At 38.0% G+C, this 72,089-nt stretch overlaps 2 protein-coding genes across 2 annotated transcripts; both read left to right on the top strand.

The window, feature by feature from the left end:
• Positions 1-32,660: 32,660 nt before the first annotated feature.
• On the top strand, positions 32,661-33,373 carry LOC116144131. Its single transcript, XM_031429588.1, has 2 exons — positions 32,661-32,811; positions 32,943-33,373. Exons 1-2 carry the CDS (start codon positions 32,676-32,678, stop codon positions 33,341-33,343), a joined length of 537 nt encoding a protein of 178 aa, XP_031285448.1. The 5' UTR covers positions 32,661-32,675; the 3' UTR covers positions 33,344-33,373.
• A 2,844-nt stretch (positions 33,374-36,217) lies between these two features.
• LOC116144130 lies at positions 36,218-36,930 on the top strand. Its single transcript, XM_031429587.1, has 2 exons — positions 36,218-36,368; positions 36,500-36,930. The coding sequence occupies exons 1-2, from the start codon at positions 36,233-36,235 to the stop codon at positions 36,898-36,900; spliced, it is 537 nt and encodes a 178-aa protein (XP_031285447.1). The 5' UTR covers positions 36,218-36,232; the 3' UTR covers positions 36,901-36,930.
• Positions 36,931-72,089: the final 35,159 nt, after the last annotated feature.

Here is a 72,089-nt window from a genome sequence, read left to right as displayed (position 1 = left end):
TTCAGATCATACGTACCATGCAGGTAAAGTCCCTCCATTGAGATATCCTAATCGAGTATGGATTCATGGAACGTCAAAATCCTAAACTCGATCTTCTACCGAATTGTCGATCAATATGTCCGGAACTTGTCATCACAAACTTACTTTTGTATGACTAATAATAGACTCTGGCCAGAGATTCAGTTTTCTGACATTTATCGATGTTCGTCTAGGAACTCGAATCCGGATGGAGTCAGCGGTACTCCCGATCCTATATTTTCGAGTCAATGGATCCCCTCTTGACCATCGTTCGTTTCCGCATATGAACAACGCATGACCAAATAGGCTTTATTGTACGAAACATGATTAGTCTCGTACTTATACACCGTATGAACCATACGCATCCATATCGGATCCGACTACAATGTCTCAGGTCAAAGGACTACATCGTGCACTGATATAACCAAACGATAAATCATTGACTACATGCTTTTCCAAGTGATTTGTCGTTATTCGGTCACGTTCGAAAAACAGTTCACCAACCGTTAATCCATACCAATGCCCTAGTGACATGACTATCATCGTCATCCGTACTTATATCAACTCATGATATCTTTCGGAAGCATCCGGTATGCCTACTGTACAATATAGTTGCCCAAATTTATATTGCTTCCGCAAGGAACCCTTTTCGATAATTCATTTACCTATTAAATGAATCATCTGGACAATTCATATACATACTTTATTTTAAATGCATGACTGAATAAAGGAAGCAATTTACATATATGAATTGAAGAACTCTTTCTTCTATTATTTATGATATATATAGATACAAGACAAAATGCTCTGAAACCGACAACACGAATGGTTTCTAGGGCATACACTAATATACACTAACACTCGAAAGATGAATAAGTGCTCAATTTGCAAGCAACCTGGCCACAAGAGAAGCAGTTGCTAGAAGTAATCACATGCAGATCCTGAAAATTAGGTTCGAAGAAGGATGAAATTCTGGGAGTTGTCAAGGCCAACCGTTGATGAGTTATTGTTTTCAATTTTATTGTTACCTTGAATAAATAATTCTTTATATTTAGTATTCTTGTTACATAGCTAAATATGTGTTGGTTGGTGATTTTAGTTTGGAATTATGTTGTCAAATTGAGGAGAAAGTATGGAATTAATATGTGTTGGTAATTTTAGTTTGTAAAAAATCAGGAGAAAATATGGAAAAGTATGTATTGCCTAAGATATCACGGATAGCTTAGGCGATCGTGCACTTACTAAGATATTGATTCTGCCCATCACATGATCGCTTAAGCGATCGTAGATCGCTTAATCGACCAAGTGAAAAAGAGTAGATTCGCTTAAGCAATCAGGCACCTGGGCAGATATTGATTCTGCCCATCACATGATCGCTTAAGCGATCTACGATCGCTTAATTGACCAAGTGAAAAAGAGAAGAATCACTTAAGCGATATTACGGATCGCTTAAGCGATCATGCACCTGGGCAGATATTGATTCTTCCCATCACATGATCGCTTAAGCGATCTACGATCACTTAATCGACCAAGTGAAAATTTAACCATCTTCTTCTTTATCCGTATCTCAACTCTGAAGCCATTTTCTTGCTCGAACTCTGAACATATAGGGTGTACGATTCGTTCAATGGAACTTGACCGTTATTATATTTTAATTAAACATATAGTTCTTGTACGTCTATATCAAACATATATGGTGTAGAATGTTTACCTCTATATTAAACATATGTCCATAAACTTAGAAAAGAAATATGGTAGTAAATTACCCTTAATCACTTAAGCGATCCCGTCTATTTAGCAGGCGACCACTTAAGAAGGTTACAGCAGTTATGCTGAAAACCTTATTGTGATAACAGGAGCCGTTGTTAATAGTCAAAAAGTTTATGAAAAATTCTGGCACTCTCATGGTCTACAGACTATAGAGCATATGGTTACAGAAAAAAGTTTATTAATTTCATTAAATACCCCTAGAAAAAAGTTTAAAAATTAATAGAAACACCCCCACCCACCCATACTTGCCAGATTCTGGCAACCACCATTGGTGGTAGCTGGAATCTGTCACCACGACCTACAAATGACCGAAACTAGCTGGTAATTCACCGATGTGGCCTTTTCCGACCAGATCTACAGTGCATCTGGTTGTGGATGGCTAAAGAAATAACCATCGTTGATAGTCAATGACGGCCATATATTTGGCCATCACTGACGGCTAGATCTGGACTTTTGCGGCCAGATCTAGCGATAGATCTGGCCTTTTCTGGTCAGATCCGCAGTCGATGTGGTCGAAAAAGGCCATATCGATGTCTTACGGGCCAGATCCGATAGGTCTACGTCATAACGCCCTTTTCTGGCTAGATTCCAGTGGTGGTGGGTAGGTGGGGGTGTTTTTGTTAAATTTTAAAATTTTTCCTAACGGTTTTTATGAAATTAATAAACTTAAGGGGTCTAAAATTAATTTAAAAAACTAATATTTACTAAATAATTAAACAAATAGACTAGAATGATTACTGTACAATACAAAGGAAATTAGGCATGATCGCTTAAGTGATGCAAGATATCACTTAAGCAAATCATGACTTATGTATATAGGATCGCTTAACTGATATATAAAATTGAACTCTGTAACAATATGCTCTGCACTCTGTAGACCAAGAGACTACCAGAATTTTTCAGAAACTTTTAGACTATTAACAATGGCTCCTGTTATCACAATAAGGTTTTCAGTACAACTGCTGTAACCTTCTCACGCGACGAAAGCTAAATAGACGGGATCGCTTAAGTGATTAAGGGTAATTTACTGCCATATTTATTTTCCAAGTTTATGGACATATGTTTAATATAGACGTAAACATTCTGCTCCGTATATGTTTAATACAGACGTAAAAGAACTATATGTTTAATTAAAATATAATAATAGTCAAGTTCCACTGAATGAATCGTACACCCTATATATTTAATATAGACGTAAACATTCTACACCATATATGTTTGATATAGACGTACAAGAACTATATGTTTAATAAAAATATAATAACGGTCATGGTCCACTGAATGAATCGTAAATGGCTTAAGCGATCCTGTGTATTCGGATTTTATTTATTGTATTTCAGAAGATCGGTTAAGCGATTAACGCTATCTTAAACATATAAGGTGAACGATTCGTTCAGTGGACCATAACCGTTATTATATTTATATTAAACATATAGTTCTTTTTGTTTTGTATAAACAAAGAAAGAGCGAGAAGTACCTCATGAAGTTTGAAGGGTTAAAGGTAACCATGCAAGCTTAGTGAACAGATATTCTTCTTCTTTTCTTAGAACATAAAGATGTTAACCTTGCATGGTTACCTAGTTCTCTTAAACCCTTCAAACTTCATGAGGTACTTCTCGCTCTTTCTTTATTTATGCAAAACAAAAAGAACTATATGTTTAATATAAATATAATAATGGTCATGGTCCACTAAATGAATCGTAAACCCTATATGTTTAGTATAGACGTAAACATCTTACACCTTATATGTTTCATATTGAAGTAAAAGAACTATATGTTTAAATAAAATACAATAACGGTCATGTTCTACTGAGAACGAATCGTATACCTTATATGTTTAAGATAGCGTTAATCGCTTAACCGATCTTCTGAAATACAATAAATAAAATCTAAATACACAGGATCGCTTAAGCAATTTTCTATATCGCTTAAGCGATCCTGTGTATTTAGACTTAGTCGCTTAAGAGATCCAGTGTTATTTATGATATCGCTTAACCGATCCTAACCTTTTACACTTGGTCGCTTAAGCGATTTACGATCGCTTAAGTGATTATGAGCAAAGAATACACAAGTGCCCACACGGACGATCGCTTAAGCGATGACCGCGGACAAGCGATCTTAAATCGCTTAAGCGATCATTACCGAGGCAGAATCATTCTGCCCAAACCTATAATCATTCTTTGCTTTTACTCTTGGTCGCTTAAGCGATTTCAGATCGCTTAAGCGATCTTGTCCGCGGCAGAATCAACATCTGCCCAGATCTGTGATCGCTTAAACGATCCTTATCTATTGCTTAAGTGATTCCTGGCTTTTACTCTTGGTCGCTTAAGCGATTTCAGATCACTTAAGCGATCTTTTTCCAAGCAGAATCCTCTGCCCAGATCTATGATCGCTTAAGCGATCCCTTTGTATCGCGTAAGCGATTCTTCGGAAAAGACTCTTGGTCACTTAAGCGATCTTTACCGAGGCAGAATCAACATCTGCCTAGATGTATTATCGCTTAAGCGATCTTATGAATCACTTAAGTGATTCTTCGTAAAAGAACTCTTGGTCACTTAAGCGATTTTAGATCTCTTAAGCGATCATTTTTGGAAAACTCTTGGTCGTTTAAGAGATATATGTGGTCGCTCATATACGTAATTGTTTGGTACCATGGCTGTCTTTAAGTTAATTAATTTCGAAATGACTGTGATTGGGATACATTTTTTCCTCATTCATTTCCCTCCCAAATCTGAAAAGAATTTGTATCGCAAAATTAAATAATTTATATCAATCTAATTCATCACAACTCAAAATATAAGAGACATCAATGTAATTGAAAGTTTAAAGACATCAATGTAATTTAAAGTTTAAACTTAAAATCATCCATAATAGTGCTGAAACACAATAATTCCTAAGACATTTAACTCTAGTTCTGATTGTAATAAAATTTCCTCCACCCAAACATTTGCAAAGAAGAACCCAATCCCAAGTATCATTTTTCGTACCATTTCCCTTCCATACATTCTCATTTCCCTCCTATGACCTGCCAACCAGCCTTTGAGAAGTTTTTGAATTCTGTATAATCACTGTCTGAGATCATTGTTTGGTACCATGCCTTGCCAGCGGCCTTGATTGCAGATGCCTCCTCCTGCCAACCAGCCTTTGAGAAGTTTTCAAATTCTGTTTGCCAGGAACCTGTCTAAGATCATTGTTTGGTACCATGCCTTGCCAGCAGCCTTGATTGTAGATGCCTCCTCCTGCCAACCAGCCTTTGAGAAGTTTTCAAATTTTGTTTGCCAGGAACCTGTCTGAGATCATTGTTTGGTACCATGCCTTCCCAGCAGCCTTATTGCAGATGCCTCCTCCTGCCAACCAGCCTTTGAGAAGTTTTCAAATTCTGTTTGCCAGGAACCTGTCTGAGATCATTGTTTGGTACCATGCCTTCCCAGCGGCCTTGATTGCAGATGCCTCCTCTTGCCAACCAGCCTTTGAGAAGTTTCCTTTCATTGTTTGCCAAGAACCTACAAAATTATCCGGCACACACCTGCAGACATGTCAACTTTTGTAAATTAAAAAAAACACATAAAAAAGTTACAGAGTGAGAGATTGAGAAGTCCATCTCTTTCGGTAAAGCTCCATATAAGCATGGCACCTGCAACATCAACACCACAACCTAAGTATCAAGATCAACATCACATAAACTACAAAATTCAAAGTCCAACTTTCATACTTTTTGATTGGGTTCTGGTCATTCAAAACGGATCCATATGCCCATGGAAGCACTCAATAGCCCAGCGCTCCCGATAGTTACTCATTGTTTCGTCATTCAAGCCATCCATCGGGGTGTTGGTCATGTCAAACTGAATAAATTTCAGGGCATATGTCCCACATTCAACACTACAATAGGAAGTAGACATTAGTATTAGAATAAACTTATAGAACAATTGTATTATGTAAGTTAGTTTTATACAAAATTTACCTTGACTTATTTATTGGGACGGTAGAACGCTTAAGTGGCCACTTTCCAGTTAGTACTTTATCACCGAAGTGCCCAAACATCCCGCTGTCACGTTACAGCTGCGGGAACAACCTGGACAGTGGCCTCAACTCGATCTCCCACTGCTTGTCTCAATAAATAGTTGGGTTGCAGTCAAGGATCTTCAGCAACCCTTTTTCTAGATGCGCGACAACTACTATCCAATGCATCTCTCTGACGTTGATGATGCAGTAGACTCTTTTAACCATTGCCCAACCGTGGCCATATTTGGGCCTTTCCCCCCGCACATACTGTATAATCCTGTCATCAAACTTAAAATCATCAGGGATGCAGTCCAACTGTTCTGGGGCCAATCTTTTTCGCTTCGCTCCTTTTGTTGCACTCTACCAATGACATTTTTAATTAAAGTGCGATATGTCGAAACAAGCATTTGACCAAACGCCACATCGGTGATGGTACAGTCGAGATACAATAGATCATCATTACTGGTCTGTCGTAGCCTCATCAATGCCAATATCTCATCGATGTACTGCATCAAATAAAAACAAGAAGATAAGTATGGAAAACATAAGGAAAATTAAGGAAAATTAAGCGAAATAACTCACCGAGTCCTCAAGCCACCTACCCATCATCAACAACTTTTCAAACCATTCCCGATGATAATCTCCTGTCTTACACTTTATGTGGGCATCACTTCCTGAATCATTGTAATAGGTATAGAAGAGTTTTTTCTTTTCCTCCTCTATTGGCCTATACAAATCGATCTTTGAGTCCATTTTCGCTTGCCCACTTCCTCCCCCTTCCTCTATTTGTACATCCCCGCTTCCTTCGCCTCCTACCTTACACTTCGCCATTATCACTGCCCCACTTCCTCCACCAACCTCCCTAACCTCCTCCATTTTTGCTTCTTCCTCCATTTGTTTCTTAATTTTCCTCTTCTTTACGTGTGTCACTACCGTGTAAGGCGATTTGACAAACTTGCTCTTTCGGCTCTCTCTTTTCACCCGAGGTTGCACTTTAATCACCTTTAATACTCCACCAACTTCTTTTTCCACTGTACCAACTTTTTCTGCCATCTTATCCACTTTCTCCTCCACCATTTTCATCTACTCTTCCATCTTGTCAAACCTGTCATAAACGGCTATTGTAAAACTCTGAAATAGACCGTTTATGAGGTCAACCACCTCATTTTCCCGACATCGATGTCTCGGCAAAGCGGTACTTGTTGTACCGGTTTACTGAGGCATACGAACCTCATCCTCTCTCTTCTCCTCGTCCTCGTCCTCATCCCTCCCGCCGATTAGAGTTTCATCATCATCGGTATCAACCATGTTGTCAAGCAGTGGCCCTGCAACTGCCGTCACATGCGTGACCCTTTGTAGGTACCGCATCAGGCGGTCTATCCGTTTATCCTTTTCATCCTCCAATGCTTCAAAAGATGTGACATAGTCCTTTTCCGCTTCATCCCTAGTAGCGATGAGAAAAGGACGGATGACTCCCTGCAATAAGAAATAAAATCAATCAGATTGAAGCGACATTTTAAAGCAACTGCATATTCAAAAGCTTAATCCTTTAATCTTACCCCAGCCGCTTCAATCTCAATGTCTATTTGGTCGTAATCCCAATGGGTACACCTCTTGACATGCCATTGCAACATCCTAGGAAATTACTATTGCACATCCAAACTGTTGCTCCTCCCTCCCGCCTTAGTGAAGAGAGGGATGGCCTCATACATCCAAGCCTACGTTGTAAAAAAACAGTCCATATCATAATTTAAACACATATATTACAAAAAATATAACAAAAAGCTATTAATATTTACCTGCATTGCCCATGGGATGTTAGTGTATATTAGTGTATGCCCTAGAAACCATTCGTGTAGTCGGTTTCAAAGCATTTTGTCTTATATGTATATATCATAAATAATAAAAGAAAGAGTTCTTCAATTCATATATATAAATTGCTTCCTTTATTCAGTCAAAATAAAGTATGTATATGAATTGTCCAGATGATTCATTTAATCAATAAATGAATTATCGAAAAGGGTTCCCTATGGAAGCAATATAATTTGGGCAACTATATTGCACAGTAGGCATATCAGATGCTTCTGAAAGATATCATGAGTTGATATAAGTACGGATGATGATGATAGTCATGTCACTGGGGCATTGGTATGGATTAACGGTTGGTGAACTGTTTTTCGAATGTGACCGAATAACGACAAATCACTTGGAAAAGCATGTAGTCAATGATTTATCGTTTGGCTATATCAGTGCAAGATGTAGTCCTTTAACCTAAGACATTGTAGTCGGATCCGATACAGATGCGTATGGTTCATACGGTGTATAAGTACGAGACTAATCATGTTTCGTATAATAAAGCCTATTTGGTCATGCGTTGTTCATATGCGGAAACAAACGATGGTCAAGAGGGGATTCATTGACTCGAACATATAAGATTGGGAGTACCGCTGACTCCATCCGGATTAGAGTTCCTAGATGAACGTTGATAAATGTCAGAAAACAGAATCTCTGGCTAGAGTCTATTATTAGTCATACAAAAGGAAGTTTGTGATGATGAGTTCCGGATATATTCATCGACTATTCGGTAGAAGATTGAGTTTATGATTTTGACGTTCCATGAATCCGTGCTTGATCAGGATATTTCAATGGAGGGACTTTACCTGCATGGTACGTATGATCTGAAATGGGTTCGATGAAGTATTTCTTCATCGTGGTTTAGGGACTATGGCACATTGCTAGATGTTTACCATAGTCATTGGGCCTCCGGACAGGTTTCTGGATTCATTCAGAACCGGCTCACGGCTAATCCATGGTAGACCTACATGGTCACACCAATAGCCTTGAGAAGTTAGAGAATGATGAGAGAGAGAAATGATTATCCGAAGAGGGCTAGCACCTTCCGAGGGTAATGACGGGATTTCTATGGTAATAGTTACATAGAAAATTGTTTGTGACATTTTAAAGGTTAAAATGGTCAAGCAATAATTAATTATATTTAATTATTATATCTTAAAGCGTTAAAATTAATGAGATGAACGAAAATAACCTTTTAATAGTTAAAGGGTAAAAGGGTAAATTTATGGGTTGTTAATGTAAACTAGTTTAGTTTACATGGGCCCTTGAATAATATTGATTATTCAAAGGGTAGCATAATAACTTCGTGGGGTCCCTTTTAAAATAAGATTTTATTGGGCTTGAAAGTGAAAAATAAATAATTGCAAAATTGCCCAAGTATATATAAATGCAAAAGGTTGCATTTTAGTTCATTATTCACTTGTTCACTCAAACACAAACTAAAAGCTCCCTCTCCCTAGCCACGGCCACTCACTAATCCTCTCAAGGTGGTGTTAAAGTGTGGAGGTCTCATCTTTTTTAGGCTAATCTTCATCAATCCAAAGCAAAGGAGTATGTATAATCTCATTTCCATGCTTTGTTTAAAAGTCGTTTTTTGAATCCAACCTTTCATGCCTTCAATCTTCATTTCCACCATTCTTCATGCATGTTGTTGGTTCTTTCATGGGAATCCAAACAAATTGTACGTGCTTGGTTTATCCTTCCCGACCCATTGGGACTGCTTTAACGCTATGTCTTTCGCTTGCAGGGAGCGTATGGTTCGCTCAAATGATACCCGTCCCCACAGATAAGAATTAAAGAAGTTCAAGTCGCTTGCAAACAACAACCAATCCATCTTAACAGCTTTTGTTGAGTCATCAGCCAATAGGATCGAATGTAAGAACAATATCAAGCACACTTTTAACTTCTCTCGATCATTAAACCGAACTGTTTCTAGCCTCTTCTGTAAAATGCATCCTGTAATAGACGCTGCCCCCCTCCCAACAAAACCTTGTCAGCAAACCTTATGGTTGGCAGACTCTTCCTTATTGCGTCTGCCTCTTCCTCATCTGGCAATTTCCCACATCCTAAGCCTGTCACTAAGGCATATTCCATCATCCCAAAACGTAGTGGCTTTCCGTCCACCACGAACCACATTTCTTTATTTATTTATTTTTTTTTTTTGCATTTTACTGAGTGCAGTAACATATAATGCACTCCCTATCCCCAGAATACCTATTTCCAATTTGCTCCGATTCTTAAAAACTAACTGAAACATGTATCTCTAAATCGTCTTTCACCATTCCTCATTCCACCTATAATCTCCTTTATTCTATCAAAAACATCCCAACTCGACCTGACCGTCACCCTTACAGGGAAGTACGGTACATTATCGCTTACAACCTCTAACCCGTAGTCTCTAAAGTTTACAGTCCGCACAATCTGCACAATCGACATAAACAAAATGTCAGCAACAAAAATAAACCAAAACAATTAATAAACAAAATATCAGCAACAAAAAATTACCTCTGTGGTCGCTTAAGCGATTTCGGATCACTTAAGAGATCTTGATTCTGCCTTGTGCAAGATCTCTTAAGCAATCTGAAATCTCTTAAGCGACCAAGAGTAAACTGAAATAATCGCTTAAGTGATCTTAGATCTAGGCAAATGATTCTGCCTCGGACAAGATCGCTTAAGCGACCAAGAGTAAATTGAATGGAAAGCTTAAGCAATACAAAGGATCGCTTAAGCAATCTGGAATCGCTTAAGCGACCATGAGTAAAAGAGATTAATCGCTTAAGCGATCCAAATGATTGCTTAAGCGACAGTAAAGAGCAATACTCCCAAAACAAATACGTACCCTTTCTTCGCCGGCCTCCTCGTCACCTGCATTCTCGCCGTCCTCCTCCTCGTCACCTGAATCCTCGGCGGCCTCCTGGCTTGAATTCTCGCCGGACTCTTCCTCCTCGCCTAAATTCTCGCCTGCCTCCTCCTCTTTAGAACTGTTTTGCGATTCTTCTCTCTGTTGTTGTGCCGCCGTTGTCTCATCTGCCTATGGACCACCTTCACTGATCGGATTATCCACCGGAGCAGCCATTGAATTGCTTGCGTCACCAGACTCTAGGATTCAAAGTGACATTGGGTTTTCCTCCTCATTGTGAATGTCAGTCAAGGTTTAGGATTGAATTTGGTGTCAAAATTTGCAGTTTCGATCAGAAATGTGTACTATATCACCAGAAATCGCACAGATTCCGTTTAGCGTTCAAGAAATCGATTTTAGGGTTCAAGAAATCAATCGAAAATTATGACTGTATCGCCAGAAATCGCGACTGTATTCCGTTTATGGTTCAAGAAATTGATTTTAGGATTGAATATGGTGTGCAAATTTGCAGGTTCGATCGGAAATCGCACAGTCTCCATTAGGTTTAAAAAATCGCTTTTTGTCCTAATGAGTTTAGGGGCTCATTTTTAAATTTCAAATTTTAAAAACTTTCATTATTTATATTTGGCCCACATATGTTTTAATCTTTTTCATTTTAACCCATTTTACGTGTTTAATGAATCCTAACTATGCCAAGTCAGCTTCTCTAAATTAAAAAAAAAAAAAAAATGAAAAACATTTTCAAGGCCATTTTGTTAAATGGAAACTTGGGATGGCCGGGCAGCTAAATTTTCTCTCTTCTGAGTTACGAAGAAAATTAGTAAGTGACTATTATTTAAAAATTCAACTCAAAAGTATTTCGAAAATTCAATGTCATTTTAAAGCTTTCGTAAGCTTCTATAGTTTACTTAAGTATTGGACAGGCCACGCTAACAACTCCATCGATACTCTTTTAATGCATTTGTGCTTTTTGATATTTTGTGATTATAGGGACTACGGAGAAGGAATCCAAGGCTCAATTTGGGCAAGAAATTATCATATTCAAATTTTTGCTAAAACAAATTTAATTTTCCTTAGAAAAATGTGCCAAAATGTGACATAATATAAATCAAATCTTATAATAAAAAAATAAAGAGTGATGCTATTTGCTAGCGCCTCATCTTTTATCTAATAAAACCCCAGTTACAAAGTATTTCATGTATTAGAATTTTATTCTTAACTAAAGTTACTTCAAAGTCATATATGGTTTTCTTAAAAAAATAAAAATAAAAATCATATCATAGACATTAATTTCCTTTTTAAGCATCAACTCTATATTAATACTTGATTTCAAATAAATTTGGAAATTTTTAAAAAATAGAAATTATCTGAAGTAGTGGAAAAAAAAAAATCATAAAATGAAAAGGATTAGAGATTGTGAAATAAATTATAATAAAAAAATTTGTATAAGAGAGAAAGTAATGATACTTGTTTACAAAGATGATTGAAAAATGAAAATAAATATGTAAAAAAAAAAAAAAAAAAAAAGTAAAAGGGTAATGCAAGAAATGAATGGGGATTTATATAGATATTTTAATACTTTCACTAGAGTTTATTTAAAAATGAGGTTTTATTAGATAAAATATTGGGTGTCAATAGTATCATCGTAAATGAAAGAAAAGAAAAGGGTGAATAATAAAAAAAAAAAAAGCTCTATTTTTTAAAGATATTTTTCAAAAAGCGTCTAAAAAAAAAAAAAAAAAAAGCTCTATTTTTTAAAGATATTTTTCAAAAAGCGTCTAATGACTTTAAAAGATTTAAGGTGTATTTGATACCTAAAATTCCAAACTATTATTTATCCAATTCCGAGGTGGAACGTGAACTATCAGAGAATATTATCTACATATATATAGAAAGTATTTTGATACATAAAACAATATTTTATATTTTTTTTTTTATAAATGCTAACACTAATTACTTAAAAAATAAAAATAAAACTATTTCAAAATACTAAGTTAGAAGAATTCTTAAAATACTTGAGATTACAAACAGTAGTGGATCCAGGAATTTCTTTTAGGATGGCCCACCCAAAAAGTGGCTGGATCCGCCCCTGATTACAAAGTTAATTTTTGTTTATGTATTATATATATAATTATATAACTCTACTAGATCATAACCTAACTTTCTAGAAATTTTACTATTTTCGAATATTTCACTATATTTCCTATATAAAATGATATGTCAAGGCACACTAATTAAAGGTAATTGACAATATCATTTACTATTTTATTTAATTTTTCACGTATTAATCCGAATAAATCACAATAATATTAGTTATAACACAAAAATTAAGGGAAAATATATTAGTACTCGCATTATAACCATTGGATGACAATCAAACATAGTCCTATCCTTCCCAAAATTTATTCCAAATTTTATATCCTTAATAATGAGTTATTATATGTAACAATAACATGAAAGCAGTGACGATTCATTGAATGATATGACAATGTTCATATAGAAGCACATTATTTGAAATGTAAAATTTAGGATAAGCATTTGTGACGAGTAGTATTACTCATAATCAAAAAGACTATGCCCAATAGCATATAACAAATCGAAATTCTAGTTAGTGGTGATTAATGAGCCAATAACATAGCAAAACCGTAACGATAATTAGGGACGTAGTCACACTATAATATATGGGTTCAACTGAACCCACTTTAAAAATTAAAAAAAAATAAAAAATAAAAAATAAAAAACTTTATAATTTATGATATTTACAATTTTGCCCTATTTAAATTCATATTGATCTCATGGAATTTTATTGTAAATTTATTGTTGATGTAAGAAAACACCAACTAAGGTGATCTGATCGACCTTGATGGGATCGAAACTGATGTGTGCGTGATTATAGGTAACTAGCAATGAATTAATAACAAAATGCAGTAAAGTAAATGACAAAGAGATTTTTAAGTGGTTTGGCGAGTTGAACTCTTGAGCCTACATCCACTGTTCTTATATTTGCTGTGAGAGCTTACAATTATAATCCTAGAATAATTTGCTAACCCCTTTCTCATCGTTAGAAGGGGTTTATATACAGAGTTTGTACAAAGGAAATAGCGAAAATAAAGGGATTACAATCAAGTTTAAAATGTCACTCCAATATTCTCGTGATTGGGCGCTGTGATTGCGCAAAGATTGTTGTCAATTTGATCCCTCTTGAGATATTCGGGATCTGAAGTTATCTATGAATTGATTGAACAACTGTAAGGATTAGTCACGACTAGATTGTGCTAGGTCGAGCTAGAACTCGACGAGCTTGTGTTGGATCAGACAATTGGTAGAGTCGAGATAGTTTTGGATTGGACCATAACCTATCATACATCGAGCTTGGTGGAAAAATCACACACAACATCTGTCCCCTAGTGTTTGGTGCTTGTTTCGAGCTTCAAAGACTATTGCTCAATTTGATATCAAGCTCGCTATTCATCAGTAGAGCACTGAATGCAGATTCGGTCAAGCTTTACTAGTTAGACTTATGCCTAGTCAACATACTCCACACTTGACCTTTTCTCTTTTGTGACATTCTCAACAAACTTAGAATTTGAAAAGAAAGGGTAGTTGTGTAAATTCCATGCAATCATGTCGCATTAAATGCGGCAGCCTTTGGCAATTACTTTCCATCGCGCGTGGGTGACTACAACTATCTACATGCGAAGTTGAGGCGACATGCAATGATGGTTATGATTATGGCAGTCTAACGGTTGATCGCCCCTAGTGGATGATTGACACGTGGCCACGTCCAAGGGCCAAGATTACTCGACAAAAGAAGGGTTGAGATTCATTGTAGATCGACAGCTATGATTGTAGCTCGCCCTTTCGTCTTCCATGCAAACCACTACGAACTCATAAGAAAGCTTACATACCTTGCAAAAAATTCTCAGACGGTCCTACTTATTATGTCGCTACTTCTTCATCTTCACGGTGCTTTTCCAGCGAGTTCATCCTATTCTCTTGTTCCGATAAGGTTTATTTTCCCTTCCTTTGGTGGTTTCTTGATTTTCGCAGTTGTGGGGGGCCACTGTCGTGGCCACATTGAGTCGTTTAGGGTCTTCTGTGGGTTTTTAAATGCGTCTTTGGAGGTCTTGGGTTCAAGGAAGGTTTATCATGGCAATCGCCAGGATCCTTGGTAGGTCGCGTGGGTCTGTTATTCGACGTGAGCTATCTCGGTTGCCTGAACTGAAAACTAAATGTGGATAGGTCACTGAGTTTTTTTAGCTATGACACATGTTCGCTTCTGTTTTAGGTACCTAGAGGCAAGTTATGGTAATGTCTTCATCAAGCACCCACACAATTGATTGCATGTTCGATATCTTTACGGGCTCAATAGTGCTTGGGGGCATAGCCCCCGAGGCTTCTGAAGAGGTCGTCACACGAAGCTCAAACCCTGACATGGCAGACTCTTCCGATCATGCTTCAATGGAGGTCGCTCAGTTGAGGCGATCACCAGTTCACAAGCCACAGAAGGAACTATAATCTTTGATTTACGTCAAGGATTTAGGGGCATAAAAGAAACTTATGCGCCTTAACTCAACTCGATGGTTCCGGGAGGCTTCTCTCAGAAGAATCTCCTCACAAGCTAGGTGGCGATCTTTGAGACCTTTCTGAGATGTGGGATGTCTATTCCCCCTCACCATTTCATCGATAGTATTTTGAGACGGTTCGATATCATCCCTCTCCAGCTGTCCGCAAATTCATACATCATAATCATAGGTTTGTATACAGCGTACATGATTGTCGAGCTGGGCGAGCCATCTGTTGAAGAGCTTGTCCATTTGTATAGGTTAAAGAAGGGTCAAGACCAGACATATTACCTCTCCAAGGCGAGGAAGGTACATTTCAATGGTTTGGTCGACATTCCAAAAAAGGTTCCACATTGGGATTCTTAATTTTTCTTTTATAAAGTCGGGGAGACCGGAGTTTTTGCTTCAGAAGCTAGTAAGACTTCGACCTCTAGTGAGTGCAAGGAGAGCTTTCAAGCTTGATGGTCGAACTAATCTAACTTCTTTGTTATGCAGTTAATGTCGAACAGAATTTTCTCCCCTCTATGAGCTTACAAAGGCTTTAGCAACCTTTTTGATAGGGAGCACAACGTCAACAAGATTGTCTCGATTCCTCGCTTGAGGGCATAAGACTTTTGTGAGGATAACACCAATTTCATTACCATTCTTGAGAAAGGTAAGTGTTCGCTTACTCATAGTTCTTCCTTCTGTGTAGGTAGAGTTAGAGTAGATGCCCTAGAGCCAATTAATTATTGTAGAATTGACTCTTTGTAATAATGTTCATTAATCAATAAAAGGCATTTTATTATATACCGCGTAAATCATTATTATTGCAATATGTATTAATATATGTCCTTAGAATGGTAGAACCGTGATGAGGGTACCAAGTGTTTCAAATCTTGATAGTGAGAACCCTATGAGCACATATGGTGGCCATTCTAGAAATGTCCGTAGCCCCAATATTATTCCGAAGTAACGGCACAGATAATATGGTAAGGCTATCATAGTGTTGAATGGCCCTATCGAAAGGCAATGATTAATCTCACTTGTCGAGGTTGTTTGGTGACAACCTGGTGCAACATATGGGTGCTTGCTGTAGGCGAATACACCACAGTAAGTTCACTGGACTAACCTACCAGAGGATTCCATATGGATGGTAACCCCAGTGTATATGGAACAAATCCTCTAACAAATGGTGGTGCATGTGATCCTTAGACTTGAGATCACCGGAGCGCCTTGTGCACCGATTGGTGTAGTTTAACACTAGCCTAACTCAATTCTTTTCAGAGCTATCATATGGTAGTGATTAGCTGCATCAAGGAGTGTATCAAGACTATGGTGGATAGACAAAGGATTTATCACTCCCGGGTACAGGAGAAGTTATCTCATGGTGCAATTCAGTATATGGCAATGACACTAAAACTGTGGCCATAGTGGGATTGAGTTGTTGCTCTATCTAGTTTATAATACAGGTCATTGGTTCAGAAACTAAATAAATAATATCGAGAGTAACCGAAGGTTGACACTATTTCTATGCCTTCGTCTCGTCGAGATAACGTATGATGAAAGGATCGAATTGCACAGTAACCATATCGTTGACAGGTAGCTACTTTGCTGAATCCGAATCTATCGGGTGACCATGATGCCTTGCTAGGGGCCAATCTTGGTCTGTGTATTAGTGAGACGATTAATTGGTGTTAATCGCGATACTATACACTACCGGTATGATAGGAGTCCTATATCACACACATAGAAGATATTTAAGACTCGGGAAGTAAGAAGGGCACTTTCGTCTTTTTAGGCGAAAGATATTTTGGTAATTTCACAGTGCAATTAATTTGCTGAGGTCGTAGCCTTTTATTTAATTGTTAGAAAAATAAATAAGTGAATTACATTTAAATATGTGTTCGCATATATTTAATAAATATCATTATTGTTAAATGTTAATATATTAATTGATTTTAATTGAAATAATGATGAAATAAAATAAATATCTAATTGGGAGTGTTTGGAAACATGAGGTGTTTGGGTTGGAGCCCAAGCCTATTCCATATGGGAATAGGGCAATTAAAAATTGGACTATAAATGAAAAAGTGTTAATTGAAAAAGAGTGTGAATTCATTTTATTCATTCATTACTTTTTCATTTGAGATAAAAACTCTCCTGCCCCAAAACAGTCTCCCACGCCAAATATTAGTTTTGCTAAGAATCAAAGTTTTCTTTGATTTTTGCTTCTTGTTTCTTAAGGCTAATGAGGATCTAGCAAATCCCTCCTTAGTTTCTTGAGATTGTCTTCGTGTGGACTACGTTGGTTCGATCCTGCACACTTGGGTCGGTAGCAAAACACATTCAGAGACAAAGTTGGAGGAGCCTCCAAACGTGCGTATGGTTTCTTTAACTCTAGATTAATTTTCTACAGATTCTTATTTCGATATAAACTGTAAAATTATACCCTGATCTTGGTTCTATGGGAACAATCCTTGTATTATTGTTTTTGTTTTCCATTGCCTCAATGGATCATTTCCTAACAGGTAGGCCGCTTATTGCTTGCTTTTCTTTTTGCAGAAATATGGGCCGAGAAACCAAATGGCCTGAAGAAGAAAGTACTAGCTTTAGGGGCTACCAAAAAGTTATTGTTGCTCCGACGAAAAAGCAGCTTACTACTCCAGCTGGCACAAAGCGAAGCGAGGGCGAGCTTGGGGAAAACCCTAGCGCAAGGAATCCCGTGACTGCCATTAAGGTAGTTGGTAGGAAAGGTGCCCCCGAGCCCCATAAGGGGTTGGCAAAGAATACATCTGAGCCAACTGGAGGCTCGAGAAAATAGAAAGCGCCCGAGTAGCATGATGTATCAGGCAAGAAAAAATCAATCGAGCCTTAGGGGGGCTCAGAAAAATAGAAAGTTGTCGGGCAATAGGGTGGCCTAGGCAAGGAGGTCACAGGGCAAGCTGGCAGCCCAAAGAAATCTACAGCCAAGGACTTGGCCAAGAAAAAATCCATTCCCATGGGTGAAGCAGGAAGTAAGTCAAGCTCGCCTCCGTAGGGAGGTGCAAAGATGGATGAGGCAACTCGAGCTACGGTCGATGCATTAATCGTCCAACTCCCTAAGCATATCAGCATCAGGGCTATGGCGGCCAGGGATGCTATCACGCCATGAACTTTTGCAAGAGTTAGGGATCCTCCCCCCCACCCCCCCCCCCCCCCCCCCCCGGCGATGCTAGCTTGGGTGTGTAGCTATACAACAAAGGTACTAGTAGTTTGCCCACTTCTCTCTTTTATACATGTTTTCTTTACTCATCGCTGACTTTTGCTTTTCCTTTTTTAGGTTGCCATGGCGAGCAGGCTTCTCTATGAGGAGTGCTATCTCACATTGGTGGGAACTCGTCAAGGATGGCAACTAGCAGAGATGCTGAATGAGGATGCCTTAGCTAGGGCCCAGGTTACGAAGAAAGAGAAAGAAGCAAAGCAGGTTGAGCTTGAGTGGCTTAGGGAAGAGATGGTGACCTTCGGGGTCAAGGAGAGGGAATTCCTTGACAAGATTAAGGTAAGTGAGGCTGCTCGAGCGAAGGCTGAAATCAAGGCAGTTGAGGCTGAGAAGAACTTGGCATAGGAGCAAGGTGCCAATAATAAGCTGAACTCCGAGCTTACCTCAGCTTAGAAAATTACCTCGGATTGGGAGGCAAAGTTCAAACAAGCCCTGTTCAACCTTGCCTAGGAAGTGAAAGGTCAGCAAAATGCTGAGGTTGAGACTGAACGACTTAAGCTTCAAATTGGGGAGTTGAATAAAGCCATTACCAATCGAGCTTGGGAGACTGACGTCTCCCTTATGCAAAAATTGTGGGAAGCTTATCCATCGATCGACTTCTCCTTTCTTCCGTGAGTTTATCAGAAAAAGGTCAACAGGATAAGGACCAAAGCTTAGGGAATGGCCTATGTGTACTCGAATGATTCCGAGCCTGAAGGTGAAGGCCAGGAGGAAATCGAGGAGGGCGAGGAGAAGATTGGCCTAAAGCAAGAGGTCAAGGATTCGACTCTTTTGGCCACCCTTCCCCCCATCACTACCGATCTTCCTTCGGGCGAGGTTCCAAAAGATGTGTCAGCTCCTAACCCTAAAGAGGTCATCATCACTCCTACCATCGAGGAACCATTTGTCCCAGTTGGTGACGAGCTTCATGGTCTGGCAGATGATGATGCCCCACTCCTCCACCTGTTTAGGAAAAAAAAAATTGTCTTTTTGTTATTTTTATTTTTTAGTTAGGTTTGTAACCGAACTTTATCATTAATGAAAGATATTTTTGCATATATATGTTGAGCAACTTTTTATTCCTGCAGAGTCATTTTCCAAATGTAACTTCGTTGATTTGGGGCCTTTCACCCTTAATGAGTTGAATTTTGGTGTGGCTTATTGAGCTAAGCTCTCTTTTTCTGAACTCTTGACTCAAAGTTTTTTTTTTTTCTATATGATCACGTAGGTCATGAATTTTGAAGCAATAAATGATAAATGCTAAACAATAAAAATGGTAAACAAAGAAAATTTATGAATAATACCTCTTTTATTGATAGAATTTTTTGGCCGTAAACGACCTTACAATAAATGCTTGAAAGAAAATAAAACATGAGTGGAACTCAAGCTGCCCATTAGTAATACCTTCGTAGATGCTTGGCATTTTAGGCTCACAATATTGCTTTGCCATTGAGGCATTTTTTATGGAAGGTTCTTGGTGCGAGCTTTTTAGAGATCCTAAATGGACCTTCCTATTTGGGCCCAAGTGCCCCCAAGTTTGGTTTTGTATACCCTGGATGACCTTTCTGAGGACTAGGTCACCCACTTCAAAGTCTCTATCCTTGACTTTGGTGTTATAGTATCGTCTGACTTACTGTTGATACAAGGCGAGCCTTAACTGAGATTTGGCTCGATGTTCTTCGATTAGGTCTAGCCTCAGACAGAGAAGATCTTTGTTTGTTTCTTCGTTGAAAACCTCCCTCCGTAATGAACTAACCCCCACTTCAACTAGGGCCATTACTTCACACCCATATGATAGACAGAATGGGTTTCTCCTGGCTATCGTTTTATAGGACCACAAGGCCTCTAGCAATTCTTCAGCTCCTCTTCCCTTCAAGACGTCAAGCTTCTTCTTAATGGTGTGCTTGATAACTTTGTTCACGGCCTCTACTTGTCCATTAGCTTGAGGCCGATAAACAACAACGAATCTCTTCTTAATCCTAAGCCGTTCTCAAAAAGATCTGAAGTCTTCACTGTCAAACTATTTTCCATTGTCGGTTATTATAGTGTGGGGGATTCCGAATCTACAAATGATGTTTTTATAGACGAAATCCTTTAACTTGTTCAACGTGATGGTGGCTAAAGGCTCAACTTCTGCCCATTTGGTGAAATAGTCCACAACAACTACCGTGAACTTAACGCCCCTTTTTCCTTGGGGTAAAAGGCCTATCAGGTCGATGCCCCAGATTGCAAACAGTCTGGGGCTTGTCAAAGTAGTTAACTCTTGGGGTGGAGCTTGCCGAACATCTACGAACCTGTGGCACTTGTCGCATCTGCGCACATAGTCTACTACATCATAAAAAATTGTTGGCCAGTAATAGCCCTAACAAAGCACTTTATATGCTAGAGATCTGCCCCTTACATGGTTCATACATATGCCTTCATGAATCTCTCAGAACATAGTCTGCAACATGGTTAACACACCGCAATAATGGTGAATTGAACCCACGCTTATACAACTTGTCATTGATGAGCGTATATTGAGTTGATTTCACGTGGAGTGTTCTGACTTCATTTCTTCCATCAGGTACTATTCCATCTCTTAGGTAGGCAATTATTTCATCCATCCAGTTTTATCTTTGGCTTGTCACTGAGACTAGTTCCTATGGAGCGGAGATGCTCGAACTTGGGAGGAACTTAACAGGTATTGAATTAGTTTTCTCTTGGCTCATTGTAGAGGCTAAGCGAGCTAAAACGTCGGCTATTGAATTCTTCTCCCTTGGGATCTAAAGAATAGTGAAGGATTTGAACTACTTAAGCTCGAATTTCACTTGTCGAAGATAGGATGTGATGCGTGTTTACTATAACATGCAAAAATAGCAAGTATACTAGTCGCAAAAAGTAATAAAGTGATGAGTGAGTATCGTTCCCACGAGGATAATGTTACTAACTACCGATTTTTCTAGTTTAAGTCCTAATTGAAGCAACAATAAATTGGATTGATGGAAGATTAACAAACTAAATACAAATGCAAAACCCAACAACTTAACTAATTAAACAATTCTAAAACAAATGCTAGGGTGTTGAATTCACCTAAATACGCTAACCCAAATCATAGAATCTATTACCCTAGTTCTAATTCCTTGATTGAAAATCGAATTCCCTAAGTTGTAAAACATACATTCTCATGCTACATTTCCCTACTTATCCCTATTAAGCTTCCGCACCCAACAAAATGAAGATTAATAGTTCAAAGGATTTTAAGCTTTGTGGAATTCTATCTAGATTTCATAGATCGCTAAACCTATCTCTAGCGTTTGCTAATCTATGGTATTTATCCCAAGAGGCACAATCACAAATCACTTCTCAGTCTCATTGTGAACAACACACATTTGAATGGTGATCAAGCATCCAAAAGACATTAAGCAAAGAGATAAACACTCAATCATGAAATTAAAACTCAAAGTAATTCAATCCATATAAATTTGAATCATTGTATCAAGATTACATCAAACCCTAGCTAAACAACTCAGTTCATACTCAAAAACGAAATAAAACAACAAAAACAAACTGAATCAAGATTCATCATTGAAAAGCAAGCAAAAGATGGAGAAATCTTCTCTAATTTGAAGCCCAAATCTTCAATAATCTTCTCCTTCCATGAGCTGCCTCCCAAATCACGAACCAAGCCCCTTTTCTCTTCCTTTTCGCTCTAATTTATACCTCTCTCACTTAAGGACGAAGCCCTAGCAAGCCAAAACGCGTCGTTTTATTTTTGCATCTGACGCAGGTTTCGCCGCGGCGAAGCTTTTTCCTCGCCGCGGCGAAGACTTACAGACCCAGTTTGAGCATGATATATTTAGAATCTGGAAAAGTGTAAAACATATGAATTGTAGCCCTTTCAATTATCTTTCTGGTCGTTCAAGAATCAGCACAATCTGAGGTCTACAGCTCAAGTTATGGCAGAAATACTGAAGCACGTCCAAAGACGTTTTTCTTCAGTTCCCAGCGTCCTTTTCACGACTTCAAGCCAAGTTTTTACCTTTGTCCAGTCAGAATTAGGAAAAACCCAAAACATGAACGTTGTAGCTCTTCTTCTTAGCTTTCCAACGCTTCTAAATTCAGGTTATTCCGAGTTTTCAAGCTCAAGTTACACAATTTACGCTCAAAACTGTCATTTATGCTAAAAATCATCGTTTAGGCCTACAAAGACAAATTAATAGAATTAGGTAGCAATTATGGCCCAAATTGTATGAAAATTATCCTAAATCCTATCAAAATTCAATGCAAAATCATAGTGTAAAATATGCTTATCAGGATGCCATTCTGTCTTTCTTCGCTTGATATTTGTGACTAATCTGATGGACTACGAGCTGGGAGTCGCTATAGATCTTAATGGACTCTGCCTCTATTTCTTTGGTGAGACGGATCCTCACGAGAAATGCTTCATACTCAGCCTCGTTGTTGGAGGTGACAAATCTAAATCTGATTGCGGCCCTGATCGGGTTCCCTTTTGGACTTTCGAGTAGGAGCCCGCTTCTACCCCCTTCTCATTTGTGGATCCATCTACATACAAAGTCCAATTCCATAGTTTGTCAAACTTTGGCTTCTATTGTTCACTTTCTTTTGAGATGCTTGCCCCTGGCGGGCTTACAGGAGAATTCTAAAATAAAGTCCGACAAAGCCTGACCTTTAATTGTTGTCCTCGGGATATACTTGATATCATGCTGACTCATTTCCATTGTCCACTAGATCAATCTACCCAATGCCTAAGGATTTTGCATCATCTTTCTCAATGGAAAGTTTGTTAGCACATGAATGGAGTGCACCTGGAAGTAAGGTCGTAGCTTCCTGGTGGCAATGATAAGGGCATAGGCGAGCTTCTCCATCTCAAAGTATCTTGTTTCTGTGTCGAGCAATCTTTTGCTCACATAATGTACCGACCACTACACTCCTCCTTCTTCACATACCAAAGTCGCGCTAATTGTGAACTTAGATACCAATACATACAACAGCAGTGGCTTGCCCTGGATGGGCTTTGATAATGAAAGAGGTTGTCCCAGACGTTTCTTCAATTCTTGGAAGGCTTTTTCGCACTTCTCCATCCACTTGAAACCCTTCTTCCCCTTCAAGGTCTCAAAGAATGGTAAGCACCTGTCCGTGGCTCGCAAAAAAAACCTAGTAAGTACAGCCTCACGCTCTATCAAGCTTTGTACCTGCCTTATGCTGGTCAACCTTTTCATGTCTAAGAGAGCCTGAATCTTTTCCAGGTTGGCTTCAACACCTCGATGATTTACGAGGAACCCTAGGAACTTTTTCGAGCTTACTTTGAAAGCATACTTCAGAGGGTTGAGTTTCATTTTGTATTTTCTAAGGATGTTGAATATCTCCCCTAAGTGCTCAATGTGGCTTTCGATAACCTTTTATTTGATGAACATGTCATCGATGTACACTGGTAGCGTGTCGAATGCACCAAATTAATTAACCTTACTAACCTAACTACTAAATTGTATATAGGGTGAGCAAGGGTCGATCCCACAAGGAATGATTTGATTAAATCCTATATTCTGCACCAATAGCCACAATGAAAATAATAGAAAAATACAATAAAACCCTAAACAGTAAACAGGACAACACAACAGAGTAATGAAAGGGGGTGTGATCAATGCAATCTAAACTGAAAACAAATAATGGTAGAAAATATCAGATTAAAACACCAATTCTCGGTTCAAGATCCACCTAAACATGCATTGGATATACTAACTGTAACATTATTTTGTCTCGTAATTATGGAACTACTGACCCTAGGAAACAACAAGCTCTGTTACCTGAATTTTCCCTTAATTGTCACTACTGAAATAAGCTCTTCAAGTAGATCCTAACCCTTGAACAACCTAGAATAAGCTCTCTAAGTTTAATTCAATGGCAACCTTAAGAAATAGGAAAATAGATCAATCTAAGCAACAATCACGCAAGCTCAGATTATTTAACTTAGGCTATGCTATTCCAGATGACAGAATGAAAACTTTTCCATAATCATCTATCATCATGTGTTACTCATTGAATAGAAAAAGGACAATTACGGATCACAATTCCTAATTCTAATAGATAAAATTCCGATTAAACAACTCAGCAGGCCATTACTAAATCACTCAAACAGAAAATTATAAACAATTAAAATAGAATAACATAAACAATTCCAATAAAAACGAGATTGAGAACAATGTTACTGAAGTTAGGCTACACCAATGACATGAATTTAGGCTTTAAAATCCCCTTGAACTGAAGAAGAAAGATCAGCCTCACATCTTGACGTAGAAAGTAAAAGAAAACAGAAAAAACTAAAAACTACTGCTGTCTCTTCTCCCCCCTTTTTTAACCTCACAACTCATCAATAAATAACATGTGTTTCCCTTAATTCTACCCCAAGAATCACGGAAATTCTTTCCTAGACGTTTCCTAAAAGATAGACTTCTAGATTTGTCAAAATCTTATTAGATATGGAAAACAGAATTCGTCTCCAGCTTGCACCGGGATTCTTGCAATGTAAAAGATCTTTTCTGGGCTCAGTCACTTCAGAAAAATTGTAGTCCAGGATGTGTAGATAAATCTGGGCTTTTGAATCACCCGCTTTCGATATCTGACACTCCAGTTAGGCCCGTTCGAAGATTCAATACTCAGCCAGGAATTCCTTCCGCGACTAGGATTCCAGGTCCGGTTTTGCAACAACTAATGAATACCCAAATGAACTCGGATTCTCACCCATAATACTTTCCTGGAAATATTGATTCGTCAACTTTACTTTTTCTGAAGAACACTTTTGCAATCGAGAAATCTGACTCATGAAAAACCTGAAAAACGCAGCACTGGTCAGAATAACAAAAATCTGGAATTTCCTAATCTTTTATCACTTATTTCCTAAAGTCCATCCAACTATGCCAAACTCACAAAATAAACTCTAATCAACTCAAATAGGCATAAAACATAACAAAAAACATAATATGGAAGGAATAAAAATATGTAAATTACACTCTTATCATACACCTCCATTGTCTTGCCAATTTGGTCAGCGAACATCTTGTTCACCAAACGCTAATAGGTCGTCTCAGCATTCTTCAGGCCAAACAGTGTAATCCTGTAACAATAATATATTCTTCATCGGGTTGATATATTGGGATTTGGTTATATCCCAAGTATGCATACATAAAGCTGAGTAATGCATTTCCAGCTATCGCACCTACTAACTGGTTGATCTGGGGTAGCGAAAAACTGTCTTTGGGACAGACTTTATTTAAATCTGTGAAGTCGACGCAAGTCTGCCACTCTTAACCAAGACTAGGTTGGTGAGCTAGTCTGGGTACTTCACCTCTCTAATGAAGTTGATGTTCAAAAGTTTGTCAACTTCATCTTTGAGCGCTTTATAGCGCTCTGCATCCATAGATCTTCTCTTTTGTCTTATCGGTCAAGCTGTGGGTCAATGTTCAACCTATGGCACATGACCTCGGGACTGATCTTAACCATATCAGCATGCACCATGTGAATACGTCGAGATTTTTCTTCAGAAACCACACTAGATTATCAACCATTTCTTTGCTCAGACTGCTGCCAACGTTTAATACACGAGTTGGATCTTCCTTGCTGACAGATATATCTTGCAACTTGGCCCTGCTGCAGGCTTTTCCCTATGGATGCAAGGATCTATTATATCCTCAAGAGGTCCGGGGTGTGGTTCGGACTCTGCAATGACCATGGTTCTTGGGAGCGGCCATTTCAGTACAACGTTGATGGCCTGATTGTAACATTCTCGATATTTCTTTTTGCAGTTTTTGATCATCGCGACCCCCCCCCCCCCCCCCCCCGAGAGTCGAGAACCTCATTGCTTGGCAAAGCACTGAAGTGACTATGCATAAATCATCCAAGATCGGTCTTCCAAGAATGACGTTATATGTAGTCCGGCAGTCCACCACTAAGAATTCTGCCATCACCGTCTTGACTTTGGGTTCTGCCCCTAGAGTTACAGGTAGGCCGATCGTTCCCTTGGGAACCAAGTTGTCCTCGGTGAACCCATAGAGCGACGATAGGCACACCTTCAAGTCTTTCTCTGTGAATCTCATTTCTCAAAAAGCTCCCAAGTGTTCACTGCACTTCCATTATCAACCATCACCCTCAGTACCTTGGCATTGCCAATTTTGGCTATGATTACAATCGCACCATGATTATGGTGAGATGATTCTTCACATTCTTAGACTGTGAATCCTACCACCTCACTCTTTTGTTTGGGCCACTTTGGTGGCTTCTGTTCACAACTCATTACCTAGGGGATCAACTTTGTTCTGGCCTCTCGAGCATATTGTTCGCGAGCGCGCCTTAAGGTCTTGCTATGTCAGGACCCCCATAGATCATGTCCACCAGGACTTCATTGTTGGCATTGGTTGGGGCTTGTTAGACTTGATTATTTTGCTCGCCAATATTTTTGCAAGCTGGTGCCTCCTTGACAAATTCCTTTAAGTAGCCCCTTCATATCAGGTCTCTAATGACATCCTTTAAGCCCCGACACTCGTTGGTATTGTGCCCGATGTCCTGGTGGTATCGACAATATCTTTGCCGATCTCTTCTACCCGAAACCCCCTTCATTCTCTTTGGAGCAAGCAGTCTCTTCGCCTCATGGGAGACTTCATATATGTGGGCTATGTCTTGCGTGAGGTGGGTGTTTTTTGCATGTCGCGAGAAAGGCTGCTTGTCCCCCGGCTATCTGTTCTTTGTCTCTTTTGGGACCCGTTCTGATCCTTGTCATTACGGTCTTGGCCCCTCTGCTTGTCTGATAGGTGATCTTGTCTCCTGTCTAGGGCTCTTCGTGATGAGCTTCTGGCTAACGCTACTAGCAAGCTTTCTACTCGTTAGTGCTTTGCAGCTATCTAGTAAAACTTTGTCAGGCTCACATGATCTTCACTTTGGAACTCTTTCCACAGCTCTATTTGCGGCTTGATGCTTGCAATTAGCAAAGTCCGAATTGACTCTTTGGGTGCATCTACGACCTTTGCTTTCTCGTTTTGAAACCTCATTAAATATGAGGTCAGTGTTTCGTCTCTCTCCTGACGCATGTTGCTCAAATAGCCGAGCGGCATTGCGAACTGTCTCCTCGCTTGGTATTACTGTAGGTACAGTGAGGAGAATTGTTGCCAAGAACTAATGGAGTTCACCTTGAGTCTTTTATACCACCTTTTGGCATCTCCTATTAATGTGACCATGAAGCAGTGGCACTTTGCCAAGTCACAAACCTGGTGCAGCTCCATCAGGTTATTGAAAGAGTCAAGGTGGTCTCTAAGATCTCATTTCCCATCAAACTTACTTTCTAGCACCCTGAATCCTTGGGGAAGTAGTGCTTGACAGATCTCCTCTGTGAAAGGAGAGCTCACTATTTCTTCAGTCGCATTATTCTGGCGGGCTCTTAGATTATTGCCCTATTTTTACATCAGATCTAAGTCTTCATTATGAGGATTGCCTTGGTTGGTTCTGTTCAGCCTTACCTCAAGCAAGTGAACTCACAAATCTATTGCTTGCGAGGTTGAGTCATAATGGCTGGGCTGGTAAGTGCTATCATGCTCATCAATGTGTTGCTCGCGACGTCGGTTATAACTGGAATGTCGGTCATTGCTAGATTGGTGCACATGACTCGCCTCATGAGCTTGCGAGGTCTGAGCTTGCCTTGGGCGTGGATTAAAATCGACACGCTGACATTTGGGATAACACCGAGCAGATTGAGCCTCTCATAGGTGACTATTTCCTTCGCTTGCCCCCATTAGTTGTTTTCCTGGTTGCCTCCTGGGGTTAGTTTGCCTACGGGACTCACGATCTTGAGCGGGGTGTACTCTATGATGTCGAGGGTGTTGGTCGCCCCTTGGTTTGATGAACTAGACTGGTCGCCGACTGAATTCTGACCTGTTAGGGTGATATCATTGAAGCGTGGCTGGTCAAGATTCTGTGCAGTTGGTTGCCAATTTCTTAGCTCAACCACGTTCTGTTGCACCAACTATGCAACCATTGTTTTGATCATCTCCACCAGTTGGCCGTTCTCGGGATTTGACGCCCCCGCTCCCTGGTTATTCGTAGCTTATTGAGTCAACGACACTAGTGGTTAACACCCAGCGGCATCTTGCTGCATCTCCTAGTGGAAGGTTTCCATGTTGTCGTGATTTTCTATGGTGGGTTTCGATGGAGTGATCGGGTCACTAGAATTGCTTGCTAGAAATTCTGAGATTTATTGATGCAAGAAAACACCAACTAGAGTGATCTGATCGACCTTGATGGGATCGGAACTGATGTGTGCGTGATTACGGGTAACCAGCATTGAACTAATAACAAAATGCAATAATGTAAATGACAAAGAGATTTTTAAAGCGGTTCGGCGAGTTGAACTTTGTAGCCTACGTCCATTGTTCTTATATTTGTTGTGAGAGCTTACAATGATAATCCTAGAATAATTTGCTAACCCCTTTCTCATCGTTGGAAGGGGTTTATATACAGAGTTGGTACAAAGGAAAGAGCGAAAATAAAGGGATTACAATCAAGTTTGAAATACAACTCCGATATTCTCGCGATTGGGCGATGTGGGATCAGTTATGTCTTTAAGACCAAATGGATTTGTATGATTTGTAGTTGAGACTTGAGGCTATCGTGTTCCTGATATACCACCAAACAAATTAAGCTGCATGCAAATGTTGTTGAGCAATTCAAAATGAATTAATTCGGATACAAATATTGGTAGCTAGCTATTTAATATGCCAGAATGATTTGAATTTAAGTTGTACTTACAAAATTTAATAATAAAAAAAAAGATTATCAATAAATATCACATATAAAAGAATATGTATTATGTTAAGGTTTTTCGATTATACTAATAAATGGTTGGGAAAAACAAGGAAAGATAGCGACATTTAATTGGTTAGCTACATATTTAATTTAATTTGAAGCCACGGTTGGTCGCAATCTACAAAAGCCAAGAGGATAAACTTTCCAAAAATGAAATTAAAAATTGAAATGTATAATTCTCAATAATATTTCTTGTTAACCTATACGAAAATGAGTGTTGTGACAAAATAAATAAAAGAGTTGGCCATTCATTACGAATTGCTGTTACATCAAACATGCTTATTGTAGGGCAATTAATGATGATATTTTGAATTTAATTTTCTTAGGTTAATGGTGAAGTTATCTAACTTAGATTTTTATTTAAAGTTGTATAGAGATGCATGGCTTCATAAGGTGACATGAGAGAAGTGAAGATATTTAATCTAAATAAAACTACACAGTTACAATTACAAAAATTTTATACAAATTTTATAATACAAACTGATATAAAAAAAGATGATTGAATGATTTTAAATTAAAAATAAACTTTTACTCAATCAAATTTTATCATATCAGTTTGAATAAAAAAAATTATATAAAAAGTTTGTAAACATATTAAACGTTTAATCTAGGGCAAACAGAGAATTAACTATAATTCCACCTTTGTTTCTTTCTAAAAATTAATTTAATTTCGACAAATCTCATCCAACATGTACGGACACTTATTAAGAAGAAATTAAAACTATCACGTGAATACAGCAGAAAATGTTGCAGCTACCTGGAGGAGAAATAAGTTAAATTGCGTGAAGAAATTAAGTCCCAAGCAATTAACAATATATTCTTAATAGCATATATGATATAGTATATCAAGTGGTTGAAAGATTGGCCAGTTGGATGTTTTAATCTATACCACCTATTTATTCAACAAAACTACAGTCTTGGATTAACGCTCAAATCTTTTCCCTTTTGATTTTTGTTGCACTTGTAATGNTGAAATGTATAATTCTCAATAATATTTCTTGTTAACCTATACGAAAATGAGTGTTGTGACAAAATAAATAAAAGAGTTGGCCATTCATTACGAATTGCTGTTACATCAAACATGCTTATTGTAGGGCAATTAATGATGATATTTTGAATTTAATTTTCTTAGGTTAATGGTGAAGTTATCTAACTTAGATTTTTATTTAAAGTTGTATAGAGATGCATGGCTTCATAAGGTGACATGCGAGAAGTGAAGGTTTTTAATCTGAATAATACTACACAGTTACACTTACAAAATTTTTATACAAATTTTTTCATACAAACTGATATAACAAAAGATGATTGAATGATTTTAAATTAAAAATAAACTTTTACTCAATCAATTTTTATCATATCAGTTTGTATAAAAAAATTTATATAAAAAGTTTGTAAGCTTATTAGGCGTTTAATCTAGGGCAAACAGAGAATTAACTATAATTTGACCTTTGTTTCTTTCTAAAAATTAATTTAATTTCGACAAATCTCATCCAACATGTACGGACACTTATTAAGAAGAAATTAAAACTATCACGTGAATACAGCAGAAAATGTTGCAGCTACCTGGAGGAGAAATAAGTTAAATTGCGTGAAGAAATTAAGTCCCAAGCAATTAACAATATATTCTTAATAGCATATATGATATAGTATATCAAGTGGTTGAAAGATTGGCCAGTTGGATGTTTTAATCTATACCACCTATTTATTCAACAAAAATACAGTCTTGGAATTAACGCTCAAATCTTTTCCCTTTTGATTTTTGTTGCACTTGTAATGGAAAACCCTAGGCCCCATATGACCTACCATCTCTGCAATCTCTTCAATGTCCTCAACCATTTGCATGTATCAATAATATCACCAACATTTTATGCATTTAATTAACATTTTCCATTGACTCTTTGAATGGTAGATCTTGTCAATTTTCATAAATTTTTTCATATTCCAAAGTAATGTATTCCTTTCCCTATACATTTATAAATCTATATGGTACTGATGAAGGGGTTTATTTATTAAATTACTTTTCTTTGTTTTGCAATTTCGGTTTGTTGATATAAAACTTTCCTCTAGATAAGATTCACTGCTTCATTCAACAATAATATTAATAATAGTAATATATATATATATAAAAGAAGCATTTGAAGTGTTTTTCATATAATACTATAATCAACATTTTTTTTTTTTTTTAATAATTGGGGTATCCGGACCAACTTGCTCACACCTAAACTAATCTCTAAGGTTCATTAAACACCTTACAAAGTAATGTTTCAAGTAAGCCACAAATATAATAGGTGGTCCCAAAATGGTTTGAACTCATAAATTAAGAAAAGAAAAATGTACCCATTTGAACAAAAAAAAAATATATATTATTGAAAACAATCTTACGAATTCTTGTGTATATATTCATCTAACGAAAATTAAGCATACATATAATAACAAAGAAATGAATAAAAGAAATTTTTCATTCGCTTATTTCACAAGAGAGTTGTGAAGCTAAGTCAAGGGTTTAATTCAGGATGGAATAGTAGCTCAAGCAGAATAGAAGGACATGGTGATCTTCTGGTGGGAAAGCTTGCACAAAAGTCAAAACCTTGCAAAAATGTAACATGGAAATTAAATTAAAATTTAAACTCACTGTAGACAAAAGTTTAATAAATTTGAGCGCATGCACTGCCCTCTTCCCTCTTCAACATTCTTGAAATCACCACCTCAGTTTTTCAGCTAAATTTATCGCCCAACCTAAATATTGTCCTTCCCAGTACCCTTTTTTTAGTATTTCTCATTTGAGGGGTTTAACATATATAATCAATTTAATAATCACAATTTTCTAAAATATAAAGGTTTTACTTTAAAAGAAAAATCTATTCGTTAAATCTAATACCTTACCAATTATATAAACTTTTCATAAAACAACAAATGATATATTCTTAATAAATAGCATTAGATTATGCCAGATTATAGTATCATTTAACATTCAAATTAAAGATCATGCTAGATAGTATTAGACTCTATAGTTAGCATATTTCCATTATTTTTGTCTTTATTATATTTCATTAATGGTAAATAAATAATTAACCTGATTTTACAGTTAAATATACCTTTGATACAGGAGAAAATCTAATTTAGTAATTAGAATTTTAGAATGTTTAAGGTACTGCAAGTAATCTTTTTATTAACCCAGTATATAGCTCGTTTTAGATAGAATCCCTTTGAAATTCAGGATTCCAAGTTCAATTCTTAATTTTATGGCGGCAGGGTGATTAATCAGGTCAACGTTGAAGATCAGAATCTCTGAACTTTCGGTCCTCTGGGCCCTGGTGTGTTTTGTTAGTGTAGGAAGATTATTTGAGCTCGTTCTGGGAATCATAAACATGGTAGGGTACTGAAATTAACTGCGTTTCAGTAACTCCAACCACCAACCTCTCGTTGGGGCCCCTGCATTAACTTTGTGGCAATTCTTATAACTCATAAGTTCTGTGTATATAAGCTCAAATATTCACCATCTCCTCTTCACACTACACTCTTTTCAGAGTTATCCTCAATGGGGTTTCGTTCAGTTCTCACACTACTTCTCTTTGCATTGGCTCTGTCAATCAGTTTCCAGCTTTCCACATGCCATGAAGTCCTCAAGGGAAAAGTTTCTTGCTCCGACTGCCATGGAAACAACGATTTAACAGGTTAAAGTTGTAGACCTGTAACTATATATGTTGCATGCTTGTAAAATGTTTATATTTTCTTTCTGTTGGGATACTGCGGCTCGTTTTTCTCTACATTTCTTGGTCAAAAATTTCTGTTTCATGTTTTTCAGGCTTTAAGGTTATGGTGAAGTGTGACAAAGTGAAAAAGGTGGCAGTGGCAACCACAGAAGTTTCGGGTTCCTTCCAGGTTGAGCTTCCATGGGACACTAAAAAGACTCCAAAACCTTTGAATTGTCTGGCGAAGCTGCTCGGAGGTCCAGTCCAGCTCTATGTTTCGAAGAAAAACATGGTTTCGAATGTTGCGAAAGGCAAAAATGCGAAGTCATTCCGCATCTCAACTCCTTTAGCCTTCTCCGTATCATGCCCTGCAACTTTAATGAAAGATGGTAAATGTAATGCAGCAACCAAGTTTGGTTCATCGAAGACAGTTGATTTACCTCTTCCAAGAGAGTGGGGGCTTGCGCCATCAAGCTATTATGTTCCTTTCTTCCCTATTATTGGTGTTCCGTAATTAGATGTTGCTGTTGTAGTAGTTTCTGAATGTTATATGCTAGCAAGATGGAAGAAGATCAGCTCGACTTCGTAGAATATATATAATGTTTGCTGCTATATATATATATGCTTTATGTTGGTGTGAAAATTGTATTAAGGTTTTGAATATTAAGTTCTAGTTATGCGTGATCATATATTCTTATGTTGAAGTTGATATTCACTTTTGCTTTTTCAATATTTTTGGTGTATAATTATACTCTTTTAAAAAAAAAAAATTTAAAAATGATAAAATCAATAATATCAGCTGGGCGACATGTTAAAACAGGGTAATCAAGAACTTTTATCAATCTTAATCTAAGTTCATTTAGAATTTTGAAGTATTTATAATGAACAATGTTATATAGTACATATAATTATTATCTTGGGGAGACAAACTTTCTTAAGACGGGAATAAAAAAAAAAATTAATCCCAAAGGATTGATCTGACGATCAAGAGGGTTTGCTCTCCTCATTAACTTCTTGGGGTCATTTATTACATTTGTGACTTATCCTAAAACATTAAGCTCATAGAGTATTCAATAGATCTTAAAAATTAATTGAGAGTCTTAGAAATTAATTGAGTTACGCACAAGTTAGCTCGAACACACGAGTTATAAATTTTTTTTTTAAATTATAACTTATAACTCGTGGAGTTTATTATTATTTATAACTATTCTAAGTTGAGACTAAAATTTTTTATGATTATATTTCTAGAGTATTATGATGAGAGGTGGTATTGTTTTCCTGTATTAGGTCCAAATGAGTATTGTAATTTAATGCTGAAACCGAGTACGTGTCAAAAGTAATCAGTTGAGTTTGTTGGTGGGTGAATATGCTTTATTAACTGGTATCACATAACTATATTTGTCGTCTTCAAGGACGTCCATGCATGGCCATCAGTAACTTTATTAAGGGATCAAGATCAACAATTAACCACCCGAAATCATTTAATGATCTTTTAATTAATATTAGTTATATTTAAATTTGTTTTTTATCCTACTCCGTAAATCATACCTTTAATTAATTTACGCCTATTTATTCAACAAAACTACAGTCTTGGATTAACGCTCAAATCTTTTCCCTTTTGATTTTTGTTGCACTTGTAATGGAAAACCCTAGGCCCCTTATGACCTACCATTTCTGCAATCTCTTCAATGTCCTCAACCATTTGCATGTATCAATAATATCACCGACATTTTATGCATTTAATTAACATTTTCCATTGACTCTTTGAATGGTAGATCTTGTCAATTTTCATAAATTTTTTCATATTCCAAAGTAATGTATTCCTTTCCCTATACATTTATAAATCTATATGGTACTGATGAAGGGGTTTATTTATTTATTTACTTTTCTTTGTTTTGCAATTTCGGTTTGTTGGTATAAAACTTTCCTCTAGATAAGATTCACTGCTTCATTCAACGATAATATTAATAATAGTAATATATATATAAAAGAAGCATTTGAAGTGTTTTTGATATAATACTATAATCAACATTTTTTTTTTTTTTTTAATAATTGGGGTATCCGGACCAACTTGCTCACACCTAAACTAATCTCTAAGGTTCATTAAACACCTTACAAAGTAATGTTTCAAGTAAGCCACAAATATAATAGGTGGTCCCAAAATGGTTTGAACTCATAAATTAAGAAAAGAAAAATGTACCCATTTGAACAAAAAAAAAATATATATTATTGAAAACAATCTTACGAATTCTTGTGTATATATTCATCTAACGAAAATTAAGCATACATATAATAACAAAGAAATGAATAAAAGAAATTTTTCATTCGCTTATTTCACAAGAGAGTTGTGAAGCTAAGTCAAGGGTTTAATTCAGGATGGAATAGTAGCTCAAGCAGAATAGAAGGACATGGTGACCTTCTGGTGGGAAAGCTTGCACAAAAGTCAAAACCTTGCAAAAATGTAACGTGGAAATTAAATTAAAATTTAAACTCACTGTAGACAAAAGTTTAATAAATTTGAGCGCATGCAATGCCCTCTTCCCTCTTCAACATTCTTGAAATCACCACCTCACAGTTTTTCAGCTAAATTTATCGCCCAACCTAAATATTGTCCTTCCGAGTACCTTTTTTTTAGTATTTCTCATTTGAGGGGTTTAACATATATAATCAATTTAATAATCACAATTTTCTAAAATATACAGGTTTTAATTTGAAAGAAAAATCTAGTCGTTAAATCTAATATCTTACCAATAATATAAACTTTTAGTAAAACAACAAATGATAAATTCTTAATAAATAAAATTAGAATATGCCAAATTATAGTATCATTTAACATTCAAATTAAAGATCATGCTAGATAGTATTAGACTCTATAGTTAGCATATTTTGATTATTTTTGTCTTTATTATATTTCATTAATGGTAAATAAATAATTAACCTGATTTTATAGTTAAATATGCCTTTGATACAGGAGAAAATCTATTTTAGTAATTAGAATTTTAGAATGTTTAAGGTACCGCAAGTAATCTTTTTATTAACCCAGTATATAGCTCGTTTTAGATAGAATCCCTTTGAAATTCAGGATTCCAAGTTCAATTCTTAATTTTATGGCGGCAGGGTGATTAATCAGGTCAACGTTGAAGATCAGAATCTCTGAACTTTCGGTCCTCTGGGCCCTGGTGTGTTTTGTTAGTGTAGGAAGATTATTTGAGCTCGTTCTGGGAATCATAAACATGGTAGGGTACTGAAATTAACTGCGTTTCAGTAACTCCAACCACCAACCTCTCGTTGGGGCCCCTGCATTAACTTTGTGGCAATTCTTATAACTCATAAGTTCTGTGTATATAAGCTCAAATATTCACCATCTCCTCTTCACACTACACTCTTTTCAGAGTTATCCTCAATGGGGTTTCGTTCAGTTCTCACACTACTTCTCTTTGCATTGGCTCTGTCAATCAGTTTCCAGCTTTCCACATGCCATGAAGTCCTCAAGGGAAAAGTTTCTTGCTCCGACTGCCATGGAAACAACGATTTAACAGGTTAAAGTTGTAGACCTGTAACTATATATGTTGCATGCTTGTAAAATGTTTATATTTTCTTTCTGTTGGGATACTGCGGCTCGTTTTTCTCTACATTTCTTGGTCAAAAATTTCTGTTTCATGTTTTTCAGGCTTTAAGGTTATGGTGAAGTGTGACAAAGTGAAAAAGGTGGCAGTGGCAACCACAGAAGTTTCGGGTTCCTTCCAGGTTGAGCTTCCATGGGACACTAAAAAGACTCCAAAACCTTTGAATTGTCTGGCGAAGCTGCTCGGAGGTCCAGTCCAGCTCTATGTTTCGAAGAAAAACATGGTTTCGAATGTTGCGAAAGGCAAAAATGCGAAGTCATTCCGCATCTCAACTCCTTTAGCCTTCTCCGTATCATGCCCTGCAACTTTAATGAAAGATGGTAAATGTAATGCAGCAACCAAGTTTGGTTCATCGAAGACAGTTGATTTACCTCTTCCAAGAGAGTGGGGGCTTGCGCCATCAAGCTATTATGTTCCTTTCTTCCCTATTATTGGTGTTCCGTAATTAGATGTTGCTGTTGTAGTAGTTTCTGAATGTTATATGCTAGCAAGATGGAAGAAGATCAGCTCGACTTCGTAGAATATATATAATGTTTGCTGCTATATATATATATGCTTTATGTTGGTGTGAAAATTGTATTAAGGTTTTGAATATTAAGTTCTAGTTATGCGTGATCATATATTCTTGTGTTGAAGTTGATATTCACTTTTGCTTTTTCAATATTTTTGGTGTATAATTACCCTCTTTTAAAAAAAAAAAATTAAAAAATGATAAAATCAATAATATCAGCTAGGCAACATGTTAGAACAGGGTAATCAAGAACTTTTATCAATCTTAATCTAAGTTCATATAGAATTTTGAAGTATTTATAATGAACAATGTTATACAGTATATATAGAGACAACTTTGTAAAGACGAGAATAAAAAAAAATTTAAATCTCAAAGTTGACCTGACAATTAAGAAGGTTTGCTCATTTTATTGATTGCTTTGAATCACTTTTGGGTCACCTATCACATTTGTGACTTATCCTAAAATATTAGGTTTGTAGGATGTTTAATAGATCTTGAGAATTAATTGAGAGTCTTGAAAATTAGTTACGTTGTGCACAAGTTAACTCGAATATACTAGTCATAAAAAAAAAAAAATTAAATTGTAACTTATAACTTATTACAATGTGGAATTTATTCTTATTTATAAATATTCTAAGTCGAGATTAGAATTTTTTATAATTATATAAAGATTATTTCTATATAGAATATTAGGATGAGAGATGTATTGTTTTACAGTTTTACTGTATTAGGCCCAAATGAGTATTGTAATTTAATGCTGAAACCAGCTCCGTATCAAAAGTAATAAGTTGAGTTTGTTGGTGGGTGAATATGCTTTATTAACTGGTATCACGTAGCTATATTTGTCATCTTCAACTTCAAGAACGTCCATGGCCATCAGTAACTTTATACACCCAAAATCATTTATTGATCTTTTAATTAATATTAGTTATATTTAAATTTGTTTTTTATTTTCTTTTTTATCCTACTCTGTAAATCATACCTTTAATTAATTTATATGTGCGTAAATGACCTTTTTCCACCAAAATAATAATTTAATAATATTTTCTCACCTATAAATTTTTATAATATCGCTTTACTAAAATTTATATTCTATTTCTTATTCCGATATCGTTGCGATCCTATACCACTAATATTATTCTCTTTTCCGATCAACGTTTATCAAAACTCCTCAAACCTAACTTCCGTCGACCTCATCAATCGTTAATAATCGAGCGCTGTCCCTCTCAAATCAAATTTTGATCAATCTTAATCACCAAAATTCAATTTTTTATCATCAAAAGACTTATCAATTTTTCTTCTTTAAAAGTTCTAACAACTTAGACCGAATTTATTCTTTGTTAATTGTTAAAATATAAATATATATATAATAAAGTAATATTTTAAATATATATGCCCGGAAAAGTGTCAAGAAAACCATTATTCGAAGAAATTATTCGAAGTGATATTTAAATATATTTTTGGGTAGGAAATAGTCGTTAACTTTTTATATGCTGTTTCAAGAAAACAATTATTCGAAGTACTGGTAATTGTCTAAATCTTAGTTGTCGGCGGTTGTCCTTTTGCATTAATCATTCTAGTAGATCTAATTAATGTACACATCTTTTGGGTACACATCTTTTGGGTAATTGTCCAAATCTTAGTTGATGACAGTTGTCCTTTTGCATTAATCATTCCAATAAATTAAGTTAATATACAAATTTTTTTTTTTTTTTAAGTTACCTTAGGTATTCATTCCTATATTCAAGCTTGTCTCTCAATGCCAGAAAACTCTTACAAATCTAATAAACTAAGGTAATTGTACAAATATGGAAGATACCTATTATGCAACTAACCAAGAAACAAATCACAACCAACCAAACAGAATCAAGAAAGCACACACATAAACAATAATCAGATTTTACCGTGTTTACTTGCCCTATCTTAAACAAGCTACATCCACGTTGAACTCCAGAAAAGGAGAGTTCACTGCACTATGATTAATAGAATCAATTACATACAGTCCTAGACTCGAATACGCCCAGAAACCCAACTCACACGCCTCTGATTCAACCTATAATCTGACCCTAGGAATACTCTAACCTTGGAATCCCTAGAACAAGAACACAGATGCTCTTTCCTCAAATGATTACAACAAAACCACTCAAGATTACACAGATTACACAAAGAAACAGAACCAGAATAAGAACCCTAATTTTGTAAAAAGAATACAGAACAGTTCGATGTGTGAAAAACCCTTAGTCTACGAACGAAGACTTTCTCTTTTATATTGTTGACTTGTGAGGAATTGTCATCCGTTGGATTATCATTGAATCAATGGTCAGGATTCATCTTGAAGCTGTCCAAAACGACATTGTTCCACTAATATCCAGTACGACGTCGTTTCAAGCATTCACTTCAACAATCTTCACCTTGAATGCTTGAACTCACTCTAATGCAGCAAACCCAAACCAGTTCCCTCATTGTTCTGGTCTTCACAGATTGCCTCACATGCAGTAAGTTCAAGCAATGCTTGAACTTTGTAGGAGAGACAATCTTGGTTCCCATGTCAGCTGGATTATCTTCAGTAGATACTTTCCTTAGATCTATTATCCCTTGAGTAACTAAGTCTCTGACAAAATGGAAGCGGACATCCACATGCTTTGTCCGCTCATGATAAACTAGGTTCTTGCTCAAATGAATTGCGCTTTGGCTGTCTGAATATATGGTTACCTTTCCCTCTGTCAGCTTTGCTTCGGCTAACAATCCTTGCAGCCATAAGGCTTCCTTAAACACATCGGCAATGGCAATATATTCTACTTCAGTCGATGAGAGGGCTACAATAGGCTGAAGCTGTGACTTCCAGCTTATACAATTTCCTCCAAGAGTGAAGTAATATGACGTGGTGGATTTTCTTGTATCTTTGTCACCTGCAAAGTCAGAGTCTACAAAACCAACAAAGTCAAGTGTATTATGCCTATTACAGAAATCTAATCCAACATTCAAGGAACCATTAATATACCTCAATACCCACTTTAAAGCAGCCCAGTGCTTACTGCCTGGATTAGCCATAAATCGGCTCAGTAATGAAATGGAAAATTACAGGTTTGGTCTGGTGCTAATCATTGCATACATCTCAGATCCAACAACATTCGCATAGGGAACAGATTCCATTTTTACTAGTTCAGCTTCGGTTTTAGGGCATTGACCTTTGTTTAACACAAAATGGTCTACATGAGGCATAAGCACCATTTTTTAGTCTGCCATACCAAACTTAGACACCAGTTTTTCCAGGTATGGTTTTTGCCTAATTTTTAGGTCATGTTTGCTCCTGTTTCTAGTAATGTCCATTCCTAGGATTCTTTTTGCATTTCCTAGATCCTTCATGTCAAATTCTGACTTAAGCTTTCCCTTTAACTCAAGTATTTTTGACTTGGACTTACTCACCAGCAACATATCATCCACATACAGTAAGAGATAAACAAGCAGATCCTTATTCAAATTAAAATAAAAACAACTGTCATATTTACTCCTAGTGAACCCTATGCTTAGAATGAAAGTGTCAAACCTCTTGTACCGCTGCCTAGGGGACTGTTTCAGTCCATATAGTGATTTGTGCAGGATGCAAACATGATCAGGGGCTTTATAGTCAACAAGCCTAAGGGTTGGCACATGTAAATTTCTTCTTCTAAGTTGCCATGCAAGAAGGCAGTGGTTACGTCCATTTGTTCTAACTCAAGGTTGTAGTGGGCAACTATGGAGAGCATTAGCCTAATGGTCTTGTACTTGACTACCGGGGAAAGACTTCATTGAAGTTTATTCCCTCCCATTGGGTATATCCCTTCGCAACTAACCTAGCTTTGTACCTAGGTGGGTTAGTAGCTAAAATGCCCTCTTTTATTTTATACAACCATCTACATTGGATCAGTTTCTAGTCCTTAGGTTTGGGGACTAAGGACCAGGTTTTGTTTACCTTAAGTGATCTCATTCCCTCTTCCATTGCTGCTCTCCACTTTTCCTTTTCTTTGGAATTCATTGCTTCTTCATATGAGTCTGGTTCTATTCTTTGAATCTCTGTTCCTACAAGTAAGGCAGTGTATATTAGTTCAGCATAAGAGAATCTGGCAGGGGGTCTTACCTCTCTTCTTATTCTGTCCCTTGCAAGTTGGTAGTGTTCCAGTTGGGCATGTTGTGGCTCTAATGCATTTGTTACAACTTCTTTCTCTTTAGATTCTGGACCATCTGGTTCTGGTTGGATTTCTGGTACCTGTTTATTATCAGATTGAGATGGTCTAGCCTGCTGACCCACAAGCTCCACCTCAATTGTTGTAGTCCCAAATGAGTTGTCTGTGTGTTCAGGTGAAGTGTGATTGACTGTGTCCTAGTCAGTGGCTTTACATGGGAACACCCCTTCATTAAACACTACATCCTTTGAAATGATGATTTTTACCCCTGGTGATTCTCTATCCCAGAATATGTATCCCTTGGTCCCATCTTGATATCCTAGGAACACACACCTAGTGGACTTGGGTTCTAACTTTCCCCTTACTGTGTGTGCATAGGCTACACACCCAAATATTCTCAGGTGATTTAAACCAGGCTTTCTCTCAGACCACACCGCTTTAGGGCATTTAAAGTTTATGGTAGTAGAGGGACTCTTGTTTATTAGGTAGGCTGCAGTGGACAAAGCCTCTCCCCAAAAAGTGTTAGGTAAACTTGAGGTGAAAAGCAAACATCTAACCTTTTCTATGAGAGTCCTATTCATTCTCTTAGCTACTCCATTCTGCTGAGGAGTTTTTCTTACTGTTCTATGTCTTAGAATTCCTTGCTTGCTGCAGAACTTATCAAAATCAGTGTTGTAGTACTCTAATCCATTGTTAGTCCTTAGAGCTTTTACTTTCCTGTCTAGCTGATTTTCTACTAGGGCTTTCCACTCTTTAAATTTGGACAGGGCTTGATCCTTGGTTCTTAAGGGATATATCCATACTTTTTTGCTGAATTCATCTACAATCCATGCGACCTCAATCTCCAGGCCCTAGAGATTAGAATGCATATACTCTAGGCATCCTGCGGCTAGGTAAGTACCCTTTTGGAAACTAACTCAGTGTTGTTTGCCCAAGACATAGTTTTCATAGAACTCCAGGGTTGATACTGTCTCTTTTCCTAACATACCCTGGTTGCTTAGAATATCTAACCCTCTTTGGCTCATATGACCCATCCTAAGGTGCCATTTTTCAATAACTGATAGGTTTGAGGTGACTAAGGCTATATTTAAGCAATCAGAACAGTACTCCCCACACAGTATATATAACCCATTCCTTTTTTCTCCTTTCAGAATTAGGTTCTAGTTCCTATATACATTCAGCCACCCATTTTTGGCTCTGTAACAGCACCCTGCCTCATCTAGGGTTCCTAAGGATATAAGGTTCCTTTTTAGTTCAAGAATGAACCTAACATGAGTGAGTTTTATCAATTTCCCACCACTAAGTCTAATGGTTATATTTCCTATTCCTTTCACCCTACAAGCATTATTATTCCCCATGAATACAGTTTCCCTATCATAATCTTCAAAATCTTGAAACCAATCCCTATTGGGGCTCATGTGGAATGAGCACCCAAAATCTAACACCCACTCTTTTGTATTGTCAGAAACAGAGACAATAAGCACTTATGTTTCTTCAGCTAAGTGTTTGGTAGAGGCTAAATTACTCTCTGTGTTTCCCTGTTTTTGTTTCTTAAGCCACTCAAAACAATTTTTCTTCAGATGGCCAGTTTTGTTACAGAAAAAACATTTTCTAGACTCTGTCTTATGCTTATTATTCCATTTACCCTTTTTCTTGTTTCTGGACCCCTGACTAGGTTGGTTTCCTTTAACAGGTTGAAAGGTATCTGGTTTTCCCCTCACAAACAAATTGCTCCCATTTCGTTTTTGAACCTTTAATTCAAGTTCTCTAGCCTTAAGACCAGCCACTATCAAGTCAACACTAGGGACAGTATCGGAGTACTGGAGAGCATTCTTAACTACATGGTATTCTTCATTTATGGAATTCAACAGTATCATAGCCATACTAGTTTCCCCTAATTCTTGATCGGTGCCTTTTAAAATTAGAGTTATTTTAAGGAATTCATCCAAGTTTTCCTCTATGGTCTTATTACTATCCATCTTATACAAAAATAAAGCACCTTTAAGGAATGCTAAATTTGGTGTAGATTGCAGAGCATACAAGGATTCGAGCTTACCCTATAACCCCAGAGGGGTTTTGATTCCATCAACCTTTCTTAATACGCTGTGTGATAGATTCATCACGATCAGGTTGTAGGCTTCTTCGTCAATCTCCTCATTTTTCTTCAGTTTTTCTTCGGTCCACTTCTTAGGATCCTTCTCCAGTGCAAGGCCAATTTTGTTGTGCGAAAGCAGGGCTTTCATTTTCTTCTTCCAACTCCCGAAGTCAATCTTCCCATCATATTGGGAGATCTCCATTCGAGTAGCGGTGTTAAGCATGGTTCTGTGATTGATTTTATGTTTAGGAACTAAGAAATCAAGAACTCGATACATATATGACACTTTACAACACGACCCACAGAAACCGTAATTTATTTTTACCCTTGGTGTAATTGAGACTGATAACCTTGGATTTGGCTCCAAGAACCCTCAATTGGATCAAGAAACCCTAGATTTGAGAAAACCCCCAAAATCGAGAAACCCTAATTTTTCCGATTTGAGAAAACCCTAATCCAAACACCCAAAGGTTATTCCCTAACGAATAAAGGCTCTGATACCACTGTTATGCAACTAACCAAGAAACAAATTACAACCAACTAAACAGAATCAAGAAAGCACACACACAAACAACAATCAGATTTTACCGTGGTTCACTTGCCCTATCTTGAGCAAGCTACATCCATGTTGAACTCCGGAAAAGGGGAGTTCGCTACACTATGATTAATAGAATCAATCACTTACAGTCCTAGACTCGAATATGCCCAGAAACCCAACTCACACGCCTCTGATTCAACATGTAATCTGACCCTAGGAATACTCTAACCTTGGAATCCCTAGAACAAGAACACAAACGCTCTTTCCTCAAATGATTACAACAAAACCACTCAAGATTACATAGATTACACAAAGAATCAGAACCAGAATAAGAACCCTTATTTTGTACAAAGAATACAGAACAGTTCAATGTGTGAAAAACTCTTAGTCAACGAACGAAGACTTTCTCTTTTATATTGTTGACTTATGGCGAATTTGAATCCGTTGGATTGTCATTGAATCAATGGTCAGGATTCATCTTGAAGCTGTCCAAAACAACACCGTTCCACTAATATCCAGTACAACGTCGTTTCAAGCATTCACTTCAATAGTACCTCTTTTGCAACTCGAACATAAAACCCTCTGAGTATAGTTAACTTTAATGACTAAAGAATTTGTCATTCAACCATAAGGGAAGAGGTAATTAATATACACTTTTAATTCTCTCGCTTACAGTAGAATTTAATTTAATTCACTTCAACACCCTTATTATAAATGCCAAGTATTTTCATCATATTAGAAGTTTAGACCTCTTAATTGTTTGTGTTTAATAACCCTAAAATGATGAATTTGAAGTAATGCAAGGTCAAGACTCAAAACTATTGATCTTTCGTAGTTCCTAAACCTTTACACCTTTCAAAACTAATGACAGCAACAAAGTTTAAATTGTCACTCAATGAAAGATATCAGGACGCACAAAACTCATAAATGGTAGTAAAATTTGCATTGATTGGTATCCAATTCCAAATTATAACTATTTTTTATGTTAGGAGAATATATAAATATGTCTCAACATAAACCAGTGGGCTTAAGCGTGTCTAGTCAGTGTGGGACTCCAACACTCCCCCTCACGGTCAAGCCCATATGTTGGGTCATGTTTGTTGATGGAGGTAGTTGCTGGCCCTAACTCCTCATCCACTATTCAAACACTTAGCTCAACTGGACCTAACTCTGATACCATGATAGAATTTAAGGTGTGCCTGACTCCTCACCCAATAAGGCCTTGTTGAATGGGAGGATTACAATCTCTTATAAACCAATAGGCTTGAGTGTGCCTAGTCGATGTGGGACTCCAACATTATCCATTCCAAAGAAGTAGAGTAACATAGAAATGGGTAACTTTTTTTTAATAAAAAAATTAAATCAAATTCAATATATGTAGTGTATAAATATTTTCTCAGTAGAATAAATTAAACAATGTGATAAATAACAATAATATTATATATCTACTTTGTTATGATACATTGCATAAAGAATTTTTATAAGAGGGGACATATTAAGAAATTTAATATTTGAATACGGTAAAAGAATCATAGTCTAAAATTTATATTAAAACACGGTTACTAAGAAATATTGTTCTATGTAGAGTAAAGTTTAAAAAAAAAAAAAAAAAGAATAGAGAAAATTGAATTACACAATTACAAATATGGATGATTATGTTAAAATTCAATATTAATATATTTTATGTCAAATTAGAAGTATTAGACTTAAAAAAATTTTAAAAGTGATAGTAATTTTATGTCAAAGATTGTAATATTTAAATACATATGTTGATACAAAATTTTGCACCAACTAAAGCGATTCGATTGACTTTGGCAAGATCAGAACTGGTGTGTGCATGATTACGGATAACCAACAATGAAAGAATAATAAATACAGTAAAGTAAACGGCAAAAAGGATTTTAAAATGGTTCGGTGAGATGAACTCTTGAGCCTATGCCCACTATTCTTTGTATTTGTTGTGAGAGCTTACAATAGTAATTCTAAGAATATATTTCAACCCCTTCCTCATTGTTTGAGGGGGTTTATATACAAAGTTTGTGCAAAGGAAAGAACAAAATTAAAGGGATTACAGTTAAATTGAAATGTAACTTTGATATTCTCACGATTGGGCGTTGTGATTGCGCAAAGATTATTGTCAATCTGATCATTCCTAAGATATCTGGGATCTAAAGTTATCTGGGAATTGGTTGAATGATCATTGCGACTAGCTTGTGCTGGGTCAAGCTATATCTAAATGAGCTTATGTTGGGTCGGACAATCGGTGGAGTCGAGCTGGTTATGGATCGAACTATATCCTCGTGATGCTTCGAGCTTGGTGGAAAAATCATACACAACATCTGCCCCTAGTGTTCGATGCTCGTTTCAAGCTTTGAAGACTAATGCTCGATTTAATATCAAGCTCGATATCGTCAGTAGGCCATCAGACACAGGTTTGGTCGAGCTTCTAAGGTCGAACCTATGCCTGATTGACGTACTTCACACTTGGATCTTCTCTCCTCTATGACACCTATCAAACTTGGAATATGAATGGTTGGGACAATTATGTATATTCCACGCAATCATGTCGCATTAAATGTTGTAGCCTTTGGCAGTCACGTTTCGTCCCGCATGGGTGGCTACTACTGTCCACGCACGAAGTTGATGCGACATGCAGTGATGGTTATGATCGTAGTAGTCTGATGGTTCATTGCCTCTTACAGATGGCTGACACATGGCCACGTCCAAGAGCTAGGATTGCTTAATCAATATAGGGTCCAGATTCACTATAGATTGATGGCTACGATCGAACCCGCCTTTTTGTCTCCCATTCAAGCCATTATAAAAGCGAGCGAAGTCGTCAGAAACTTACTCAACTTGCGAAAATTCTTTGACGTCTTTTGCTTATTCTGTTGCTGCTTCATCATTGTCATGGTGCTCTTTCCGGCAAGTTCTTCCCATTCTCTTACTTCGATAAGGCTTTTTTCCCTCTCTTTGGTTGCTTTCTTGATTTTCACGGCCAAGGGTGGTGGCCATTATCATGGCCACATTGAGTCTTCTAGGGCTTTACTAGGGTTTTTAAGCATGTTTCCGGTGGCCTTGGGTTTAAGGAGGATTTATCACAGTGGTCGTCGGAACCCTGGATAGGTCGCATGAATTTGTTGTCTAGTGCAAGCTATCTTAGGTGCCTGAACTGAAAGCAAAGTGTGGATAGGTCGCCGAGTTTTTCGAGCTCTAACACATGTTGTAACGCCCCGCTTGAGGTACGTACTTAAGATTTGCTGTATTAGTTAAAAGTTTACTGTTTTAGTATCAATTGAGTTTGTATGTTGAGTTGGTTGAATGGTTGTCTTGAAATAGGTTGAGTTTTGGTGAAGTTTGGAAATCCAATCTTCGCTGGGGCGAAGAAGAAGCTTCGCCACGGTGAGGAGGAGTTACACCCACGGGTAGTTTCTGCATCTTCGCCCCGGCGAAGAGGAGTTACACCCACGAGTAGGTTCTGCCCTGTTTCGCCAAGGCGACAGAAAGTTCTTCACCGCGGCGACGAGCCTAATAAAAAGTTTCTTGAGTTTTCTAGAGAATTCTTCCTTTGGGGCATAATGACCATTCTACCCCTAATTAGTAGGAATAGTGGGGAGTAAAATGTAAGGAAATTAAGTAGAGAATGTGTTGATAATAAGGGTGTACTTGCAAAGAATCAAAGGATATGGATGGAATTTCCAAGGAGGAGCAAGGGCAAAATGGGAAATGATGCTTATAATATGAGCTAAAAAGAGTTAAAGTGTAGAGAAACCCTTTATTCATTCATTTCCACCGCCATATTCATTCTCTAATTTCTCTCAATCTTCCATTCAATTTTCCTAAGATTTCTAAGGGATTTAAGAGAGCTTTTGAGTAATTTTGAGTAGAGATTTCATCTAAAGCATCCTAAGGTAAGGATTCTTGCTTTAGATGTGAGTTTTGCTTATGGTTAGATTGAAGTCTTATATTGTTATTATTGTTCTTGTTGTTGTTTTAAGTTGAAGAGAGAAGACAAGACAACAAAGGAAAGGAAAAGTGCTAGAGAAGTCACTTTTTCACAAGGTAAGTAAATCCTAACTAAATTGAGATTTGAGAATTAGTTGAGTAGAGTTTGAGTATGTATATGTATGTTCTATATTTGTTGAGTTGAGATGAAAATTTATTCTAGTGTTGTTGGATATACTTTAATTATGAGAAGTGTTTGATGTGTGAAGAGAGATTGAAATTGAGTTGAAGTTGGAGGAGATTTGTATGAATATCTTTGGGAGTGTTTTCCTTGGCAGGAATTATGACTATATGAGAGAGTTTTCCTCCCATTTTTGATGATTAAAGAAAAGAGTAGAGTTATAGATAAGTAGAGCTTCATTATGCACATGAGTTGTTTGAGGAAATGCCTAGGTGAAATCTGCCCTGTCACAGCCGTGACTTTCTAAGTGAATTTTGGGCCTCTTACGGGTTGAACTGGGCTGAGACCAAAACATAGAAGTTATATCCCTGTTTCTAAGCTTTAAAACGAGACCAAAACCGTAGCAATCCGAGGTGTATAACGTAAGTTATGGCCTTTTTAGTGTGACCTGTGCAGAATGACTGTTTTGAGGAAATCTTGTATTTGGCATTTCATAAGTGCATTAGTGAGCATGAGCTATCTATACACATTTGTTTATACACTCAAGAAGTAGTTTGAGATATAGTAGAGAAGAGAATAGAGTAGGTTGTGCGATGGGGAACCCGTGAGTAATGGGTAGAGTATTCCCACGTGTACGCCGCATTGAGAGAGCGGCATGAGTATGAGAGAGAGAAGTGGTGTAGCCCATGACAGTGCATGCGGATGAGGGCTATACCCAAGTACCCGAGAGAGAGAGATTATACACTCACATGGCCAAGGGTTCCGAATCCATGCATAACCGAGTCCGATCGGCTAGTATGAGTAGAAGTCACGTAGAGTGGGAGCGAGTCCCAGCCATGTCTCCGATAAGATGAGGCCGTGACTACTAAAGAGAGTTAGTAAAAAGAGTTATGAGAAAGAGAGAGAGTAATGAGAAGTATAAAAAGAGGATTGTAAGGAAAGAATTAGAGAGAGTAAGAGTTACGGGGATAGATGCGTAGAGGATTCACTTACTGAGCATTAGTTGTGCTCACCCCGTTGTTTTTCATGTTTTGCAAGATCTAGGTGAGGAGACGGTCGGATGGGCATCGGCAAGCGAAGGGAAATGGCTACACTGTTCACCTTGTTTTGTTGTTTTGTACATGACACAACTTTTTGTATTTAAAGAATGTATATATCTAATAAAAGAAAAAAATTTGGGCCCAACCTTTTATATTACTTTATATGTATTTTATTATGAACATGTTTTATGAGTATTTGAGTAGAATGGAGTTATTACACATGTTCACTTCTGTTTCAGGTACCTAGAAGCGAGCTTTAATTATGTCTTCGTCCAGTAGCCACACGATTGATCGCATGTTCGATTCACCCACGGGTTTGGCAGTCCTCGAGGGTATAATCCCTAAGGCTTCCGAGGAAATCATCGAGCGGAGCTCGGACCTCGACACGGCGGGCTCATCCGATTGTGCCTTAATGCAGTTAGCTCAGTGCAAGCGATCTCCAGCTCATAGGCTACGAAAGGAACCAAAATCCTCTATTAATGTTGAGGACCTAAGGTGTATAAGAGAGACTTATGCACCGCAACTCAATTTGATAGTTCCCAGGGATTCTTCTCAGAAGAATCCTCTACCCGTAACCTTTGAGACCCTTTTGAGATGTGGGGTATCTATTCCTTCTCATTTTTTATTGACAGCATTCTAAGATGGTTCGACATCATTCCTCTCTAGCTGTCCGCGAACTCATACATCATAATCATAGATCTTTGTATAGCACACATGATCACCGATTTGGGCGAGCCATCCGTTAAGGAGCTCGTCCATCTATATAGACTAAAGAAAGGGCAAGACCAAACATGTTATCTTTCCAAGGCGAGGAAGATACGTTTCAATGGGCTAGTCGATGTCCCAAAGAAAGTCCCACATTGGGACTCCCAATTTTTTTTTACGAGGCCTGAGAGACCAATGTTTTCACTTTAGAAGTGAGTAAGACTTCGAACTTCGAACTTCCAATGCCTACGAAGATCGCTTTCAAGCTTTATGTTTAAGCTAACCAAGTTGCTTTGCTTTGCAGTTAACGTTGAGCAAAACTATCTCCCCGCTGCGAGCTTGGAGAGGCTCTAGCACTTCAGCGACCTTCCCGACGGATGGCATAACGTCAATGAGATCATCACACTTCCTCATTTGAGGGCGTACATTTTTTGTCAGGACAACGCCAAGTTTCATACCATTCTCAAGAAAGGTTAAATCATTGCTTGCTCGCGCTTAATTCTCCCACGTAGATAGGTTGCTCACTATCTACTTCTCTTTTTTACAAAAATGTGGGCCAAGAAATCAAAGGACCTTAAGAAGAAGGCAACAGCTTTTGCGGTTGCCAAGAAGACGTCGGCTGCTTTGGCGACGAAGCAGCCCGCTGATATTACTGGCGTGAAGCATAGCGAGGGCGAACTTAGGGAAGGCCCAAGTGCAAAGAAGCTCGCGACTGCCTCGAAGGCAGTTGGTGGAAAAAGTACCCTTAAGCCCCAAAAAGGGTCGCAAAGAAAACACCCGAGCTAACTGGAGGCTTGGGGAAATAAAAGCCACCCAAGCAATACGACAGCTTGGGTGAGAAGAAATCGATCGAGCCTCTAGGGGGCTCAGGGAAGTAGAAGGTTGCCGAGTAGCAGGTTGGCTCAGGTAAGGAAATCGTCGTGCAGGTTGGCGGCCCAAAGAAGTCATTAGCCAAGAAGAATTTCGCTCCAATGGGCGAGGCTACTACTATTGGGGGAAGTAAGTCTGGCTCGTCTCACCTAGGAGGCAAAAAGATGGACGAGGCGGCTTAGGCTACCATCAACACTTTTGATTGACCAACTCCCTGACCACATCAGCGTTGGGGCCGCAATGGCCAGGGATGACATCACCCCACAAATATTCGTGGGTGTTAGGGACTCGTCTCCCACCCAGATTTTGGTCTTGGTTTGTAGTTATACGGCGAAGGTACCAATAGTTCGCCCTTTTTTTTCTTTTATTTGCATGCTATCATTACTTCTTGCTGACTTTCCATCCTATCTTTTTTACGCTGCCATGGTGAGTAGGCTTCTCTACAATGAGTGTTATCCCACATTCGAGGGCACTCATAAAGGTGGCAATTGGCAGAGAAAATGAAGTAGGACGTTTTGGTAGGGCCAAGGCTGTAAAGAAGGAGAACGAAGCCAAGCAAGCTAAGCTCGAGCGACTCAGGTAGGAGATGACGTCCTTCGGGGTCAAGGAAATGGAGTTCCTTGACAAGATAAAGGTGAGCAAGACTGCGCGAGCTAAGGCTAAAGCCAAAGCAACCGAGGATGGAAAGAGCTTAGCACAGCAACGGGGTGCCAACAACAAGCTAAATTCTGAGCTTTCCTCGGTCCAAAAAGTTGCCTCAGATTTGGAGGCCAAGTTCAAACAGACCTCGCTCAACCTTGCCCAAGAAACGAAAGGTCTACGAAAAATTGAAGCTGAGGCTAAGCAACTTAGGCTTCAAATCAAGGAGCTGAATGAGGCTGTCACCACTCAAGCTTGGCCGACGTCGGTCTTCCTCATGTAGAAGTTGTGGGAAGCTCACCCTTCGATCAACTTTTCTTTTCTTAAGCGAGCTTATCAGAGAGAGGTTGATATGATTAAAACCAAGGCTCAAGGATTGGCCTACGTATAATCAGATGATTCTGAGGATGCGGATGATTCCTATAAAGGCATTTCAATTGTCCTAGTCGGACTTGTCATAAAAAATCCGAATTTGCTCCAAGTTATGCGTAGCTCGCTTCTTGAGAAGCTTTTTTGAATATATGCGAGGAAATCTTATGCGACAACTTCGATTTCTAATCCATTGTCCGTTTCGAGTTTTGGTCGCCGGCTTAGGGTCGATTTCCTTTGACATGTTTTTCTTATATTTTTCCAGATTTAACTTCGTCGATTTGGGATATTTCACCCTTATATAGTCGAATTTTGGTGTGGCTTATTGAGATAATCTGCCTTTTTCCGAATTTCTGACTACGAGTTCTTTTTTAAATGTTATCGCGTAGGTCACAATTTTTGAAGCAAAGAATAATAAGTGTTGAACGAGTAAAAATAACAATGATGAACAAAGAAAGATTTTGAATAATACCTATTTTATTAATAAAACATTTTGGCCGTGAACGGCCTTACAATGAATGATAAAAGAAAGACATAGGTAGGACCCGAACTGCTTACTGGTAATACATTCGCAAATGCTCGACGTTCTAAGCTCGCAGTATTGCTTCGCCGTTGAGGCGTTCCAGGTGGAAAATTCCTAGCACGAGCTTTTTGAAAATCCTGAAATGACCTTTCCATTTGGGCCCAAGTGCCCCAAAGTTCAAGTTTTGGGTACCTTGGACTACCTTTCTGAGAACTGGATCACCTACTTCAAAGTCTCTGTTTTTGACTTTGGCGTTAAAATATTGTCTAGCTTGCTGCTAATATGAGGTAAGCCTTAACTGAGACTTGGCCTGATGCTCTTCAATAAGGTCTAGCCTCAAGCAGAGAAGGTCTTTATTTATTTCTTCGTCAAAAACTTCTCTTCGAAACAAACTGATCCCTACTTTGATCGGGGCCATTGCGTTGCACTCGTATGAGAGAGAACAAGGTTTCTCTTGTCGAGCTCTTGGCTATTATTCTATAAGACCACAAAGCCTTGGGCAATTCTTCAGCCCATCTTCCATTCAAGGTGATGAGCTTCTTTTTAATGGTGTGCTTGATGACCTTGTTTATAGCCTCTACTTGACAGTTGGCTTGAGGCTAATAAATAGTGGCGAAACTATTCTTGATGCTGAGCTGTTCATAGAAAGATCTAAAGTCTTTACTATTGAATTGGATCCCTTTGTCGGTTGTTATAGTTTGGGGGATTCTAAACTGACAAACGATATTTTTGTAGATGAAATCCTTCAACTTATTCGACATGATGGTAGCTAAAGTCTCGACTTCTGCCCACTTGGTGAAGTAGTCAACGGCAACCACTACAAACTTAACAGCCCCATTTCCTTAAGGCAAAGGGTCGATTAGGTCGATACCCCAGATTGCAAATGGCCAGAGGCTTGTCAGTGTAGTTAATTCTTGAGGTGGGGCTCATGGAGTATCTGGGAATTTCTGGCATCTGTCGCATCTACGTACATAATCCGCTGCATCGTCGAAAACCGTTGGCTAGTAATAACCTTGACAAAGCACTTTGTATGCTAGAGAGCTACCTCTTGCACGGTTCCTACAAATCCCCTCATGGATCTCCCTCAGAACATAATCTGCATCCTCGTGGTTGATACACCGCAATAGCGATACACTAAACCCGCGCTTATACAACTTATCATTAATGAGCGTGTACCGAGCAGACTTTGCGCCAATCCTATTTTTTAAATTGACTCTTTGTTATCATGTTTTATTATTAATAAAGGAATTTATCTATATCATATGATCTGATTATATTTGTATAAGAAAATGATATATGTCCTTAGGATGGTAGAACCATGACGAGGATATCGAGTGTTTGAAATCTCGATAGTGAGAACTCTATAAGCATAGATGGTGGCCATTCTAGAAACATTCATAGCCCCAGTATTATGCTGACCTAGGGCACAAATAATACAGTAAGGCTATCATAGTGTTGGACGACCCTGTCAAAAGGCAGTGACAGATCTCACTTGTCAAGGTTGTTTGCTGATAACTTGGTGCAACACATGGGTGCTTGCTGTAGGCAAGTTCACCAGACTGGCCCACCGAAAGATTCCACATAGATGGTTACCCTAGTGTCTGTGGAACAAATCCTCCAACGAATGGTGGTGCAAGTGATCCTTAGACTTGAGATCACCGGAGCGTCTTGTGCACCAATTGGTGTAGTTTGACACTAGTCCAACGTAGTTCTATTCAGGACTATCAGAACGGTAGTGGTTGGTTACATTGAAAAGCGTATCGAGACTATGGTGGATCGATAGAGGATTCATCACTCCCAAGTATGGGAGAAATTATCTCATTGAGTAATTCGGTAGATGGCAACGACATTAAATCTGTGGCCACAGTGGGATTGAGTTATACCTTAATCCAATCTATTCTGGTGGTTGGTCCAATAACCAAATATCGAGATATCAAGGATATTCAAGGTTGACACTACTTCTATGCCTCGGCCTTGATGAGATAATCGATGATGAAAGGATTAGATTGCACAGTAACCATATCGTTGATAGGTAGCAATTTCGCTGAATCCGAATCTATCGGGTGGGCATCATGTCTGGCTAGAGGCCAATCTTGGTCTGTGTCTAGTGGGACGATTGATTGATTGTGAATCGCGATACGATTCACTGTCGATATGATGAGGAGCCTTTGGGTCGCTCACATAGAAGGCGGATTAAGAATAAAATTCTTGAGAATTGTATTTTCATCATTTATGATGAAAGGGCATTTTCGTCTTTTAAGATAAAAGGGCATTTTGGTAATCTCACAGTGCAATTAAATTTACTAAGGGTATTGCCTAAATTTAATTTCATGTGGAAATTAAATTAGTGAGATTATATAATTTAAATATTTAGTTTAAATATATTTATTTATTTAAATATAATGGATAATATTGATAATGTGAATTCAAATTTAGTTTTTAAATTTTAATTGAAAAATGTCATGTTTGGTTGCAAGGGTAATCTATTCCAATATCCAATTGGAATAGATGGCTATTCTAATTTGGAATAGGGTTTTAGTGTGCACTATTTAAGTGCAACTAAAATTAATTCATTAAGTTGAATGAAATAATATATTGCAACAATTAAAAGAAACTCTAGCCACCTCTCTATCTCTAAAACGTGAGCCTCTATTGGTGAGAGAAGAATATTTTCTCTCAAAGAAAAATTATGCAGTTTTTATTCTTTTACTTGAGTGAATTACCTAGGCTAATAATTCCTCAACGACATTTGCCTCGTCTTCGTGTGGATACCGAGAGTTCATTCCTAACTTGGAGTCGGAGCGAATCACATCAATCAGAAGAGCCTCCAAACGTTGATATGACATTTAACCTAATTTAAATATTTTTCTTGTATTAAAATGATGTAGATCCGTAATTGGATCATTGGTTTTATGGTTTTTGTGATCGAAATTTTTTATATTTCCGCTGTGTAAACGATCCAAAAACCAACAGTGGTATCAGAGCCTTTTTATGTATTTACATCATTTAATACATGTTTGGATGTGATGAATTTGACATGTATCGATTATGTTATTGCATGATGCGTAAAAACTGATTTTTTGTGTTAAAAATCTGCTGCAGTTGATATGTTGCCAATCTGATTTTTTGCATCTGTTTTTGGGGGATCGAAATCAAATAAAACTTGATTTTGGTCAGAGTAGGATGCTGCCGTGTAGGGTGGCGTGTTGCTGCTGTGTGCTGCCGCGCATGGTAGAAACAAGAAGCAGTTTGAGAGCTGCTGCTTCACAGATTGCATGTGATAGTGCTCTTGCACGCGGAGTGCTGGCCACGTGCTCCAGCATGTGGCCTTGGGCTATGCCCCCACAAACGGCACAGCAGCAGCCTTGAGCGGAAGCACAAAGGCTGCTACCGCATGCGACAGTGGCGCATGCAAATGCACCACTGCTGTCCTCTCGATTGGGTGCTGTTTTGGGGCTGCCCCACGGTGGCCAAGTGCTCTCAGAACTTGGCCTTGGTTGGCACTTGGTTTTTCAGCCAAGGGCTTGATCTGGTGCGCATTAAAAATGTGCACCAAATCTGTTTTTTTTTTTTTGGCAGCCCACGTAAAGATGCAATGGGCTAAATTTTGGGCTGTGATCACATTGTTGTGCAATATTTTTTATCCATAATTTTCTAAAAAAATGTTGCTGCATGTTAGAAATATTCTGAAGGCCCAACTGAGTGAGGCCTGATAATAAGGGACTAAACTAAAAATTTTAAAACTTGTTGGACTTAAAAGACATTGCCGAAATTCAAGGGGTAACTTGTAATTTACCAACCTAATCAAAATTAAATTTAAATTGTTTATGCATGATTCTTGTTTGTGAATATAAATAGTGCTTGGTGCATAAGCCTACGAACCTAATTTAATTGTTTTGGGTTATGTAATTTAAAATAGGGCCTGCATGCCTTGCCTTTCTCTAAATCTCCAATGAACTTCTTTCTCTCATCTTACTCCCCTTGAATGTAACTCGAGTTTTCTTTTCAAATATGTAAAATTAGAAATGTAATTTTAATTTGAAAGTTGTGTAATGTTCGAGAAGAAAAAGCAAATGAAGGAGAAGGCGCATTACTTGAAGAATCTAAAGTTATAATTAAACTTAGGTTGACCTACCGATTCCTCTAAGCTCATGGAATCGGTTTTAGTTAAGGCTATGCACCAACACGTTTATTTTACGCTTAGTATGCATTCTAAGGGTGTATGTTATGACTATAACATGCTAAGAAAGATAAAATTGGCGACACATAAAATAAAAACCCCTCAACTAAAGTATATTAAGTCAAAATTGAAACGCCTTCCATCACCATGAGTTTAATCAAACCACTGTCCGTTGGAACCTTGTTCGCCAAAGCGAAGGGTACACTTATACTAGTGTGAGGTTGAATATCCTTGGAGTTTTCCTTAATGGTGATAGGTCGACTTAAAATGATGAGTTTTGCTTGTTCGCCAAAGTGAAGGTTGATAAGCTTTTCATAGGCATAGTAGAGAAGTACACTTGTTGTGTGTACATGGCGACATGTAGTGTCCACTCTACTGATACTAAGAATCATGCTTGAGGACAACGGCTTCGGTCATCGTATTGTGTGATTGGTTTGTTGGCTTACTTCACATTTGAGGATTGGCAGTGGGAGCTATCAATTGATGTGGATTAAGTTTGTTGGCCTACCTAATCAATCCATTTTGGCTTGTTTGCCAAAGCGAATGTTTAAAATGGGCTAGATGGGATCTCAGTCCACTAGGAAAGCCAACGGCTTTCCCGAGTTAATAGTGGAGGCTATTGGCTTGAGGAAAATAGTGGGAGTAATTATTTAATAAAAGACCTTGTTAAATAATAATAATAAACATGATAATAACTTTTACTTTTTTGTATTTATAGATTCACCAAAATGAGCAATACATGTTAGAGTAGGTACCCTAGAGCCAATCAATTATTATAAAATTTACTCTGTAATAAATGTTTATTTATCAATAAAAGGCATATTCTACTATATCATGTAAATCATATTATATGTATTGATATATGTCCTTAGGATGGTAGAACCGTGATGAGGGTATCAAGTGTTTCAAATCTTGATAGTGAGAACCCCATGATCACATATGGTAGCCATTCTAGAAACATCCGTAGACCCAGTATTATTCTGACCAAAGACACAGATAATACGGTAAGGCTATCATAGTGTTGAACGACGACTAATCCCACTTGTCAAGGTTGTTTGCCGACAACCTGGTGCAACGCATGGGTGCTTGCTAAAGGCAAGTTCACTAGACAGACCCACCAGAGGATTCCATATGAATGGTAACCCTAGTGTCTATGGAATAAATCCTCTAACGGATGGTGGTGCATGTGATCCTTAGACTTGACATCACCGGAGTGCCTTGTGCACCAATTGGTGTAGTTTGACACTAACCCAACGTAGTTCTATTCAGAGCTATCAATACGATAGTGATTGGCTACATTGAGAAGTGTATCGAGACTATGGTGGATCGACAAAGGATTCATCACTCCTGGGTACCGGAGAAGTTATCTCACTTGATAATTCAGTAAATGGCAATGACACTAAATCTGTGGCCACAGTGGGATTGAGTTGATGCTCAATCCAATTTAATATTTCTGTCAATGGTCGAGTAACTAAATACAAACATGTTAAGGATATCTGAGGTTGATACTATTTCTATACCTTAGTCTCGATGAGATAATAGTTGACAAAAGGATTTGATTGCATAGTAACCATTCCGTTGACAGGCTGCGGTTTTGTTGAATCCAAATCTATCGGGTGGCCATGATGCCTTACTAGGGGCCAATCTTGGTCTATGTGTAGTGAGACGATTAATTGGTGTCAATCGCGATACTACACACTGCCGATATGATGAGGAGCCTATGAGTCACACACTTAGAAGATAATTTAATAATCAATTTGTGAGAAGGGTATTTTCGTCTTTCAGGACGAAAATGTATTTTGGTAATCTCACAGTGCAATTAAATTTGCTGAGGTTATTGCCTGTATTTAATTTTAATATTAAAATTAAATTAGTGAGATGATATTTAAATATATCTATGATATATTTAAATGAATTATTATTATTAATTGAATGTTAATATATTAATTGATTTTAATTATACTAATAACTAATTAATTAAAATACCATAAAGGGTGTGTTTGGTTGCAAAGTTGAACTAGGGTTGGAGCCCATGGCTATTCCTAAGTGGAATAGGGTTTTAATTGTTGCACCATATAAGTGCAACTTAAAATTAAAACATAGAGAATTTTTCTTTCAATTAAAACCCTAGCCATCTTATCTCTCTCTCTCTCTCAAGAAGAAGACTTTTCTTGTTCTTCTTTCTTGATTCTTGAAGCCCTTGATTGTTCTAGCAAAATAATCAAGGGTTCTGCGGATTATCTTCATGTGGACTTCCATGAGTGCGATCCTACTTTGGATCGATTGACGAAAAATCACTTGAACAGTAGACGGTGAACTGTACCTGTGAACAGTGTTCCTGTCTGAAATCAGAGATATTTGAAGTAGCCTCCAGACGTACATAAGTATTCTAATCCTTAAATGGATTTACTTTATACAGATTTTTGTTTATAAACATGTAAACAGTATAATCTATACTCGGATCTAGGCAAGGAAAGGTAATTGATTTACCGACTGATTTTTTGTTTTCCGCTGCGTATGGTAGATCAATTACTTACAATACAAACTTGCGAATGATAATCAACAAAGAAAAGAAGCAGATGGATCCAATTTCTCGAACTGGTATTGAAATCTTCAGATTGTACTAAAGTCTGAAAATAAATTGTATATCCTTGATAAGCCTTATATGGTTGAGCCTAATCTTGATGCCACTCATGAAGTAAAGGATACTTGCCAAAAGTTCCTTGATGATGCAGATAATGTTCAATGCATTATGCTAGCATCGATGACACCTAAGCTGCAAAAGCAGCATGTAAATATGGATGATGCTGCCATGATTCTACACCTCAAGGAGCTTTTCAAAGGAAATGCTCGACATGAGAGGTATAAGGTGTCGAGTGCATTGTTTAGGAGTCGTATGACTGAGGAGCCCAATTTGGTCCTCATGTGCTCAAGATGATTGGGTACATAGAAAGACTTGAGACTTTGGGGTTTGGGGTGGATGTAGACTTACAAGTGGATTTAATTTTGCAGTCACTACCTGATTCTTTTTCATCGCTCATAATGAACTTCAATATGAACACGATGGTGAAATCCCTATCAGAGCTTCTAAACATTCTGAGGACTGTAGAGCAGGACATGAAAAAGTCCAAGCCTATTTTATTGGTTGCAAGTAAAGGTAAGGGTAAGGGCAAAGGAAAGGTGAAGGCCAATCCCAAGCCCAAGCCCAAGCCCAAGCCCAAGCCCAAGCCCAAAGGACAGGATGCTCTCAAGCCTGAGGGTGGCATTAGAAAAGGTGCAAAGGTAGTCTGCTTTTGTTGTGGCAAGCCTGGACACTGGAGGAAACACTACAAGGCTTTCCTCGCAAAAAAGAAGAAGTCAGACGCTTCGACTTTAGGTATGTACATGATTGACATTAACTTCTCTACTTCAACATCTTGGGTCATCAATAGGATGTGGTACTCACATTTGTACTGATGTGTAGGGACTAAGGCAGAGTAGATTGCTCGCCAAGGGAGAAGTGGACCTACGAGTTGGAAATTGAGCACACGTGGCTGCATTGGCTGTAGGATCTTATTGTTTGTTATTGCCTACGGGCTTATTTTTAGAACTTAATAATTGTTATTTTGTACCTTCCATTTCAAGAAACATTATATCTATATCTGCTTTGGATGATATGGGATATCATTTTGAGATTTCTAATGGATTGTTGTCCTTTAGTTTGAATGGTATTCTATATGGAAATGGAAGGTTACATAACAGATTATATGTTCTAGATTTAAACAATAAGGATATTCTCAATGTGGAAAGAAAGAAAGCTAAACATAGCGATCAACCCCAAACATACCTCTAGCATTGTAGATTGGGTCATATTAATCAAACTTGCATTGCAAAACTTCAAAGGGATGGAGTTTTGGACCCTTTTGACTTTCAGTCATTTGAGGTATGCAAGTCATGCCTTTTAGGCAAGATGACCAAGTTGCCTTTCACAGGACAAAGTGAAAGGGCTACTGAATTGTTAGGCATCATCCATAGTGATGTATGTGGTCCACTAACAATTGAAGCCAGAGGTGGATATTCATACTTCATCACATTTACTAACGACCTCAGTAGATATGTTTATGTCTACCTTATGAGACATAAATCTAAAGTCTTTGATAAATTAAAAGAATTCAGAAGTGAAGTACAGAATATGTTAGGCAAGAGTATTAAAGCTCTTCGACAGATCAAAGAGGTGAATACTTGTGCTCCGTATTTTCTAAATACCTGAAAGAGTATGGGATAGTTTCACAACTTACCTCTCCATACACACCCCAACACAATAGTGTGTCTGAAAGGAGGAATATGACTTACTTGATATGGTTAGGTCCATGATGAGTTTTAGTGATCTACACACATCATTCTAGGGTTATACCTTAGAGACTGCGACTCACATACTTAACCGTGTGTGGTCAGAACTTGTGGATAAGACTCCATATGAACTATGGAATGGGCGAAAGCCCAATTTGTCTTATCTAAAGATTTAGGGTTGCAAAGCTTATGTCAAGAAATTGACTTAGAACAAGCTGGCCCTAAAGCCTAATAAATGTATTTTTGTGGGGTATCCTAAGGAGACCGAAGGATATTGTTTCTATCACCCAGAAGAGCTCAAAGTTTTTGTCGCTCGTACTAGTGTCTTCTTAGAGAATGAATTTCTCCTAAGAGGTACTAGTGTGAGAAAAGAAGAACTTGATGAAGTTCTAGAACCACAAGATACATTAGACGAAATATGTGAAGATGTGCCATAAGAAGTGGTTAAACATCGTGGGAAGGTTACTCCACAATCTGTGGATCAAAGTGAACCACCTCAAGTAGCATAGGAGCTACGTAGTTCTAGGAGAGTATGTCATGAGCCTGGGAGATATGGTTTTCTCGTGACTTAGCATGGTGACGTACTGGTCTACCAACACAATGAACCCAAAACCTACAATGACGCTATATTGGATCCAAATTCTGTTAAATGGCTTGAAGCCATGAAATCTGAGATGGACCCCATGTACCAGAACCAGGTATGGTTTCTGGTGGATCCACCAGAAGGGGTAAAACCCATAGGGGGTAAAACCCATAGGGGGTAAAACCCATAGGGTGTAAATTGGTTTTTAAGAAGAATACTGACATGGATGGCAAGGTGCATACTTATAAGGCACGATTGGTTGCCAAAGGTTTCAAACAAATTCATGATATTGACTATGAAGAAACATTTTCGCCAGTTGCCATGATTAAATCCATCCGGATTATGATTGTGATTACTGCACCTTATGACTATGAAATTTGGCAAATGGATGTCAAAACAGCTTTCTTGAACGGAAACCTTGAAGAAGATGTGTATATGACACAATCCGATGGTTTCGTTCTTGATGGACAAGCTGATAAGGTATGCAAGTTGCAGAGGCCCATTTATGAACTCAAGCAAGCTTCAAGGAGCTAGAACATTCCTTTTGATAAAGCCATAAAAGAATTCTATTTTATCAAGAACGAAGATGAGCCTTATGTTTACAAGAAAGTAAGTGGGAGCATAGTGGCATTCTTGGTGTTGTATGTCGACGACATAATTCTCATCGGGAATGATATACCAAACTTGCAGTTGGTAAAGACTTGGTTATCCAAGTGCTTCTCCATAAAAGACATAAGAGAAGCAACCTACATCCTCGGAATAAAGATCTACCATGATAGATCGCATAGATTGCTTGGCCTAAGTCAGAGTACGTCTATTGACAAGGTATTGAAGAGATTCAGCATGGAAGAATCCAAGAAGGGACTTCTTCTAATGTCACATGGTGTCTATCTATCTAAGGATATATGTCCTAAAAAATACAATGAGAGAGATAGAATGAAGAGGATCCCATATGCATCAACAATTGGATCCATCATGTATGCCATGTTATGTACTCAGGTTAATGTCTCATGTGCATTAAGCGCTTGTAGTAGATATCAATCAAATCCAGGTGAGCGTCACTAGATAGCTGTCAAGAACATCCTTAAGTATCTGAAATGACTAAGGATATGTTCTTGGTATATAAAGGGGAAGATGAGCTCACTATAAGAGGATATTGTAATGCTAGTTTTCAAACAGACAAGGATGATTATCGCTTACAATCAGGTTTTGTATTTTGTCTCAATGGGGGTGCAGTAAGCTGGAAGAGCTCCAGGCAAAGCACTGTAACTGATTCTACAACGAAAGTCAAGTATATCGCATTATCTGATGCAGCCAAAGAGGCGGTTTGGATCAAGAAGTTTGTTACTGAACTTGGTGTGGTCTCCACTATTGTTGATCTAATTGAAGTCGATTGTGACAACAATGGAGCAATAGCTCAAGCAAAGGAACCACAATCTCACCAGAAGTCCAAACACATACTCAAACATTTTCATCTCATCAGGGAAATGGTTGAGAGGAAAGATGTGCATATTAGTAAAGTACACACTAATGACAATCTCGTCGATCCATTGACAAAGCCTCTGTTGCAGCAGAAGCGTGAAAAGTACTTAAGGTCATTCGGTATTAAATACATGAATGATTGACTATAGTGCAAGTGAGAGTTTGTTAGAGTAGGTGCCCTAGAGCCAATACTATTTTGTAAATTAACTCTTTGTAATCATGTTTTATTATTAATAAAGGCATTTATCTATATCATATGATCTGATTATATTCGCATAAGAAAATTATATATGTCTTTAGGATGGTGGAACCATGAGGAGGATATCGAAGGTTTGAAATCTCGATAGTGAGAACCGTATGAGCACATATGGTGGTCATTCTAGAAACGTCCATAGCTATTATAGTGTTGGATGACCCTATTGAAAGGCAGTCACATATCTCACTTGTCAAGGTTATTTGGTGACAACCTGGTGCAACACATGGGTGCTTGTTGTAGGCAAGTTCATCGGACCGACCCAACTGAGGATTCCACATAGATGGTTACCCTAGTGTCTGTGGAACAAATCCTCCAACGAATGGTGGTGCATGTGATCCTTAGACTTGAGGTCACCAGAGCGCCTTGTGCACCGATTGGTGTAGTTTGACATTAGCCCAACGTAGTTCTATTCAAGACTATTATAATGGTAGTGGTTTGCTGCATTGAAAAGTGTATCAAGACTATGGTGGATCGACAGAGGATTCATCACTCCCGGGTATGGGAGAAATTATCTCATTGAGTAATTCGGTAGATGGCAACGACATTAAATCTGTGGCCACAGTGGAATTGAGTTGTACCTTAATCCAATTTATTCTAGTGGTTGGTCCAATAACCGAATATCGAGATATCAAGGATATTCGAGGTTGACACTACTTATATGTCTCGGCCTTGATGAGATAATAGATGATGAAAGGATTAGATTGCACAGTAACCATATCATTGATAGGTAACAGTTTCGTTGAATTCCAATCTATCAGGTGGCTATGATGCTTGGCTAGAGGCCAATCTTGATCTGTGTTTAGTGGGACGATTGATTGATCGTCAATCGTGATACAATTCACTGTCGATATGTTAAGGAGCTTTCGGGTTGCACACATAGAAGATGGATTAAGAATAAAATTCATGATAAGGATATTTTCGTCATTTATGATGAAATGGTATTTTCATCATTTATGATGAACGGATATTTTCGTCATTTATAATGAAAGGGCATTTTCATCATTTATAATGAAAGGGCATTTTGGTAATCTCACAATGTAATTAAAATTACTAAGGTTGTTGCCTAAATTTAGTTTCATGTGGAAATTAAATTAGTGAGATTATATATATTTAAATATTTAGTTTAAAATATATATATATATATATATAATGGGTACTATCCAATATTTATATTTATTATTAATATGTATAATGTGAATTCAAATTTGGTTTTTAAATTTGAATTGAAAAATGTCATGTTTGGTTGCAAGGGTAATCTATTCCAATTAGGAGTAGGGTTTTAGTGTGCACTATTTAAGTGCAACTAAAATTAATTCATTAAGTTGAATGAAATAATATATTGCAACAATTAAAAGAAATCCTAGCCTCCTCTATATCTCTAAAACGTGAGCCTCCATTGGTGAGAGAAGAATTTTTCTCTCAAAGAAAAATTATGCAATTTTTATTCTTTTAGTTGAGTGAATTACCTAGCCTAACAATTCCTCAACAACGTTTGTCCCGTCTTTGTGTGGATACCGGGACTTCATTCCTAACTTGGAGTTAGAGCAAATCACATTAATCAGAGGAGCCTCCAAACGTTGGTATGACATTTAACTTGATCTAAATATTTTTCTTGTATTAAAATGATGTAGATCCGTAATTGGATCATTGGTTTTATGGTTTTTGTGATCGAAAAAATTTTATATTTTCACTGCGTAAATAATCCAAAAACCAACAAGGGCATAGGCAAGCCTCTCCATTTCAAGGTATCTCGTCTTTACATCGAGTAGCCTCTTACTCATATAGTATACCGGCCACTACACTCCTCCTTCTTCACGTACCAATACCACGCTGATAGTTGACTTTGATACCGACAAATACATTAGCAATGACCCACCCTGGACAGGCTTTGACAACAAAGGAGGTTGTCCTAGATGTCTCTTTAGCTCCTAAAAGGCTCTCTCGCACTCCTTTATCCATTTGAAATTTTTCTTCCCCTTCAACGTCTCAAAGAATAGTAAGCATATGTTTGTGGCTCGGGGAATAACCTGCGGAGTGCGGCCACACACCTTGTCAAGCTCTGTACCTACCTTATGTTGGTTGGGCTTTTCATATCAAGCAGAGCTTGAATCTTCTCTAGATTGGCTTCGACACCCCATTGATTTACAAGGAAACCCAAGAATTTTCCTAAGCTTACTCCGAAAGCACATTTTAAGGGATTGAGATTCATTCTTTATTTTCTGAGGATGTCAAACATTTCCCCCAGATGCTTAATGTGGCTTTTGGCGACCTTTGACTTGATAAGCATGTTGTCAATGTATACCTCCATAGTCTTGCCGATTTGGTTGGCGAACATATTGTTCACCAAGCATTAGTAAGTCGCCTCAGCATTCTTTAAGTCAAATGGCATAACCTTGTAACAATAAATCCCACAGTCAGTAATAAAGGAGGTATGCTCTTTATCGGGCTAATACATCAAGATTTGGTTATATCCCAAGTACGCATCCATGAAGCTAAGTAGTGTTTTTCTAGCTATTGTATCCACTAGTCAGTCGATCTGTGGTAGCTTTTTGGACAAACTTTATTCAGATCCATGAAGTCAATGCAAGTCTACCACTTGTCATTCAACTTCTTAACCAGGATTGTGTTGGCGAGCTAATCCGGGTACTTCACTTCCCTGATGAAGTTGATGTTCAAGAGTTTGTCAACTTCATCCTTGAGCACTTGGAAGTGCTCTACATACATAGACCTTCTTTTCTGCCTTATTGACCGAGCTTTTGGGTCGATATTTAGCCTATGACACATTACCTCGGGGCTAATCTCCATCATATTTGCATGCACCCAAGTGAACACATCGAGGTTTTTCTTCATAAACGCCACCAAGTTATCGACCATTTCTTTGCTTAGGCTGTTGCCAATTTTCAGTATGCGAGTGGTATCTTCCTCGCTGACACATATTTCTCACAGCTCTTCTCTATGGATGCGAGGATCTATGGTATCCTCGAGAAGTTTGAGGTTTGGCTCAAATTCTATAATAACCATTGTCCTTGGAAGCGACCATTTTTGTGCAACATTTATAGCTCGGTTGTAACATTCCCGAGATTTCCCTCTGTAGTTCTGGATCATCGCGAATCCCTTGAGAGTCGGGAGCCTTATTGATTGGCAACACACTGAAATGAATGCGCTCAGATCATCTAAGATTGGTCTTTCGATGATGACATTGTATGTGGTCAGGCAGTCTACCACTAGGAATTCAGTCATCACCGTCCTGATCTTGGGTTCTACCTCTAGAGTCACGAGAAGGGCAATTGTCCCCTTGGGAGCTAGGTTGTCCTCGGTAAACCTATAGAGTGGCGAAGGGCATGCCCTTAGGTCTCTCTCCGTGAACCTCATTCCTTGGAAAGCTCCCAAGAAAATGATGTTCGTTGCACTCCCATTATCGACCATCACCCTCAGTACACTGGCATTACCAAATTTGGCTGCGATTACGATCGTGTCATGATTATGGCAAGAGGATTCTTTGCATTCTTCGATCGTAAATCCTACCACCTCACACTCTTATCTAGGCCGCTTCGGTGGCTTCTGTTCACAGCTCATTATCCGGGGGATCAAATCTGTTCTAGCCTCTCAAGTGTATTGCTCGCAAGCACGCCTTGAGCTCCATGCTATGTTGGGCCCCTCGCAGATCATGCCTACCAGGACTCATTGTTGGCATTTGCCAGGGCTTGTTGGACCTGGTTCTGGACCTAGTTATTTTGCTTACTAGTATTTTCGCAAGCTGGTGCCTCCTTGACAAATTCCTTTAGGTGGCCCCTTCGTATCAGATCTTCGATGGGATCTTTTAAAGTCTGACACTCATTGATGTTGTGCCCGATCTCTTGGTGGTATCGATAATATTTTTGTCAATCTCTTCTGCCCGAAGCCCCCCTCATCCTTTTTGGAGCGGGCAATCTCTTTGCCTCACAAGAGACTTCATAAATGTGAGCTATGTCTTGTGTGGGGGGGCTATATTCTGCATACTGTAGGAATGGCTGTCCATCCCGTGGTTATCTGTTCATTTCTTTTTTAGGACTTGTTCTAGTCCCTATCATTGCGGTCTTGGCCCCTCCACTTATTTGATGGGCAATCTTGTCACTTGTTTGGGGCTCTTCATGGTGAGCTTCTAGCTAAGGTTGTTAACGAGCTTTCTACTCAGTGGTGTTTTGTAACCATCTGTAAAAACTTTGCCAGGCTCATGTGGTCTTTGCTTTGGAGCTCTTTCCACAGTTCCGTGTTCGGCCTGATGCTTATAATTAGCAAAGTCTGGATTGACTCTTTGGGCACGTCCACGACCTTTACTTGCTCGTTCTAGAACCTTGTTAAATACAAGATCAAGATTCCATCTCTCTCCTGACGAATATTGCTCAAGTAGCTGAGCGACATTGCGAAAAGTCTCCTCGCCTGGAATTGCTGCAAGTATAGCGAGGAGAATTGTTGCCAAGAACTGATGGAGTTCATCTAAGTCTTTTGCACCACTTCTTGGCTTCCCCTACCAACGTGACCGTGAAGCAGCAGCACTTTGCTAGGTTACGGACCTGGTACAGCTCCACCAGATCATTGAAATTATCAAGGTGGTTTCTAGGGTCTCCTCTCCCGTCAAACTTACTCTCTGGAGCCCTAAATGCCTATGGAAGTAGGGCCTAGTAAACCTCTTTTGTGAAGAGGGAACTCACTATTTCTTCCCCTGCACCATTCTGGTAGGCCCTTAGATCATCAAACATTTTTTGCACACGATCCAAGTCTTCAATATGATTGCCCTGGTTGGCTTTATTCAACCTTACCTCAAGCAAGTGAGTTCGCAAATCTGTCGCTTGTGAACCCCCACCATTAAACGCGTTGATGCGCGAGGTTAAGTCATGATGGCTCAGTTGATAAGTGTTATCATGCTCGTCAGTGTGTTGCTCACGACATCGGTTATAACTGGAACGTCAATCACTGCCAAATTGGCTTACATTACTCGTCTCACAAGCTTGCGAGGATCGGGCTTGTCTTAAGCGTGGGTTAAGACCGGCACGCTGACGTTGAGGATTCTACTGGGTAGGTCGAGCATCTCATGGGCGACCATTACCTTCGCTTTCACCCATTGGTTGTTTCCCTGACCGTTTCCCTGGGTCAGTTTGCCTGTGTGACTTACGCTCATGAACGAAGTGCACCCTTTGACGTTGGGAGTGTCGGTCGCCCCTTGGCATCGATGAGCCAGACTAGTCCCTAACTGAAGTCCGACCCATTAGGGTGGGATCAATGAAGCGTAGCTAGTCAAGGTTTTGGGCGGTTGGTTGCTTGTAACGCCCCACTTGAGGTACGTACTTAAGATTTGTTGTTTTGCTTAAATATTTATTGATTCAGCTTTAATTGAGTTTGTATGTTGAGTTGGTTGAGTGTTTGCCTTGAAATTGGGTGAGATTTGAGGAATTTTAGAATTTCAGTCTTCGCCGGGGCGAAGGGTAGTCTTCGCCGCGGCGACGTTGGCTTCGAGTAAGGCGGTGTAGGCTCTGTCTTTCTTCGCTGCGGCGACGGAAGTTTCTTCGCTGCGGCGACGAGCCGACAAAATGTGTATTGAGATTTCTAGATATTTTTCCATAAGGGTTAAATGACCATTCTACCCCTAATTAGCAGAAAAAGTGGGGAGTAAAATGTAAGGAAATTTTATGGAGAATGGGTTAGTATGGGGGTGTGAGTGTAATGAATCAAAGGATATAGATGGAATTTTCAAAGAAGATCAAGGGCAAAGTTGGGAAGTGTTGATTTTCTCATGAGCTAAAAAGGGCTAAGTATAATAAACCCTCCATTTCATCCTTCTCCACCGCCATATCCATTCTCTCAATTCTCTCCATTTTGCTTTCAATTGTTCCAAGATTTCTAAGGGATTTAAGAGAGCTTTTAGGTAATTTTGAGTAGAGATTCCATCTAAAGCATCCTAAGGTAAGGATTCTTGCTTTAGATGTGAGTTTGCTTATAGTTATATTGAAGTCTTATTTGGTTTTTATTGCTATTGTTGTTGTTTTGAGTTGTAGAGAGAAGACAAGACAACAAGGGAAAGGAAAAGTGCTAGAGAAGTCACTTTTTTTCACAAGGTAAGTAAATTCAACCAAGTTGAGATTTGAATAAGTTTTTGAGTAGAAATTGAGTAGAGATATATGCATGTATGAGTATGTATTATGCTTGTTGAAAAATTGAGTTGAGATGAGATTCTATTTTGAGGTGGTTGGTTATACTTTATGTATGAGAAGTGTTTGAATGTGTCTTGAGAAGTGGAAATTGAGTTGAAGTTTGGGAGATGTTGTGTAAACCTATTTGGAAGTGTTTTCCTTGACAGGGTTTATGGTTGTTTGAGGGAGTTTTCTCCCAATTTTGGATGGCTAGAGAATGTAGTAGAGTAGTAATTATAGTAGAGATTTTGTATGCACATGAATTGTTTGATGAAATGCCTAAGAGAAAAGTGAGCATGAATTGTGAACCTTAATTCTTGTAACATTTCATATTGGCATTTCCTAAGTGCATCAATGAGCATAAACCACCCATGTGCATTAGTTGTGCATTGAGTAATAGCTTGAGAGAGAGTAGAGATTTTTGAGTATAAGTTGCACTATGAGTATTAGTTTGAGAAAGAGTAGAGAATGTTGAGAATAAGCTTCTCTATTAGTAAAGAGAAAGAGAAATTGAGCACTAGAGAACAAAGAGAAAGTAGTGCTAACCAAGAGAATAGAGTAGGTTGTGCGATGGGGAACCTGTGAGTAAGGGTAGAGTATTCTCGCATGTATGCCGCATTGAGGAAGCGGCATGAGTATAAGAGAGAGAAGTGGTGTAGCCCGTGATAGTGCATGCGGATGAGGGCTATACCCGAGAGTACCCGAGAGATAGATTATATACTCACATGGCCAAAGGTTCCGAATCCATGCATAACAGAGTCCGATCGGCTAGAATGAGTACAAGTCACGTAGAGTGGGAGTGAGTCCCAGTCGTGCCTCCGGTCAGATGGGGCCGTGACTTACTAAAGAGAGTTAGTAGAAAAGAGTTACGAGAAAGAGAAAACAGAGAGATTATAAAAGAGAGAGTAAATGAGAATTGTAAGGAAAGAATCAGAGAGAGAGTTACGGGGATAGATGAGTAGAGGATTTACTTACTGAGCCTTAGTTGTGCTCACCCCGTTATTTTCTATGTTTTTGCAGGACCTAGATGAGGACACAGTCGGATGGGCGTCGGCAGGCGAAGGGAAATGGCTACACTGTCCACCCTGCTTTTGATGTTTTTGTACATGATACATCTTTTGTATAAAAAATGTATATGTTTAATAAAAGAAAAATTTGGGCCCAACTTTTATGCTATTTTATATGTATTTCACTATGCATATTTTATGAGAATACAAGTAGAAAGCAGTCGTTACATTGCTAATTTCTTAGCTCAACCACGTTCTATTGCACCGTCTGTGCAACGATAGTTCTAATCATCTCCACCAGCTGACTGTTTTCAAGGTTTGACATTCCTGCCCCTAGTATTTGTGGCATGCTGAGGTGGCAGTAATGGTGGTCGACGCCTAGCAACGTCCTGTTGCACCTCTTGATGGGTGGTCTCCACAGCGTCGTGGTTTCTGGTGGTGGTTTTTGATCTTGTATGCACCATCTTAGGCCTAAAGTGGTTAGATCGCTGTGGTTGTTTGTCAGAATTTTTGAGATGTTAGCAGAGGCCCTCCGTTTAGCACCAAAATGTTGATACAAAATTTTGCACCAACTAGAGCGATCTGATCGACCTTGGTAGGATCAGAACTAGTGTGTGCATGATTATATATAACCAACAATGAATGAATAATGAATATAGTAAAGTACATGGAAAAAAGGATTTTAAAGTGGTTCGGCGAGATGAATTCTTGAGTCTACGTCCACTGTTCTTTGTATTTGCCGTGAGAGCTTACAATAGTAATTCTAGGAATATTTCCAACCCCTTCCTCATCGTTTGAGGGGGTTTATATACAAAGTTTGTACAAAGGAAAGAGCAAAATTAAAGGGATTACAGTTAAATTGAAACGTAACTCCAATATTCTCGCGATTGGGCTCTGTGTTATGCAAAGATTGCTGTCAATATGATCATTCCCGAGATATCTGGGAATGGTTGAATGATCATCGTGACTAGTTTGTGCTGGGTCAAGCTATATCTAGACGAGCTTATGTTGGGTCGAACAACCAGTGGAGTCAAGCTGGTTCTGGATCGAACTATATCCTCACGATGCTCCGAGCTTGGTGGAAAAATCACACACAACAACGTATAGAGATGATACAAACATTGAGAAGATACAAATTGAGGAAAATAAAAACTTCAGGATAAAAGTGACATTTCAAAGTTTAGGACCAGGGGCAAACCCATGTACAAAGTAAAGGGGACATGCCGCCCTGAAATTTGAAAGTTTAACCAAAAAATCCTTCATTTTCTTACCTCTTTATTTGAACCCCTTTAAAAGAAATTATTTCTATTACTATTTTGTATTTCACCTTTTATAAATTATTATATATTCTTAACTTTTAATCGTTTCTTTGTATATTATACACTAATTTCTCTTTTATTTTGTCATTTTATTTAAAATAAAATTTGTAATTTGAATAAATTATGTCTATACTCTACATAGAACCTTTTTAATATGATATTTTTATAATATTGATAAAGAAATAATGATCATATATGTAAATATTATTTCAATATTCAATTTTTTGTGGTGGCCCCTATCACATAAAATTCTAGATTGTCACTGTATACCCGGCCCTAGTGTACAACATGGGTCCATCAATGCTTGTATGTTATGTCGGGAAATACTAGAGATATAAAGACTCTTACAAAGAGTCTTTGTACAAACTGATGTGGCAGCTTCCACACCACTAGTTTCATATCAATCTTCTTTTTCTTTTCACAAACTAATGGTGTGGCAGCTGCCACATCACTTTATTCAAAGACTTCTTATAAGAGTATTTGTGCATCTAGTATTTCTCATGTCTAAAAGTCTAAAGTCTGTACTCTCGTTTCATAACAACTACGTACCTTATTTTCAGATTTTCTAATAAAAAAGATGACAATGACATGGTAGCCTGAAGAAAGTCAAGGGAAAGATAAAGCTATGGTGGATAGGGTTTTCTTTTCTTGTAAAAAAGAAATGAGTAAAAAAATATTATTTGTTAATTCTTTAGAATTTAGATTAATAATTTTTTGTATCATATTAATATA

Source organism: Pistacia vera, unplaced genomic scaffold (assembly GCF_008641045.1).
Source record: "Pistacia vera cultivar Batoury unplaced genomic scaffold, PisVer_v2 Contig439, whole genome shotgun sequence".
Classification (NCBI taxonomy): Eukaryota; Viridiplantae; Streptophyta; class Magnoliopsida; order Sapindales; family Anacardiaceae; genus Pistacia; species Pistacia vera.
Note: the sequence above shows the minus strand (reverse complement) of the source record. Positions and strands in the feature narration are given on the sequence as shown.

Excerpts from the sequence above, each read along its gene's own strand:
- LOC116144131 (XM_031429588.1), top strand. The coding sequence starts at position 32,676 with ATGGGGTTTCGTTCAGTTCTCACACTACTTCTCTTTGCATTGGCTCTG. Across the intron at positions 32,812-32,942 it reads TGGAAACAACGATTTAACAG|GCTTTAAGGTTATGGTGAAG; the intron begins GTTAAAGTTGTA and ends CATGTTTTTCAG.
- LOC116144130 (XM_031429587.1), top strand. The coding sequence starts at position 36,233 with ATGGGGTTTCGTTCAGTTCTCACACTACTTCTCTTTGCATTGGCTCTG. Across the intron at positions 36,369-36,499 it reads TGGAAACAACGATTTAACAG|GCTTTAAGGTTATGGTGAAG; the intron begins GTTAAAGTTGTA and ends CATGTTTTTCAG.